This window comes from Nelumbo nucifera, chromosome 2, assembly GCF_055504915.1.
Source record: "Nelumbo nucifera cultivar China Antique chromosome 2, China Antique-T2T, whole genome shotgun sequence".
Taxonomy (NCBI): domain Eukaryota; kingdom Viridiplantae; phylum Streptophyta; class Magnoliopsida; order Proteales; family Nelumbonaceae; genus Nelumbo; species Nelumbo nucifera.
This window is the reverse complement of record NC_142650.1, coordinates 113454701-113516661: the sequence shown is the minus strand read 5'-3', so window position 1 is coordinate 113516661 and position 61961 is coordinate 113454701. Positions and strand designations below refer to the sequence as shown.

The 61961-nt window shown below is 35.5% G+C and overlaps 4 protein-coding genes and 1 long non-coding RNA gene across 8 annotated transcripts in view; all 5 read left to right on the top strand.

The window, feature by feature from the left end:
• LOC104611157 (Protein kinase superfamily protein) overlaps positions 1-3189 on the top strand; it is a 3815-nt gene extending 626 nt beyond the window's left edge. Inside the window, exons 2-6 of the mRNA XM_010278100.3 lie at positions 566-873; positions 979-1114; positions 1555-1691; positions 2235-2358; positions 2467-3189. Coding sequence (XP_010276402.1) covers positions 566-873; positions 979-1114; positions 1555-1691; positions 2235-2358; positions 2467-2855 — 1094 coding nt within the window. The 3' untranslated portion in view covers positions 2856-3189. The remainder of the gene's footprint in view (positions 1-565; positions 874-978; positions 1115-1554; positions 1692-2234; positions 2359-2466) is intronic.
• A 4138-nt stretch (positions 3190-7327) lies between these two features.
• Positions 7328-14883, top strand: LOC104611156 (uncharacterized). Its single transcript, XR_016082246.1, has 3 exons — positions 7328-7502; positions 13527-13655; positions 13766-14883. It is a non-coding gene; the product is annotated as an uncharacterized LOC104611156 (long non-coding RNA).
• An 8961-nt stretch (positions 14884-23844) lies between these two features.
• Positions 23845-28303, top strand: LOC104611155 (GTP-binding nuclear protein Ran-3-like). The gene is made up of 8 exons (XM_010278097.3): positions 23845-23985; positions 24243-24312; positions 24736-24792; positions 24893-25010; positions 26754-26843; positions 26973-27152; positions 27253-27330; positions 27780-28303. Exons 1-8 carry the CDS (start codon positions 23983-23985, stop codon positions 27847-27849), a joined length of 666 nt encoding a protein of 221 aa, XP_010276399.1. The 5' UTR covers positions 23845-23982; the 3' UTR covers positions 27850-28303.
• Positions 28304-45842: 17539 nt separating this feature from the next.
• Positions 45843-55801, top strand: LOC104611153 (uncharacterized). Of its 4 annotated transcripts, none has more exons than XM_010278095.3 (6): positions 45843-46278; positions 47203-49210; positions 49318-49480; positions 53050-53213; positions 54801-55059; positions 55149-55801. In XM_010278095.3, exons 2-6 carry the CDS (start codon positions 47289-47291, stop codon positions 55254-55256), a joined length of 2616 nt encoding a protein of 871 aa, XP_010276397.1. In that variant the 5' UTR covers positions 45843-46278; positions 47203-47288; the 3' UTR covers positions 55257-55801. The 4 variants fall into 4 exon arrangements, with proteins under 4 accessions (XP_010276397.1, XP_010276394.1, XP_010276398.1 ...); XM_010278092.2 differs by having other exon boundaries at positions 45844-46712; XM_010278096.3 differs by having other exon boundaries at positions 46138-46278; positions 47185-49210.
• Positions 55802-57076: 1275 nt separating this feature from the next.
• Positions 57077-61565, top strand: ZKT (protein containing PDZ domain, a K-box domain, and a TPR region). Its single transcript, XM_010278091.3, has 7 exons — positions 57077-57624; positions 58728-58834; positions 59126-59220; positions 59366-59442; positions 60571-60694; positions 60907-60966; positions 61038-61565. Exons 1-7 carry the CDS (start codon positions 57212-57214, stop codon positions 61179-61181), a joined length of 1020 nt encoding a protein of 339 aa, XP_010276393.1. The 5' UTR covers positions 57077-57211; the 3' UTR covers positions 61182-61565.
• The last annotated feature ends 396 nt before the right edge of the window (positions 61566-61961 follow it).

Genomic DNA, 61961 nt, shown 5'->3' with positions numbered 1-61961 from the left:
TCCGGCGTGTTTTTGGTTTGCCTGTTTGTCAGAAAAAGGAAAAAAAATCAATATGGTTTATGTTTCTTTTGCCATCAGGTTGAAGTGAAGTTCTCAACTGTTGGATATTTGGTTTTTGCTTTGTATTTGTTTTTGTTTTTCTTCTCTTGGTCTTCTGCTTAGTCTTCTTCGCAGAGTCAGACCACTTTTCTTGAATCTTTTCTTGCTTTTTCTGTGATCTTCTGGTTCTAAATTAACAAAAAAGGTTCTCTTTTCTTTTTCTCCTTTATACTCACTTTTTAAAAGTTTGGTCTAGTTTCCTATAACTGGGCTCTGCTTAGAATTGGCTTTTGAATCTGTCTTCTAGACTGAATTTTCTCATACTTAAACTAATATCATTTTGATGCTTATTCTAAAAGAGAGATGTTTTATTGTTATTTTTTCTTTCTGGTTTTTCATCTGTTTTGAGACTGTTATCTGTTTCTCTTTATTTTCTTTGTTTTTTTTTTCCAGAAAAGCAGTGAATTATGCTTCTTATCCCATGTTTTCTTCAATTTCTTTATATAGTTATATTTTGTCTTTCCAGAGTCTCCAAAATACCAAGCCCCACCAGTGAGGGAAGGGAAAGATGGCCAGAAGTTGCCTTCCAATCCTGAAGAGGTTGAGGACCTACGCCGTGATTTTGCTGCAAATCCACTGATTGCATTCTCTTACAATGAGCTAAAGATAATAACAGAGAATTTTAGGCCAGATCATGTGTTGGGTGGAGGAGGATTTGGAAGTGTTTATAAAGGACACATTTCTGAGGATTTTAGGGAGGGGCTTCAGCCCCTTCAAGTAGCAGTCAAGGTTCATGATGGAGATAACAGTTTTCAGGGCCACAGAGAATGGCTGGTACTTTTTGTCTTCACTTCTGTTTTTGGGTTGCTCTATTTTTCTCTACTATTCTTTGGAGATTATTTCTCTTTCAGTTCTGCTAAGAACTCGATGGGTTTGTAGGCAGAGGTTATATTTCTGGGACAACTCTCTCATCCAAATTTGGTTAAACTCATTGGATACTGCTGCGAAGATGAACACCGAGTACTGATTTATGAGTATATGGCCCGGGGTAGCGTGGAAAACAATCTTTTTTCAAGTAATTTTCCTCTGATTCCAGAAACAGTTTGATGATAAAAATACCTCTTTTACAGTAGAACCAAACCACATTAAATTGCTGGCAAGATGGTCCAGTTATGGTTACACAAATAGCAGACTTACAGTAGTCACTAGTCAGCAGTGCAAGGAGATCATTACTGATTGAAATGTATGAAAAGGAAATGACAAAGGCTAACTAATTGACTGGTCTCTCTCTGCTATTAATTAAGACTTAAGGGTGTCTTTCTGGCCTTATTACCCTTTTTCTGTGTTTTCCATCCATGCCCATCATTGAAAGGTTTTGTTGGTAGATCAACTACTATAAAGTTTGGTCTACCAACAACTGATTTCAGGCACCCAAATAAATGGCTCTGTGTGTCTCCTTAATATTTCCCTGGGTCTTAATTTCTGATGAATTACTTGTTTTGATTGTTTTGGCAGGAGTATTACTTCCTCTACCTTGGTCCATCAGAATGAAGATTGCATTTGGTGCCGCCAAGGGACTTGCATTTCTGCACGACGCCGAGAAACCAGTTATCTATCGCGATTTCAAGACATCTAATATACTGCTGGATCTGGTCAGTATTTAAACCACAATTCTGAAATGGCTGCATTGCTGCTACCTTGTTTACAAAATGTAGGCTGTTGTAATCTGATAAGTTACATACTTAATTAGACAGTTAGGTCCTGTTTGTTTGTTGGTATTTAGCGCCGTGCACGCACACCGGGGTAACTTGTTGAAACCAATAAGTGCTCTCTCTCCCTCTCACCTCTCTCTTTACCCAGGTAACTTGTAGCATACAAGAAGGCTGGAAACCCGCTTATACGGGCAAAAGTTGTAAGTAAAAACGAACAAGGCCTTAAAAGAAAATAATCAGTTAATTACTGATCAAATATCTAAGACTGGTATGGTGCTTGAAAAATTAAAAAAGAAAAACAGAAAACCTAGAAATCCAATTCCACCAAAAGTTTAATCATTAGTAATGTTGAATCCAGTATATGGTAGATCAAGATTGCTTAATTTAGAGTTGTCTCTTCAATCCTTTTTGTAGAATAATATATCATGGAATTCAGCCAGCTTTTGGGTTGGCTTATAGGGTGTCCATTTATGTTGTCATCAGGACTACAATGCCAAGCTTTCTGACTTTGGGCTCGCAAAAGACGGACCCGTGGGTGATAAATCTCATGTCTCCACCCGCATCATGGGGACATATGGATATGCAGCTCCTGAATACATAATGACAGGTCAATTGTCAATTATCAATTATCAAGCCCATCTGATCTGAAACAGTTCTCTGTATTAATGCAATTCAGTAACCAAGGAAACAACCTGCTGTTCATCATATATCACAGGCCATTTGACTCCCAGGAGCGATGTCTACAGCTTCGGAGTTGTTCTTCTGGAGCTTCTCACAGGCAGAAAATCTCTAGACAAGTCTCGGCCAGCCCGAGAGCAAAACCTGGCTGATTGGGCCCTCCCGCTGCTGAGCGAGAAGAAGAAGCTGCTCAACATCGTGGACCCGAGATTACAAGGAGATTATCCCGTCAAAGGTGTCCACAAGGCAGCCATGCTTGCCTACCATTGCCTCAACCGCAACCCAAAGGCCAGGCCACTGATGAGAGATATTGTGGACTCTCTCGAGCCTCTTCAGGTTGCTGTTGACGACGTACCTTCTCCTGCTTCGTATGTCATCAACAATGGCGTCCCGGCTGCAGAGTTTCAAACAAGAGAAAACGCTTGACAGACTGAGATTGAATGATTGATGATGACTACAGCAGTGCTTGTTTTCTCTTACTGTTTTTCTCAAGCTTGGACGTCCACACCAATCCAGCAGTCTGAAAGGAGAATTGAATCTGAATGGGTTTTCGTAAAAGAACAAATTAAATGGGTTTTGCCATGGGAAGGAGATGGGTTTTGATCATCTCTTGCTGCCAAAACAGAGTCTATATATACTAGTAAATTGCAATTGTATCATATTATCATGGGCTTGGGGAATATGTAAACAGCTTAAACTCTAATTATATGCTTCTCACAATATTTGTACTGATTAATGCATGCACCACAAATTAAGCCTCTGTTTGGTTTTGATAGAAAAATAATTTAAGACCCGTCCGTTTTTACTTTTCCTGGGTATTCAGGGCAAGTATTTCCCAAGTTTCACTTGCCCGGATAATAGGGTTGTTCATAAGAAGGCCCAACCCGACCAAACCGACCAACCTGGACCGAGTCAACCTGAGTCGGCCGGGTTTTTATAAGCACGGGTCGGTTTCAGGTTATGTAAATTCCTAAACCGATGATTCGGGTCGGTTTTGGTTTTCACACAAGAAAACTGAAACCGACCCGAACCGAACCAACTTAGTTCCTGGTTCAAACATAAAGTTCCAAAGCCTATTAGGCCACCTAGTTTTTGAATGGTTACAAGAAACTTTGGATTAGTGAATAGTGATTAATGAACAACTTTTGTGATTAACTTTTCATTTAAATTTTATCATAGGAGATGGCTGAAATGATGTTCAATTTATGACTATTTTTAAAATTAGCAAGATTTTATCACAAGGATGAACTTAGAACCGAAACCGACCCAAACCGACCCAACCTGACTCAAATCGATTAGGTCGATTTTGCTTAACACTGGGTCGGTTTCAGTTTCTATGTCAGGTAACCCAATCAGGTCAGGTTGGTTGGAAAAACCATAGTAAACCAACCCAACCCGACCCGTGAATAGCTCTACCGGATAAGTTTGATTCCCGTATTATTGGCCTCAATAGGTTATACCCATGTCCCCATGTAAAGGGAGAGGCCGAGAAGCGGGAGGGAGAGCCCGTTATTAGAGTCAGTGTTTTGGTCTATGACTCTTCTCACCACCTTCATGCATGGGCTTCTTCCTTTCTACTCTGAAGACCAAATACCCACGGACTCTTGGTACCTGAAGAATATGATTTCATCCATCATTTGGGAAGGTCCCAGCAGCTGGCCATCCCAAATAGGCCCATGAAGAAATAAGAATTCATTTTTGCTATGACAGTGTCGTGGTGTAGGGATATAAAACTTAAAATCATGGCCTTTGATATAAAACACAATACATATTATACGATATATATCGATACATTACAATATTTTGAACCTTAATAAAGATAATACAGGCTGTTTGACATGAATAAACAAAGTTTTCTCTACAAGAATAGCCCACAGTATTAGAATTAATATGTATGAAATGATTAAATTTGTAGCTACAAACCTATGGATTTGAATAATATACAATTCACTCATGTACCAATAATATGATTTCATAGTTTTTTTATTCTTTTATTTTTATGAGGCTTGTTTCTCAATGTTATATTTCTAAAGAACCCCAGCTGGCACTACGAATACCCTATCAAGAACCAAGTGGTTGGTCTCAGACTTGGACCACCGAGCAATGATAAACCAATAGAAGACCAACTAATAAGCACATGGTCATTACTAATAATACATCAACTAAGCAACTGGAATGCACCAATTTGCATAGCTAGCCAGTAGCTTGCTAGCTCTATTCAAAATAGTAAGAGGGATCAAGTGATCAATTATAATTTATATATAAATAATTAAATACGTCTGTACGAGTATTAATAAAAAAAATTGAAAGTAGAGATTAATTGTTTAGAATATAATGATTCCTCATGAACAGCCTGGTTTAGACTGTGGACAATTTTTTTTTGGGTAAATTAGGAATATATTACAATCATTATATTACTTAGATGGTTAGACCATTCGGCTCAGGAATCGTCCAAGTAATCGGTTCCATTTTACCCCAAATCTGGTCCTTGGCTAAAAACCATTGAATCAGTCAATGATTCGTTGATTCGGGCAATCAAATCATCGACCCATTAAATTGTTTTTAACTATTTTTTATATTTTAATTTTTGTTGTCAGAATGAACCATTCATTCGAATCAGATGATCGAATCATCGACCAGAAACCGGTGCCAAATACACATTAAATAAAATAAAACCTGAAGTAAAAACCCATATGGTCAGGGTTCTTGTAGTTTCAAATGATTTTCAATTAAAAAAATACCATGTTTCAGAGAACAAGATTTTCAAGGTTAATACCTTGGATGTTATTAGAATTGGAGTTAGGTTACAGTTTGAATATTAAGGTTTGGTGGGAAGATGAGAAGTCTCGGTTAGGGGATGTGTTCAAATGGCATGCCTATAAATAGGGGCAGTTTTGTCATAAAAAACATTTATGGAATACATCTTGTAAGTTTCTCATATTAGAAATTAAATGGTGCTAGAATCCAAGAAAAAGAAAGAATGTAAAGGCGAGAGGGGATTAAGAATCAAGTAATAAGGACGGTCCAGCAGGAGAAAATTAAGGGAAAGTTTCTGAAACCTTTCTCAAGTTTCGGACCGTTGCTGATGAATTTTCCGACACAGTTGTAAGTAAACCCCCTTTTTTAAAATTCTCTTACAAAATGCATGAAAATGTCCAATATATCCATATAGTTACTATTGAGGTTGGTTTCTATAAAAAATAACACAAACTTTATCAATAATAAAAAAAAAAGAGCTTACCTTTGAGTGATTGATATGAAGGGAAATTTTAGAAAAAATAAATCATTTTGGAAAATATTAGAAAAATTTGGGGTAGCAATTGATATGAAGAGAACAATTGAAAAATAAATATATTTAGACATTTGCATGCCTCTTGTTAGAGGATTCTAAGAAAGAGGGGATTTACTTGCAAATGTGTCAAAAAGTTCAGGAAAGGTGATTGCAATTAACAAACTTTATGCGAGATTTCAATAACAGTCTGAAACTTCAGAGGAGGTTTTGTATGTATTTACACTATACATATTTGCTGAATCAGCACAACACTAAAACCATATCGTAAGAAAGCAAAAGACGTTTGCTCCAAATATGGAAGCAAGGTATAAACCCACATCAATGAAGTGGACCTCACATATACCCTCCCTAAACCCACATCAATGAATAAGAAAAGCTTGTTGTTCCTTACATTAAAGCCTGTTTTGCCTCATTTCCACCATACCCCCAAAAGCCCCAAACCCTAAAAACACACATAGATCATGCCCAAAGGCTGGTGCTGCTATGTGGTCTCAAATAAAAGCAAATAAATAAAAGCACTTTCCTAATTAGGGCTGCAAGCTGGGTTCCCTGATTTGAAGAAATTCAATTATATTGTATTAAGGTTCAATCGCAAGCCTATTGAAAATTTAAAAAATTTCCAATCCAACCACACCCATTTTTCACCTTTATCTTTAACCTTCGTATACCCAAACCTGAATCCTATAAATTGAAAAGCACTTGGGATGGATCACTAATACTTATTGGCTTCATAGAGCTACACAATTATGCACGAATTGATCTCAAATCTCTGCTACAATTAGGGATGATCATTTTTAGGCTTAAAGTAATTATGGTTTTCGAACTGCTGTTGATCCGGATAATTAGATCATTCGGCCTAGAAACCATCTAGGCAATCGGTTCCGTTTTACTTTAACCGGTCTTTGATCAAAAACCATTGAAAAAAGTCAATAATCCATTAACCCAGGCGGTTAAACTGTCGACCATTCAACCATTTTTGGACCAAAAAATCGGTGGCCAAAATGATTCCATTTCCAGATATTATTTTGAATCATGATAATAATAATAATGTTTAGAATCAATGCCATTTTTTCAAAAAATAGTGATGAATAAAGAAATGGCATTTTTCAATGTGGCATCAGTAAATCATTGTTATCGATGGTATAACAATGAGAAAACGCCAAAGGGCATTTTTTAAGACCATGTTTTTCAGATTTCCGAGGTATGGTCTGAAAAATGTTTTTTTGGGAAAAACACCCAACCAAATAGATATTATTTTTTCAATACTGAAACTCCTATGCGTTCATCTCTCATAAGCACCTGAGCACATCTTAGCTCCATCGTACAGTTGGGATAGGAGAGATGTTCGCGATGTACGGCTGAGAATTTCTATGAACACCTAATGGCTATTGTCATAGTGCCTTGGGAACTGAGGATAATGACGTTAATAGCAAAACGTCACCCCACGCATACGTGGCTATCTAACAATAAGCGTTCTTCACGAGGGAGTAGGGACTGCATTAAATGTGCCACCTAGATTCCAATCTGACGTTAGAAAGGTGGGACTACTAACTACATATTCTGTACCGTAGCTAATAGATCAAATCAAAGAATTAAAGAAGGAAAGAAAAAACCAAAGAAACTATACTCTAGCCTCTGCTAGACTCTCGCCCAAGTGCCGACAAGTCTCTCTCTCTCTCTCTCTTCTAGACTGACCAGTTTTACCTTCCCAGGTTAAGGATAGATCGGGACGACAAAGGAGCAGCCATGGCCGATCCTCCTTCAACCACAGCCACACTTCTGTATGCCTTCATTTCTCTTGTCTGTCTGTCTGTCTCTTTAATTTGCTCTCTTTATATTTAATCTTCTCCATTGTTTGCTTTATTCCACTAAAATTACAGAACAAATTTAACCAAAAAAGATGTGTTTAAGAGTCCCAAACAGTCATCCAAGCAACTCTGCTTGTTGGGTTTTCTCTTGTTTCTGTGAATGTAAATCCATCTGTGTACGTTGCTTGGTGAATGAATTTAGTAAGAGAATAGTCTGTTTACAGTTGCATAACTAGCCAGTCAATCGTCTGTTTTTCCACCATCAACCTTGTACGTCCTCCTCCTTCTCTGCAGCAAGACGTATGCTACTATATATGTCTTACTTTCTGCATTTCCAGACCTTAGTAGGTTTTCTTGTCTGAACTCTTCACTCCCAAATCATCATATTACTATGCTGCTAATTTTCTTATTTGTTTCTTTTATTCATTCAAAGAAGTAGTACTGCTGGAAGTTCTGTGGATACATATAGTTTTAGGGTAGATATGTGAGGACCTTCTGATCTGTACTTGTGAATAGGGGTGTCGTTATGGGTTGGACTCCGTCATTTGGATGGATTGGATGGACCAACAAGACATATTGAATTTGGACGGACTGGATGGATTAATATGACATATTGGATTGGACCCGGTCCATCCATAATGAATTTATATTGGATTGAGTCAATATATGGTCCATTGATAGAAGATAAGAACATAGGTGTCAATGAACCAGGTTTGAGTTGAAACCAACAGGAATTTGAATAGATTGGACAATCTCTACCAGTCCAAAATGGTCCAAAATATTCTGGATTAGACCAGGTCCATTTGTAATGGACTCATATTGAACTGGATCGGATTGGACCAAATCCAATCTAATTGACACCCCTACTTGTGAACATGTATAATTTGGGTGAATCCATGTTTGTATCTCAAGGTTGAGTTAATTATAAATGCTTGCTTTATTAACTCATGATATGAAGCCATTCTTCTACTCAAGGTTAAGTGCTCCAAGTCTCTAGAACCCACACCACACCACCTCCTCCTCTAACTCAGCATCATCACCATTAGGGATGGCAACAAGTAGTGTACCTATGAAAATTGCCCTTCTCATTCCTAAACCCACCTAGGTACCATTGATCCTGACGTAGCGCAATCCGGTTGCTCCTTGTAGGAGATGATCTGGCTACCAGCAACGACGGGCTCGATGAACTTGCAAGAGATGAATCAGAGAACCCGAGGGTGTTTACCCGGCGGGGTCGCTCCGATGCTTAAGTTAGCACTTGGTTGCGAGCTGAGAATGATACTAGATTGTGAGAGAGCTAGAGAGCCGAGATTACGCATATCTTCGCCCCTGGGGGGTGAGGCCTTATATACTGGAGTCCTCGCGGGTTTGGTGGAGTGTCCTGGATCCCCGCTGTGATGGGATCTGTTTCCGTGTTAGTTGGGCATAATGCCACCAATCGGTAAGGTTGCCCATTTCCGTCTGAACCGGGGAGTGGGTGAGCTAATATAACCATTACAAGGCACGATCCCGTAAGACACGGTGTACGGTGGTGAGATCCTTGGAATTATCATGCGGTGGTCAGTCTAACTAGGAGGCGAGCTACCTGTGAGGTACCAAGCTACTTGGTGGCGAGCTGCCTACTGGCGAGCTACCTATGAGGTGTCGGGCTGCTTGGTGGCGAGCTGCCTAGTGGCGAGCTACCTGTGAGGTGTTGGGCTATTTGGTGGCGAGCTGCCTAGTTGTCATGAGGTGCCATGTGTCACAATATCATTGGAGGGCCAAATCCACCCTCATCATTTGCCCCCCACTCCCGAGCTGAAAGTAACTCGGCGAAGGGAGTAGATTTCTTCTTTTGGCCCGAAATTCGATGAGCTCATAAACACTGATTCAATTCCTTAGTCTCTGGGAGCGACTCGTGGTCCACTCCTAGATTTTGTCCATGTCGAAGAGGCGACTGGGTCTTATGTGGTGCCGAGGTCTTCGCCAGTTCAGTACTTTAGCCCTTTGGCACTGGGAGCGACTTGTAGTCCAATCAACTTGATCTTGCTCATGCCTAAGAAGCGGCTGGGTCTTATGTGGTATTTTAGCCATTAGGCTCTAGGAGCGACTCGTAGTCTACTCTCCTTGATTTTGCCCATGCCGAAGAGGCGACTGGGTCTTAGGTGGTGCCGAGGTCTCCGCCAATTCAGTACTTTAACCCTTCGGCGCTAGGAGCGACTTGTAGTAATCCACTCTCCTTGATCTTGCTCATGCCTAAGAAGCGGTTGAGTCTTATGTGGTATTTTAGCCCTTAGGCTCTGGGAGCAACTCGTATTCTACTCTCCTTGATCTTGCCCATGCCTAAGAAGCAGTTGGGTCTTATGTGGTATTTTAGCCCTTAGGCTCTAGGAGCGACTTGTAGTCCACTCTCCTTGATTTTGCTCATGCCGAAGAGGCGACTGGGTCTTATGTGGTGCCGAGGTCTCCGCCAGTTCGATACTTTAGCCCTTCGGCGCTAGGAGCAACTTGTAGTCCACTCTCCTTGATCTTGCCCATGCCTAAGAAGTGGTTGTGTCTTATGTGGTAAGGAAGTCTTTTATCAGTTCGTCAGTTCGCACCTGGGCTAGGACGCCAGGTTGACACATGTGCCAGGTTGCCAGGCCGCCAGGCCGCACGCAGGCTGCGCCAAGCCTCGCCAGGGCGCCAGGTGGGCGCCTTAGAGCTATGATTGCGCTGCATCAGCCTTGTGATGCCGGTCACCCACTCCTACAAGAAGCTACTAGGAACTCAACCTTTGGGGGCAGTACCACTAACTTTAGGTCGCCAACTCGCAAGAGAGCCTTGGAAGGCTCGACTAGCAAGGGTGCCCATGTAGTCTATTGGCCGCCAACTCCCGCGGAAGCCACGAAGAGCTCATCTTTGTAGAGGGGACCTCGCGAAGAGGACTGGTGAGGTTTTATCTGAATTGAAAGTAAAGTTGGTAGAGCTGCTTAATTTGTTAGCTTTTTGCATAGTTTTTGAGTTCATAAAAAATGGAAACTATAAAGCGAGAGCTTTAGTTTCTAAAAAGTGAGGACCTAGCTTTCTAGGAGAAGAGGACTTCGTCGTTCAAAAGATGAGAACTAAGCTTTTTGTAGCGTATCCCACAGAATCATAGAGGGTTCAGCGAATGTCGCGCCGACTACAAGAGGGAGTGGCGCGTTCACTTGTGCAGTCACTTGGGGCATCGTCAACGCTAGGACCTCAGCCACACTAAGCGGTATGGTGAACTGACCTATGCAGATAGGCGGGAACTGAGGTTGCCCCCCGGAGACGTGCACTTCGTTGTTTTGTCCGGTGTTGCTAGAGGAAGCCATGGATTTGATTCTGAGCTTGAGATTTTTGAATGGAGACAAGGGCTTTTAGTAGCAGATTCCCACAAATGGCGCCAAATGGCGTAGCGCAATCCGGCTGCTCCCTGTAGGAGATGATCTGGCTACCAGCAACGATGGGCTCGATGAACCTGCAAGAGATGAATCAAAGAACCCGGGGGTGTTTACCCGACAGGGTCACTCCGATGCTTAAGTTAGCACTTGGTTGCGAGCTAAGAATGATACTAGGTTGTGAGAGAGCTAGAGAGCCAAGATTACGCATACCTTCGCCCCTGGGGGTGAGGCCTTTATATACTGGAGTCCTTGCGGGTTTGGTGGAGTAGTTCCTGGATCCCCGCTGTGATGGGATCTGTTTCCGTGTTAGTTGGGCATAATGGCACCAACCGGTAAGGTTGCCCATTTCCATCTGAATCGTGGAGTGGGTGAGCTAATATAGCCGTTACAAGGCACGATCCAGTAAGACGTGAGATACGGTGGTGAGATCCTTGGAATTATCATGCGGTGGTCGGTCTGACTAGGAGGCGAGTTACCTGTGAGGTGCCGGGCTACTTGGTGGCGAGCTGCTTGGTGGCAAGCTGCCTAGTGGCGAGCTACCTGTGAGGTACCGGGCTGCTTGGTGGCGAGCTACCTGTGAGGTGCCGGGCTGCTTGGTGGCGAGCTGCCTAGTGGTGAGCTACCTGGTGGCAAGCTACCTGTGAGGCGTCGGGCTGCTTGGTGGCGAGCTGCCTAGTTGTCATGAGGTGCCATGTGTCACAATATCATTGGAGGGCCAAATCCGCCCTCATCATATCCCAAACCTGTTTAATTTTTCCTCCCAATTTTCCAATCCCATTTCGTCCCAAACCTGTTAAACCTGTCATGACCCGTCTCACCTAATTATCATTTGGCATACTCTATTATTGATATCATTTTTCAAATTTGAAATTCACTTTTTTTTTTGAAATCCCAAAGCTAATTCATTCAACATTCAAAAAATCTAGTTACATAAAAGTCCAAGTGGACTTAAAAAATTACGGGCAGGATTCAAATTCAATTACCTTAGTTGATGCCATTAAACTCATCATAATTGATTCTATTTACCATAATTGACTCCAAAACTAGCCATATTTAAGTACAAATACAAATACATACAAAATACAAGATCCTCAGTTTGAAAGGAGTGCAAATACAAATGTGTAGAGTGCAAAACTCACATATTTATATTATTTTGTATGTATTTGCACTATACATATTTGTATTTGTATTCTTTCCAAACTGAGCCTAGGATACAAAATAAAATAAAAAATCATTTACAAATGACCAAATCTCTAGCCATAATCAAATCAGCTCTGAATTCTTTTGCCTCTATAATCTCAATGTTCCATTTAAGAGTTTTTTTTTGTGATTAATTTCATAACAAAAATGTAATTTTTCTACTATCACATTGCCAATATTTGTTAAACTTGGTTTATTTTAAACTTTGTAACATTTTATGTGATTGTTGATGAGATTTATAATATTAGTTTGTTAACCAATATATAAATTACACTTCACATAAGGTCCTAAGCTATTAAAATATTTGTTTCCTATGTATAGTGTTATTAGGGTTATATATTATATATAATTTATATATTTTTACTATATATTTGAATTATCATGGCGTATCCATATATATTGTATTATTTTCTCCATATCTATCCATATCCAATGTGTATCCAGAATCCAAATACATTTCTTTAAATTGTTTCTTCAATATTCTTTGCATTTTCCGATACTTTGGACCTTATACTCAAATTTACATCATATCATAAGTAAAGTGTAATGCCCTCTTAAGTAAAAATGGTGTGATAGGCTAGTGTTAAAAATACATATAATAGGGCACAAAGGCAAGGATTTGAATCCTCTCTCAACTCTTTTTTATTATGTATATTATTTCTTTATAAACTATATAAGATATATTTATTGATATATACAGATTTATAATTGGGCATCAGGAGTGGGTGCCCATGTTAAATATAATTGGGTTCAGGTACCAGTAGGGGTGTCAATTGGACTGGATTTGGTCCAATCCGGTCCAGTCCAATGTGAGTCTATTACAAATGGACCTGGTCCAATCCAATCCAGTCCAATGTGAGTCTATTTTGGACCGGTCCAAAGACTGTCTAATCTGTTCAAATTCCTGTTAATTTAGATTGGTTTCAACTCAAACCTAGTCCATTGACACCTATGTTCTTATCTTCTATCAATGGATCAGATATTGACTCAATCCAATATAAATTCATTATAGACGGACCAGGTCCAATCCAATATTTTATATTGGTCTGTCCAGTCCGTCCAAATTCAATGTCTTATTGATCCATCCAATAATCTGTCCAAATAGATTTTGATTTAAACGAAGTCCAACCCAAAACCAGTCCATTAACACCCTAAGTACCAGATATCCTAAGGTCAAAACTTGTGAAATTACCATCCCTAATCAACACCATAATGCAAGCTGGAACTAATTAAAGCCAAGATGGAATCTATTTCCCCTCCTTAATTAGTTTGCCTTCTTGGGTTTCTGTATAAATAATTTCATGAGTAAGTGAACCTCAGATATCCATGTTCATGCATGCATTTCATACATTACAGATATTCAAAAGTATGTTAGTGTTCAGCATTAATTTCTTGTTATACATGCTTCTAGGGAAGCTGAGGAAGGGTTCAGAGAAGACCAAGTGGTAGATAGAGAATGCACCAACTTGGTTATGCCAGAAGATGGGCACATCTGGAAAAAATATGGCCAAAAGTTCATTAAAAACATAGGAAAAACCAGGTAGAGTTTCTTTTTTTTTCCCAAGGCATGAAATTCAATTTTAAGGCTAATTTTGTTATATAATTATATGTATATATAACCTTTTATCGGTTAACTTTTGTCTTGCTCAGAAGCTATTTCAAGTGCCAAAGGACCGACTGTAGAGCCAAGAAACGAGCTGAGTGGTTGGCCTCAGACCCAAATAACCTCCGAATTGTCTACCAAGGGGTTCACAACCATCCCTCCTCCACATCTCAACTGAGTTCTTCACAGCAAGGTTCAGCTTCAGTGACCAACCAGTATAATTTGTTTACACAAGTGTTTGGAGATCAAGACAATCCCTCCTAGCAGGCTAACAACTTCTCTTCACCTATCTCATTCAATTCTCTTTCAAGTCTCCACCCCACTTTATTACAACCCCACCATGGTCACCAATAACTTGAACCCTAGGTTGTGTTTTTGGTATCGTTGTTGTTTCAATTTAGAACATTTTTTGGGTCGATCAATACAAATTGGTGAAAGATATGTATTGTTTATATCAAATATGAAAACCAATTGAGCTAGGGTGATTGAATTTCACCCCAAACAAGAAACACCGATTTCAATCATAAACATCAATGATCATGCATTTTTAAGATATTCCAATTTGTATTGATCAACCCAAATTCATGTAGAAATAGCAATGCTACCAAAACACAGCCGGGCAGCCCTATAAGCAGTCACTTGGCTGCAATTAGCAAGAAACAGATAGGTTCCACTGTCCATATTCCAAATGCTTCCATTCCATCCTCATATGTCTTTTCTCCTTTGGAAAATTTGCAGAATTTGGCCAAACAAGAGGCTATTAGATTAATTCATGCAAAGTTTAGATTGAAAATCTAGCCCAGACTCTAGTACATGAGCATTGATGTACTATTTCAGTATATATGAGATGTTGAAAGGTGCATTGGTGCATGGATGCTTGGAGTAACTTCTGTTTGATTGTCTCATCAATGTTGGCATCTGAACAAGCTCAGCCCTTTTTTCACAACCTCAAAATTAATCTGAATGGCAAAGTGTTCCCCCCAAACAAAGTAAACTAGCAATGTCAATTGCATCAGAATGATTTTACCCTCTGGCTGTGTTTGATTGCAGTGCAAAATGTAAATTCTTGTTTAATTTTGTTTTGGATTTTACTTTATTCTGCTTCATATCTGAATTTACTTCATTTGTACTGTAATAAAAAAAATAAGCTAAATTTTGAAACAAAAATAGGTCAGAATTTACACTCAATTCATTTGCACTGTCATGGTTTTGCATCAGTACAAATTTATTGGCATTGCAACCAAACACAGTCTCTAGCACTTTTCTCTTTGTTGGTGGCTTCCAACAAAAGAGAAAAACAAGAAAGATACATTAACCTACTACTATTTAAGGAAAGAACAAGTTAGCCCTAGAGAAATTCTGAGCTCCTGAAGATCAGCCTAGTGGTTGAGAAAGATCCTAGCTAATTCTCTTTTGGAACCAATGATGCTTGATGCTTACCACTTCATGTCATGATCCCGGTTTTGCTTTACTGACTAGAGAAAACAAACTTTATTTTGTCCTCCAGACCATAACGCTAGTCCAGAGTTCAAAATGAAGGGAAAGAGAGAGAGAACCTCTAGCTTTGGGTTCGACTTGTCTAGTAGGGGTGATCCGGCTCTGCCTGAAAATTTATGGGCTTGGGCCTACGTTTTATGTTGAGACCCAACCTGTAATGTAATATGGGTTTATATATTGTGTAAATATTTTAATATGGCACATAAAATATATTACATATAATGCTTTTATTACATAAAACCGATAAAAGTATACACAAATTTAGTATACATTTTATGAAATATAATTAAAAAGCATATACAATATATCTAATATAATGTTATTTAAGTCATAGGCCCAGAAGCCTGTCCCACGCTGTCCAGGCCCATGTAGACCTGGACCTAGGCTTTATATTTCAGTTCAGGTCTGGGGTCCAGGCCTGGCTCATGATCACCCTTGTTGTCTAGGGACTGTGAAAATAACACGTAATTAATAATAGGGTTTGAGTATGATGCTGAAAAGACATAATATTACAAAAACTCGCAACCAATCAACCGACATCATAAAAACAGGAATCAATCAGGTGGATTTTCACCAAAAATTAAGCGAGGTTGTAATTGGTCAAAGCTTTTTTAGTATCATGTCTTTTGGCATTATAGATTTTTCCTTGATAATAGGATAAATCCCTATAAGGGATATTTCGAATCAGACCATGGTTCAAAGGGTAGCTGGGCCTTAAACCAACCCCTCTGAATCAGATTCGAAATAAAAAACACACACACACACACAAAAAAACATCACCTCTTAAATCTTAATTGCATGAAATTTCTTTCCCTTCGGGGGATTAGCTTTTTACCCCCTCTATTGCTCTTGACGAGCTAATGTGTCATGGTAAGCTTATTAGATTGCTACCCAATTCGTTTACATGCTTCCATCCTAATTTTTTTAAAATGGTTGAATCATACACACCAGTAGTCAGTAGACTTATTCATGGGACGGGTTCAGGTCGGGTTTTGCCTCTTTATAAACAGAAAATTACCAAATTTGAGCCCGAATATATAAAGCCTGAAATCCAATTTTGACAAATATTTTATAATATATTAATTATATATTATTAATAATATATTATATAATACTTTTTTATTTTTAATTTTACTATTATATATTATATATTATATATTATATATTATTTATATTATATATTTAATATTATTGACCAGGCCGGGCAAGCCCATCGGGCTACCCGACCCATAAACAAGTCTACACACTGGTCATCAAATTTCAACCATAAAATCCCCTGTCTATCATAAGCTAACAATTAATTACCCTAATTGAAAGTTAATAATCTAATTCGAATGATGGTATTACTGGAATTTGGTTTACAAAAGTCCAACTGATAGTGCAATAAGCATCATTAATTAGTTACTATCTTAAATCATCACGTATCCACTATTACTAGATTAGTTAAAAGAACGAATGTATTAGCTAGGTGGGATATTTAGGATGATTTCAACCTGATTTTCCAGGTATTCATTATGAGAAAACAATCTTATTATCTTAATTAGGGTAAATTTCAATTACCTTCCTTAAGTTTTTCAAAAGAATTATATGGACCTCTGGAGGCTTTGTTTTTCAAAAAATCAGTCCCACTATGATATCGAAAAGGCATGATAGCTAAAAAAATTATAACCAATCAAAGAGTTCACATCTGTGCCCCACAAGGGGGTGCCCCACAATGCCCCACAGCACATCCCAACCTTGTATTGGGAATATCTACCAATGACAAGTACAAGAGATGATGGGACATCATCGGGAGATATTTCTAATACAAGGTCGGGATGTGTCGTGGGGCGTTGTGGGGCGCAGATGTGAACTCCCAATCAAATAGTATCATAAAATTAGTAACCAATCAACTGCTCATCATCTAAGCTTTGTCTCAACTATATGGGATCTAAGGCTGCAACTTGGGTCGGGTTGGCCCGAACCCAACCAAAAAAAAGTTGGGTTGGGTTGGGTCGGGTTAGGGTTAGGGTTGAAATTCATGAACTTGACTTTACTTTCAAGTTGGGTTAGGGCTGACCCCTTAGGCCACTCGACTCTATAGTACATGTCATATATAAAATATATGTTATATGTAATATATAACATACATTGATTTGTTTAGATGCATAATATTTGTATAGCCCCCACTACATAGTATCATGTATTTCTTTTAAGATAATCACTTCACTTAATCGTAATCGGGAAGACCAAAACCTTAATAACATTATTTTATGTTTTTTGAAAATTTTAGTCTTCATCTCCTCTCTGTTGTTTGTTGCCTATAAAAGATCTATCATAAGTCATAATTCATAATAAAGTATAGTCATTTCTAACACTTGTTTTTCTGAATTTTGTACCAAAAGAACAAAATAAAACATCAACAAACTAATACTAATGAAACATAGGATTAATATATGTAGTGAAAGTTGAGTTAAGATCTAAAATCGAGAAATTCTATTAGGTTTTAAGGGATGGGAAGAAGGTTGGGTTGGGCCCAACCCGAAGTCATTCGTGTTGGGTTGGGTTAGGTTGGGTTAGGGTTGAAGGAATTTAGTTAGGATTAGGGTTAGGGTTGGGGTTTAGAACTTAGGGTTGGGCTAGGGTTAGCCTCAACCCAACCTAACCCGGCCCGACTTGCAGCCCTAATGGGATCAGCTACATGAATTAGGTTTCGACATTCTATTCTCTTCAATGTTGTATCCATTTTGTTAAATTGGGTGCTTAAATCATTCATTACTTAACCCATGTCCTTTTTTGGTTTGCCCTTAGTTCTTTTAGATGGTCTTTGATCCACATTAATAATCATCTTAATCTTACTTTTTCTCATTTTATCACTTATTTGAGTCGCTCTGGGGCTCTTTCATATCACTTTATTTCTAACCTGGTCCTTACTAGTTGTTTATCCATCTAAGCATTTGTATTTCTATCACACTATACACAAGGAATCAAATTGGTTAAAATTCTTACCCTTTCGAGCATCATAAAAATCACCTTTTTACCACATATGTTTGTGGATTTTGAGGTACTTAACTCCATTCTGTTTATAAACTAGTGAATGACCCCGTACTAAGTACAGGGAATCACTAATGTTAAATTATTTAAAATATTAAATTTATATTTATTAATACTTTAAATAACTATTAAAATTTCAAGAAATATTTATTTAAAAAAATAGTTTTTCAATAATTATTAGAATATGGATAGTTTTCTTTTGTTATGATACATAGAGGGTTAATGATTAACTGAGATTGATAGAATGTAGGCATAAGTGGTTGTGGATAACCACTTTTGTATTTTCTGCATTTTTTTAGGAATGGATTGAAAATTGTGGTAGTGGGTTGTAGGCTTTAACAACTTCTCAGAAAATGTCATGTGTCTAGCTTTCTAGAAAAATGAGGCCATGTGTCTAAATGGTGGGGAGCTGTAGCCTGCTAGTGGGTTGTGGACTTTAGCAGGAATTTCTCAGAAATTGTCACGTGTCTAGCTTTCTAGAAAATGAGAAAGCCATTTGTTTGAATGGTGGTAGTGGGTTGTGGGCTTTAATGGCAACTTAAAAAAATGCCATGTGTCTAAATTTGAAAAAGCCACGTATTTGAATGGTGGGGGTTGTAGCCTTTGATGGTGTTTGGTATCGATGTAGCTTTTTGAAGAAATGGTGCCAGCTCAACATTGTAGATGTGTTTAATAAAAAAACACCTAAAAAGTTATTTGGTTGAACCGTTTATAAAAAAAAACACAAAATTTTAACATTTTTCATTTTCAAAATCGATTTTTCATTGTTTGGCTTATATCGTGCTAAGGTGTAAAAAAATCATACAAAATGTTTAAAGCAGATTTTGTCTCGTTTTTCAAGACAAAATTGTACAAAACGTTGATCTCATAAACTCTATCAATGCCAAACAACCCCTTTGTCCATGACGTGTACAAGTAGCCTTTGACAACATGTTTGGTTTTGTTTCTGGAAAGAAAAACAATTACCACATCAGCAAAATTATATTGTTTTTGCTGATGTGGTTGTTTTAAAAACAAAATGAAACATGTTGTCAAACACCCCATCAACAATTGCCACATCAGCAAGAGATTTGGGGGGCATTCTTTTTTTCAGATTTTGAGAGGGGGAAAGTTGGTCAATGAGATTTTGGTTCCCATTGACCAAGAATCCCATGTTCTTTTTTTTCAGATTTATGTGGGGACTAGGGAAAGTTTATTTTTTTGTGTATCACTTATGTGGGTAAGTGATACCCATCTCCTAGGTGGGTAAATAACTGTTCCACCTAGGGGGAAGTTGCCAACACTTGAATGGGACAAAAATGTCATTTTTAATAATGGATTTTCATGGCTAAAATGGCCATTGCGTTATTTACATGAGAAATAAAAGAATATGGGTAAATGTACCTACCCAGGTAAGTATTTCCCAAGAAAAACTTACCCAGGTAATTGCATTTACCCGGATAAATAACTTACTGAAAAGCGAATAGGGCCTTGAAGAGATCCATGTTTTTACTAGAGACAATCGAGTATAGACCCATGGCTATGAGGTAATAAAATTAAAAATGAATCTTCAAGCTTGGTAACTAAGATTGTTTCCACATATGATAATAGTGGAATTTGTGCAACAATTTCATGATTTTTTTTTTCATCCAAACGAATTAGGTTTATTAATTTAGTGATGGCTTTTTAAAGTTTTTTTCCCAACTTTCACGAAATTCATAATTGTCCTTCTCTTTCATAAGTGTTCATAATTTAACAATTGATATGGTGTTAACCCAAATCGAACAATGAAACGAGATTCATGTAGCCAACCCCATATAATTGGTGTAAGATGATGATGATGATAAATGGTGTGCATATATATGTTGGTGTAAGACTATAATGAGAGGAAAATCTGGGCCTAAGGAGCCCAAAACATCGTTACCACCTAAAAAATTATTGGGTCATATACATTTAATAGTAATTGTGAACATGCAATGCATCATGTGAGCCATATGCATATGAGACCTACTGACCTATCATCAGCAGCTGACATGACATATCATGACTGATCTAATGCTAGAAAATCACACTAATATGATGACATCTACATGATAGGTTCCATGTGGGTTTGTCAAGCAGTTCCTAGAAAAATATGATGTGCAACTTTTGATAACATTTTTTTCTGATGCTCACTTTGGAAGGAGTACAAATACAAATTTGTAGAGTACAAAACCTTGTATTTTGTATGTATTTATATTGTACATACTTGTATTTATACTCTTTTCAAACCGAACCTGAAGCTAAGCTTGGAAGGAGTGTAAATACAAATATATAGAGTGCAAATACATATAAAATAATACAAAATACAATGGCTTTGTACTCTATTTGCATTTGTACTCCTTCCAAACTGAGCTTGATGTGCAAATCACAAATTCATTCAATCCTCTCTCAGTTCTGGTACATTATTATCCACAATGGATTTTATTCAACCTAATTGTATAATACATATAAACACTTAAATTTTATATTCGGTTTCAATAAAGGTTATGACTTATGAAATCTAATATCAAACTCATTCGATTTCATTTTTATTAATAATATATGATATATACAATGATTGTTTTTATCTTGACATGTTAATGCCATTCAATATTCGATTGCAATCTGAATACAATTTGAATCTAAATATAAATGAATCAAATTTCGATCTACCTTATATTTGATTGATCTGATCCATTTACAACCTTGGTTTCCTTGTCGAATTTTGAATTTAAATCCCATCAAATGCAATTTAGGTACTTAAAAATCCACCCATTTTACATGCATGGACACATAGACACAAATTTAGATATTTTCTAAGGAACCATTAAATCCGACTAATAATATTTAACCGATCCAATTTGGATCTAGGTATAGCTCGTTTGAATCTTATTAGTTTTCAGTCAGTAGTGAGTACTCCTTAATCGCTGAATCCTGTTTTTTTAATAAATTCGAAAGGGGCTACACAAGATGGGGGGTAGCACGTCTCCAAGCATAAACAAATAAATTCAAGTTCTTTGGAAAGCTCACTAGTTGATAAATTAAAATTATTACCCACAAGATGAATAAGCCAATCTGCAGCTTGGTTTACCTCGTGGTAGACATGTCAGTACCTAATGTTAATATCCATCTGCTTGTTGAGACAATGGCACTCTTCGATGATGTGCTTGAGACTCCACAACGAAACTAGCATCCTCCCAAGGCAGCTGATGACAAGCACATTTAGTAATAATCGGAAGACCACGAAAATTGAGGGCAACATTATGAATTTCCAAGCTTAAGCCAAGTTGATGGAAGCATATCCAATAGGCTTTCATAACCCTCCCAACATGGTTTCTTGCAATGAAAGCAATGGAGCAAAAGCTGTTTTGCCCACAATGGGTAGTTGGGTACTATCAATTAGGATGAAATCCCCACAGAATGCACCCCACACACACATGGGGCCTGCTCCCTAGGGAACCCATTCCCACATCCCTCACATGGGACATTACAGTTGTGCATTTGGAATATTTTATGGGGAGATGCAAGGTTCAAAGTATCGGAAATGCTAAATGTATCGGAAAGAGAATTTTAAGAGGTATATTGGAATACGCCTTGGATATGCATGTATATCGGAGGTATTCATATATTAAATTAATATATTTTAATGGTTTTATGAAGAAATGCATCATAGTTAATTATAGTTTCATTAAAAAACATTGTGTAACTATAATTTATAAATTCTAATTCATAAGTTTTTAAGGGATGGGAAAAACTCAACTATCCTATCCAACCATAAAACATGCATTAACACAACTTCTATGTGAAAATATTGTTAATAATGATTTATTATTTAAATAATTGCTATTTATTTTTTTTTATTTTCAAAAATTACAAAAAGTAAATAGACATTGTACAATATATTCAATCTGAAGAAATTTTAATTGCTCTTAGGTTATGGTAAATCATCCATATATCTTTAATATATTCAATCATTGTGATTAGATCATAAAATATAATTAATTAGCATTTATTTTTAAATTCTAAAAATAGAAATAATATTGAAGAGGAAAATTCAATTGCTCTATGGATATGATAGATATCCATGGATCTAAAACACATTAAGTCTTTATAGGCAGATAAAAAAATTATATTTTCAAATTTTTTGTTATTTAATATTTTCCCAGATTAGTTCATAAAATTTCCATAAATATACGCATAATACAAAAAAAAAAGTGATTTTTTGAATATAAGAAATATAGGTCAACATAGATTTAAACATTTTTAAGTATTCAAGAAAAAAAATCATAAGATATTATGAAAATAAAAAAGAAAAAAACTTATTTTTACCATATTTCTTTCAAATTTTGAAAATTCTCCAGAAAACATTAATGATTCACACTTGTTTCTTATGCTTTTTACTTTTTTTATTTTTACACTCTAGGAATGATGTTTGGAGTTATAGAGTCATTTTGGGGGGGGGGGGGGTGAAATAAGGCTTTCTTTCCCCTTTTATTTTTTGCCTGTATATTTTTCGTAGTGTATCCACCAATATGCTATTAATACACCCTCGATATGGCCGTTACAATTCAACACGGGTCCGATACGATGAAAAAAAGGATGATACCATTGATGTGGGAATGGTGTTCTATGGGTATGGGTGTGGGAACGGTTTGTGGCTAGCAAATTTAGAGAGTGATCCAGATTTGTCTATACCATCCTTATTCTCTTAGGCTAAGTTTGTCCGTGCTTATTTGGAAAATAAGTGCTTAAAAATAATTTTTTATTCTAACAAATGGTCATAAAACATTTGTATATTCAACTAGGGGTACTATAGGTATTTTTCAAAATATTTGGCAGGTCAAGACATGTCAAAAAGGAAATAAGTGTTTATTAAATAAGTACTTAAAAATTAGCCCAAAATTTGAACTTCTCAAATGAATACTTATTCTTCAAGTTTATTTCCAAAACGCTAATAAGTGCTTATTAATATTGTTTTGATCCAAGATAAATATTTATTCAAATAAACTTATTTTTAAATAATCACTCTCAATCTTGGCCCTAAGACTGTCTGGTTTGAAAGAAAGACAAATGCCCATGCTTTTCTTTCAAACCAAATAAGGGGGGTTAAGGCGATAAAAGAAAGACAAATGCGAGCTTTTAGGCTATGTTTGGTTTGAAGGAAAAGATAGGAAAGAAAGAGAAAGATAGGGAGACCTGTATCCCTTCCTTTCCCTACCTAACCAAATATGACTTTAAGGCTATGTTTGGTTTGAAGGAAAAAGTAGGAAAATGTAAGAAAACCTATATTCCCTACTTTTTCCTTCAAACCAAACACAGTGTAAGTTTTTAAATCAGTGTCTGGTTCGGTTTGACTTTGATAAATGGTGCATCCGCATCGGCAACAAAAGATCACGGATCACTACCCGGCTCAAGATCCAACACAGAAGAGCCTGAATCCGGCGTAGAATAAAATCAGATGCCAATCAAACGCTTCGTAAAGATGCCGCCAAAGGAACGCTAAATAGTAGATGATACGAATTCAAATTCAAATGGACGGCTCAGAGAATCGCGTCAGCTTAAAGCTACGTCCGAGATTCAAGACTATTTAGGGATCCTCGAACCCCCTCCCCTATAAATACTCCAAAATCCTCTCTCCCTCTGGCACGCTTTCACTCTCTCTCTACGCTTCTCTAATCTCTCTCTCCAATCTCTTTACTGTACAACGGAATTCTAACCAGCGAAACCATTGACGATGGTAGACTTCGTTTCCATTTTATATCTGTGTCTCATTTGTTTCTATCCCTTCACTGGGTTTTAGCCTTTGTCAGCTTGCATTTCGTTCTGCCTATCGATCTTCTCTTGTTTTGTTTTTTTGGTTGATTGGTCACTGTTTTCTACTAGGGTTAGGGTTTTGGGTTTGGCGTGTTGGGTTTCTCTTTTTCTTTTTTTTAGTACTTGATGATCGAGGCAGAGGCTTCATGATTTCTCTTCCTGTTTTATCTTGTCATGCAGGCTTTGCCGAACCAGCAGACGGTCGATTACCCGAGCTTCAAACTCGTCATCGTTGGTGACGGTGGCACAGGTATCGATTTCTTCACTGGATTCACTTTCAAATACCCAAGCTTCAAGCTCGTCAAATAAGGCTTTGCTTGGATAAATCTTATTAAAATTCTTTTTTTTTTCTCCCGGGTTTCCGTAACAGAAAAGCAAAATGCGTTTGCTAATGTGATTTTAGATTAGAAGTTAGATTTCCCAAAAAAAGTGGGTAGAGTTCTTCATTTTTTTTCCAGACGCATTCATTTACTTGTTGAAGAAAATGGTGCTTTTCAAGATAAAACGAATCCCGCCACCGTGCATGTGTGCCAGACTAAGCCACTGGCGTATATCTTTTAAAATCCGACTAGCCGAGTTGGAAAAGATACCCTCTGCTTGGAATAAAACGCTTTTTGAATTTGTTTTTGTTACTAGTGGTTTTGATTCAGTCGAAAGTATTTGAATGATGCAGGGAAAACAACTTTTGTGAAGAGGCATCTTACTGGGGAGTTCGAGAAGAAGTATGAACGTAGGTGACTCTGCCATGATGGCATTCCATCTTCTAGCTTTTTTTGTTTAAATCCATTCGTGTATTTGATTGGTTTTGTATTTTTGGTTGTTGTAAATAGCGACTATTGGGGTGGAAGTTCATCCTTTGGACTTTTTTACAAATTGTGGTAAGATCCGGTTCTATTGCTGGGACACCGCAGGGCAGGAGAAATTTGGCGGACTTAGAGATGGATACTAGTAAGTATTAATTACTGTATATGAGTGTTATGCTTGGGTTGTTTGCCAAAGGGTCTGTCAAAGGGTTTCTGGTAAGCTTACCCAAGAATAATATGTTTGAGAAGCTATGGTAGAATTCCATTATTTTTAACAATTGTTAGAAAAGTGAACATTTCCCTATAAAATTGGTTTATTTTCTGTTGCACTATTTTTCAGAGGAACATGTTTTTGCATTAATCCTTTTTGCCCTATATGATTGCTAAAGAGCTGTGGGATAATTCTAATTCCCAACTCCTGCATAGATTACATAATTATGATATCTCATCCTCTGGTGACATTATGTCATTTTGTTTTATCTTTGGACATTATTTCTTTTTAAAATTCGTGGTTTTAATGTGGATTTATGTTCATAAAATTTCGTGTATGTGATTCTGGTAATCATACAAGTTTAGAGGTGTACTTTATTTGAGTTAGGATCTGCTGACCACAACACATTGCTTGCCACTTTCACCCAGATGTACATTGGGAATATTGGTAATATAAAGTAAGTACAAGAGATGTTCCCAATGTGCGGCTGGATGAATGTGTCCAGCAATGTGTTTTGGTCAGTAGATCCGGACTCACTTCATTCTGTCTCTGTAGGCATATCTTACATTGGAATGGCATTGTTGAGATTGGAAGAGAGTTTTTATGGTATTTATTGATGGTGTTTTTATCCGTGCCTTACAAAATCACGCTTTGTATCATGTTGGATCAAAGAAATGTGGGTTGCTTGGAGCTATATTCCATGCTAGTTCTTTTTGTGTTTCATTCATCGTTCTCGTCATTTGATTCTTTGGGAGGAAGATTGCAATATCTTTCTTCCATTTGTCCATTGATTTTTTATGTTTATTTCTTCAGTAGGAAATGATTCAGTTTGATTGAGTATTCTCATAATAGCTTGTTTGAGGCTTGGTAAATGCTGTCTATATCATCTAATTTACATTCACCTTGGGTTCTGATGTTCAATTTTCTCTTCCATTGCCATTGTTCTCTTTGAATTAACATTCGTTTCTTGATAATGGGTTTGGTATTTTGATATTTTATCTTGAGTCTGAATCGATTTCTGAATATTCCCGTGCATATGTATCCGTCTGCAATATGCCTTCTTGCTATTCACAAAGCAACATGCTTGATATGTAGCATGTGCAGGATTATCATTACTTGAAAATGATATTTCCCATATTGGCTCATCCGCTTGAGTTAGTACAGAAATAGTTTTGCTTCTGCAACTTGGGGGTTGTTGGTACTGGGCATTATTCATAAAATTCAAATCTATTGTAGGGTATAGATGCCTAGGTGCATGGGTTATCCTTTTCCTCTTGTGTATCATGTAAACTTAGTCTGATACATCTCTGGTTTTGATCTTCTTGTGAGATGGCCATGTCATCTCCTTGTACCTCCTCATGGCCATGTCATCTTCTTGATCACTACTATTTTCTTTATCTTATTTTAGCAATGCATTTTCAAGTCTAGGATACTCTTTCTGTAAAATGTTAATTTGATAATCATCTCATGATTCATGTATTCAGATTTCAGACTGAGATTTCTGGTGCATTCTTGTGTTCACTCTTTCATGCATTTAGCAGGACATAAAGCTTTTCTGATATTTTCCAATTTTGTGTTAGTGATTTTGTAGGTTAATATTTTGGACTTACTAGTTGCTGCAGTTTGGTACCTGGTATTAAATTATTCTGTGTACTGAAAATACTATCTGCCATGCAGCATCCATGGACAATGTGCTATCGTTATGTTTGATGTCACTGCCCGACTGACGTACAAGAATGTTCCTACATGGCACCGGGATCTATGTCGGTGAGTGGAATAACTAGTGTTGTTTTTCCCTTTCTCTTTTTACCTCTGTAAATGTTTTTATGATCATCATCCCTTCAATCTATTGGCTACTATGTTTCTGAGTTTGTCTGTTGATGGTTGTAATTGCAGAGTGTGTGAAAATATTCCCATTGTTCTGTGTGGAAATAAGGTTGATGTCAAGAACAGGCAGGTGAAGGCAAAGCAAGTTACATTTCACAGAAAGAAGAATCTCCAGTACTATGAGATTTCGGCAAAGAGCAACTACAATTTTGAGAAGCCCTTCCTTTATCTTGCGAGAAAACTTGCTGGGTAATTCAATAATATTTTAATAATCTTATGTTCTATTTTTGCTTTCAGGATCTTGCGAGCAGTTGTAGTGAATCTGTACTGAGTTGTTTTCGTGGTGTAGGGATCCTAACCTCCATTTTGTTGAGTCTCCTGCTCTTGCACCTCCTGAAGTGCACATTGACTTGGCAGCACAGCAACAGTAAGCATTTGCCTCTGCCTTTTACATAGCAAAAATAAAACTAGTCAAATAACCAAAATCATGTTTTGTGATGTACTTGTGACGTGCATTCCCATTTAGAGCAGAAAATTTGATATGTAATTCACCTGTTCAGAGGTTGGAATGCACATTGATCAACCCTTAGAGAGGAGAGCCCGTTTATCCATTTTTCTCGGAAAATATATTGGTGCATTTTGTTAATATATCAGTGTTTCCAAACCAAGTATGTTACCTGGATGGTTGAAGTTGAACCACTAATGCAGACGACTGTCATGATCTCTCCTAGGTTTTAGATGTTGATTTAAATGATTTTTTTTGGGGGGTTGAACCCACTAAATTGGTTAATACTCTAGTAGTTGCACTAGTTTTGAGAAGTTTTTATAGTCTGTTAAGTCTCCTGACCTTCCTATGTGTAATGATGGTTATCACAGGCACGAGGCAGAGCTTGCTGCGGCAGCTAGTCAGCCTCTTCCCGATGACGATGATGATGCATTCGAGTGAAGGGATTGCGGCACCGATTGTTAGAGCTGGAGTTTAAAAGAGGCTAATGGCCTTCCCAGTGTCTGTTTTCCCTTTGTTATGAATTGGGTTGGTTCCCAAATTTTATCAAAATAGATGAATGCTTTGCTGTGTCAAATGTTGAGGTTAATGGTTACTATTAGTAAGAGGGAACACCGAAGTCGTAGTTGAAATTTGTAGGTGTTTGTGGGAGAATTCATTGTTAGTGGAACGCCCCCAGCTGGTGTTATTAAATGATCGCACAAAAGGTCAAAGAAGAGGATAGCATTTCCCATTATTTGATTTTGAGTGGGTTAACATACAACATCACAAACATTATATCCTGCTTGTTTTCAGGAAAAAAAAAAAAAGAAAAACAAAAGCCACCTTTGCTTCCAAGGTGAGTAGTCTACTTTATTCTTCCTTCAAATAATGAGGAAATTGTTACTATTATCTATTCTCTATGTACTTTTTATCTGGAAAGGTCTGGCTACATTAATATGATCACGATATATATATATATATTGAATTTGATCAAGATGTGTGGACGTCTTTTTTCGTCTTTTAAGCTGTGGAGAATTCTATAGTTGAAAGGGGCATAATTAATGTGTAATCTAATCCTTTGAGATAGAGATGGGATCTTGTGACGGTAGTAACTAAAAATATCGAACTTCACTAATTTAATCATTAACGGGCTGTTAATTAAATTGATGGTGATTTATGGCTCAATGCAATTGTATAATGATTTCATTAATTATTAGCCACACTGTCTCTGTTTGAGTTATATTGTTACCAATATTTCTCGTACATATTAATTTCTATTGAAAATCTATACTGAAAACATGATGCCTGAAGTGCTTTAAACGAGTCCGATCTCCTGTCCACGAGAACTCTACCCACATGGCATTGCAATGTTGAGGGCATACATCAGTGCCACCTTTGCATTTCATTTCAAGTAAAAATACAAAGGGAAAAACTATGACATAAAGGCATGATATGGGAAAAGCTTTGATCTTTCTATTTTTACGATTCAGATCAAGGTTCAAAGTATTGTTTACGTCCGCGGATACTTATTGTTCCAGACAGTGGGTGTATTGGGGGTCTGACCGGTTCAGCGGATGGAGGGCTCTTAGACCGGTTCCCCTGAACCAGTTTTGAAAAAATACAAAAAAAGGAAAAAACAAGTATCAAAATGCCTGATACGCCCCTACCAGCGTATCGGGCATATCGATATTTTGAACCTTGATTTAGATTCATTGGTTGTAAGTATTTTTGGTATAATGTCTTTCTGGCATTATAGTTGAATCTTTATACATTTATATGATGTTTGATAAATCCAAGGTTCAAAGTATTGGAAAGGTAATTTTAAAAGAAGTATCGAGTTGCGCTTTAAAAATGTATAGATACAGATGAAAATTCAAGATACATGTGTATATACTAGAAAATCCAAAAAAATCTTTAAAAATATGAACAATAATAAAAATGAGATTTATGTGAGTATAACTAATTTATTTAAACATAAAAACCATTCTTTAATGATTTATATAAAGTATTGGGATATAATTAGTAACCATTGAAAAATAATAGAAGAACTAAAATGTTTGTATATATACTAATATTTATTAGTTAATATTTTTTTTGAAATCAATTATTAGTTAATATTTATTTTATATAGAATTAGATAATATTTATTATGTATACAAGTTAATATATACCTTAATTTTTAATAAATCAATATAACTTGTATTCATCTTACTATTATATAAATATTAATAATCAAATTTATAGCATTTGTTGGGAAACATCCACCAAGGCAAAGATTACTTTAAGTATAAAAAAACATGTCTTTCTAATAAGTAATTGATGTTGGCATAATAGTTAATTAATTATTGTTATAAGTAAATGATTTGGGTTCGAAACTTGTTACTTTTGGTTTGTGAATTTTAACAAGTTATTTCACTTAAATAACATTTAATGACATTGTTAAATGTTGTAATCAAAGGTAATTTAAATGAGCATTTAATTAAATTATATTAGGATTTAGTGACGTCCCAAACTTTAAGACTTAATTAAAATTGATATTAACGAGAGAGAAGAGATAAATTAAATTTAAATTTAAAAAGAAGGAAATTAAATTCGATTGATAAATAATGCGTATTGGTCCGTTTCGTGTATGTATCGGCGCGCTTCGGATTGTATCGACCGATACATACCCGAAACGGCCCGATACAAAGCCAATACGAACCAGTATCGATCTGATACAGACGAAAAAATATGAAACCATGTAATTAGACATGTTCTGTGTATCAAAACTCTTCCAAAACGATATGTATCGGCCCATATTGGCTGATACGTTGCAAAATTTAAAACCTTGGATAAATCTAAAATCTGAAAAGTTAAAAAAGATTTAAAAAGTATCTGAAATCTGAAAAGAGACTTGTATTTTGATTTTTTAGAGGCTCTGAATAATGAAGGTTGTTTGTGTTGTATCAAATCTTCAACAACCGAAATTCACTAATTTCACTATTTTACCCCTAAATTAGATTATTCGGTTGCAACGACAAGAGGAGAAGAAGAAGAAGAGAGAGAGAGGCGAGAGTTCAAGGGTATTTTGGACTTTTGGCCAGGTCTGAAACTCATCTGAATGCGTTTAGTGCCTGGCCCATGTCTTATTTTTTCAAATCTACAAATAATTTTCAAACCCAAATTCAGATACACTTTTAAACACCTTTGATGTCTGAAAAGCAATATTTTCAAACTTCAAAAATCTGAAAAATATTATCAAACGCCACGTTAATTAGACTATTTGGAGTTATTGGAGCAAATGGTGCGGTGCTTACTTGGTTTAGTAGATGAAAGGTTATATGTATGTGAATCAAGTGGAAATTTTCCACAACACATACTCAGCATTCATCCATACCCAATGTATTTTAAGACGAAATAGCACATTATACGTGGGGTGTGGTGTCTAATTCATCTTCAATCATATCACCACACCTCACTAAGATATCAAGCCACCCACATGGCAAAGTCTGTTTGTTTTTTATTAAAAATTAGTAGGCACACATAAGCTAGCCAACCAGCTACAGTCCAACAATATAATTTCTGATAAGAGAATTGACAACAAGCTATTATGGGGTCCAACATCTAATTGCTATAGAGGAAGCCATATAATAGTAGAGGTGTCAATTGTTCAGATCTATCCAACAATACTGAACTGCCCCCATTGATAATGTTGGTTTTGGTTCTGACTTCTTTGTTTGTGTGTTGATCAGTAATTGGGTTGAGAGTAGTTTTTACTACCAATTAAAATCCGAACTTAACGGTCTCCTGTTTTTTCTCATAAATCTTGCTAATTGCTATGTCTATAAGGGTCAATTTCATATACAATTTACAAGAAGATTTTGGTTAAAATCACTTTTTTCTACCAAATATATAAACTGTTTATTAAAAAAATGAACTAAATTATTATTCTAATAGGTAATTATTGATATCTCCGAATTATCCCACTTAATAATTGGTTCAGTTCTGAGTCTCTCTTATAAAACCGATTAATAAATGGTTTGGGAGTGGTTCACCCTGTCCCAAACCAGACCCGCTCCATAGATAGCTCTATAAAGTATGGTTGAGATCCACTTTCAAAGTTTTTGTTAGACAAAGTGTAAGTACTAAGATCAAATTTTCACATTGGTAATTTCAAACTTTCTATTTTTTCAATTGAAAGGTCGAGCAAAAAACCAATGAATTATGAGAGAATGACCGTTCAGCCCAGAGTCAGAATTTATAGGCTTAAAGGACAGTTAGGGTAGGTGTCAACTCGGAATTGATGCCAATTCACAGACGAATATAGATGCATAAGGTGTGGGTTTTTGACCTTCTGATTGTTTATAGAATTACAACAGAATTCAGAATTCTGCATTAGGCTTGTCCGTACTTCTCCGATGAATTATTAAGGCTAATTGGCAGTTGGAATAGGCAAAATGTGTTGCACTAGTCTCAGAATTGGGTGCCCAAGTAATTGGCACTTTCTTCTTATCTCCTTCGATCCCCCTGTATCCGGAATTGACCTTCGCGAGAGCGCGAATCTCTTGAGAGCAAAAACTCCGAGAACACGAAATCTAACCATGCATAGGGAATGCTTTCCTTACATAGATCTTAAATTCATGGGGAGATGTTCGCAATGTGTGATTGGATGCCCATGGTTGGAGAGAGAAGATCCCAATCACTTTTATTGCATTATTACTCTGGTCCTATGCTTCCATATATGGAGGGACATCAACTGACCATTTCAATTAATGGGTCATCACCATGCACATTCTTATTGGAAATGAATAAAAGAAATAGAGTTTGAGAGCCAGCTGTGGAGAATTTTGAGAAACCAATTTGACTTACTACCAAATCTCAACTCGAACCAGTACTAATATATAGCTAAGTTATAATCAGAAAAGAGAAGAAAGTTCATTAGCAATATCCCTTTCCTTATCCACCGATGGTTCTTGCTTATCATACATCCTCGCTCTCAAGAAAAATTTGGCTCTCCACAGTGCTCTCCCTGTGTGACATGTTTGTCCATATGAATACCATGTGACAGTAACCAAGTGGTCCTACAGGATGCTTGGCTGTGTGGGCTAATCAGGTAAATTCCTTAAGAGCTTTCCCTCAATGTTTTGTCTCTCTTATCTGGAGAAGCCTTGAATTTGGACCCAATCTCATCAATCCCTAAATTTGATTTGATTCTACTTAAACATATTTTCTCATATATACTTATAATTAATATTGTCACAGTCAGTAGAGTTGGCATACATGTGTTTTACCAGGGGGTGTTCAATTCGAGTTTCATACAAGTAATTTCAGCACATCTTGTTGATAAAATATTTTGATCATTTTTAACTTAATTTATTTATAGTATTTAATATCCAATTACAATCCAAATTTGATTCGGATAAGATTTGTATTGAATGGATTATCCCATTTGATTTTATCTGTCTAAAGCTTCTATCAGAAATTGGTAACATCACTACATACAACATTCTTTGACAGAATTTCTTAGGCTGTGTTTGGTTGTAATGTAAACGCAAATATGTACACTACATATTTACTCATTTTTTGGTTCATCAGTATAAACATGATCCACATTTTAAATCGTTTTTGCATTCATCTTGTTTGTTTGAAATCGGTGCAAATTGTGGGCCCATCATTATATGCTCCAACTATCTTATGCTCAAATGTCTTAACTTTTGTCAAAATGTTAATTATCAAAAGAATACAAAATTGTATCCAAAAAATAGGTATAGTAATGCTCTCTTATCAAAGTATAAAAGTGTCAGAAAATATATTTTTGCTTTGATAATCATTACTTTTTTACGTATCAAATAAACGCTCGCAAACGCGAACCGGGGTACATAAATACCCCGGTTTGGCGTTTGTATCGCAAACAAACAGAGCCTTAGGCTCAGTTTGGAATGAGTACAAATAGAAATATATGGAGTGCAAAACCTTGTATTTTGTATGTATTTGCATTGTAAAATATTTAACCTGTGTGATGTACAGGCTTTGTTAAGCAAGAGTGAAACAATAGAACACATAAAAGTATACATTTTTTAATATTTTAACTCTTAAATAATTAATAATTATTTATATTTTATATACTACTTTTAATAATTCTTCATTATATGAAAATAAAAATAATTAATTTTAGCTAAATTAATAGTCTAATCTCTAATAAATAACAACAGTTTAAAATTCAATAATTATTCAAAATGTATATAAAAAATACATAATTATTGAAAATATAATAAATAATTACTAAAAATACAATAAATGCTGAAGATATATTAAATTAATCAATAAATAGCTTAATCTTCAATAATAGTTTAATCTCTAATAAATATTAAATAATAAATTATAACAAAAATCTTTAATTATTGAAAATAAATTTATAACAAAAATACAATAAATCCAATAAGTACAATAAATTAAGTTTCAAAAAAGCTAAATAACAATAGTTTAATCTCCATAATTATTGAAAATTTACTGTTAAATAAAAAATGCAAATAGATTTATACATAATTTTTCAAAATATATTTATCATAAAAATACAATAAATAATTAATGAAAATACTATAAATATGAATTTTAGTATATATATAAATATATAATAGATATAGATAAAGATTTTAACACTATTATTAATAAATATTAATTTTTCTGAATATTATTTTCTAGAATTGTTAATTTATATAAGTAAAATAATGTTTTTATTTTTAGTATAATAATAATTGTAATTATTATTATATTTTTAATATCTATTAAAAATACTTTTTGAAAGTTATGACACATTTTTTATCAATAACAAAAACTCATTTAATTAAAAAACAATATAATTACAACACTCCAGAGAGAGATAAGATGACTTAACTCTCCCCAAGAGAACAAGAAATGAATTACAATATAGCCCAAAACATTTGATCCCTTCCTGCCCGTTGCTTTGCCAAAGTATCTATAAATGCATTTGTAGTTCTCTTCACCTAACGAAATTGGATTTCCAAACCCCTAGTTAGTCACTTAATCTCCTTCCTTTCATTGGCAAATTTCTAAAGCCCACTATCCTTTTGTAACCAGTTTAAAACCAACTTTGAGTCTCCTTCAACAACCAACTCTTGTATATTCAATTCCTTTGTCTTTCTTATGCCTTCCAATACAACATAAACCTCAGCTCCGAGAGAGTCCCCAACCCCAATGGAACCTGAATACATTGCAATCACCTTTTCATTCTCATCTGTAAAAACATCTCATGCACCTGAGGAACTTGGATTTCCTTCATTACTCCTATCAAAATTTAACTTTATAAACCCAAGGGTTGGTGGTGACCACATAGGACAGGCAGATGAATAAGTAGGAGTGGGGTTTGCCACCTCTATCCAACTATTCAACAGCATACCCATAGAGACATCAACAAACAGGCCCAAAGATTTTAACCAATCTACCACCCTAACTATTATTGCTTCAATAATACATTCTTTATTTCTTTCCTATTTCAGAAAATGTCTTGGAATTCCTTTCCTCCCATAAAGTCCAGCATATGACAACGCTCACACACCTCTACATAATCATGCCCCTTTTTTTTGGCCATCTAAGGAAAGAAGTAGTAAACAAGCTTTGAACATCTGTTGGAGGGAATCCACCTATAACCAAATAAAGAAAGAAAATAGTCCCATATATCGGAAGCAAAATGGCAAGAAATTAATAAGTGGTAGGAGCTCTCACCATTAGCCTTGCAAAAAATGCACTAATTTGGAGGCAAGCACCAAAATGCCTTTTTCTATGGAGTAAACCACAAGTATTACATCTTTCCAAGAAGGCTTCCCAACAAAAGCTCCAATCCTTTGAGGAATCGGCTCACCCCATACTTCTTTTATTGGAAAATTTTGTACAAAGTTGTCGATGGAAGCAACAGGAACTTAAAGAAGGAAGCACAGGAGAAAGACTCGGAGGGGCTAGAGTCCAAATTCTATCATCCCTCATTTAGTATTAAACACCACCTCATTCAAGATTTGAATTAGTTCTAGAACATTTCCAAATTCTGAATCCCTTAGGCCTCTTCTAAGACCTAGAGATCCCAATCAAATCCAAAGTTTGACTCAAAGGGAACTAAAAAGAATCAGATAGAGACTTGCCTTTATACTGGGAGAGGGAAAATAAGGAAGGAATTTGGTCTTTTAAAGGTACATCACTACACCCAAATGTGCTTCTAGAATTTTACTTGATTCCTAGAATAGAGGCCATACTTGATGAGTTGTAGGAAGGGAGAATGGCATGTATGGATCTCCAAGGAGAGGCTCTAGTAGTCCTTATCACAACCTTAGTCTTCCAGCTATCATCTGCTTATCCATGAATATTTAATATTACTAGTGGGGACCCGTGCGATGCACAGGATTTATCAAGGAAAATGAAATAACCAATACTTATAACTAAGAAAAGAATGCAATGTTGTTTAAATAATTTAATCTTTATTTTAATAAAATATTACAAAAATATTTTAGTAATTTAGTTAATTTGGATTAATTATATTAATATTTTTAGCAAAAATAATAATTATTGCTAATTACTTAATAAAATAATTATTTTTCCACATTATTTGTTAGTGTTCTATTTTATTTATTTTACTTTATTAATGATTAAATGTTTCAATTTTTTGTAAATATCAATTAAATATTTAAAAAAATTAAATATCAGTAAATATATAAAATTAGGCTATAGTCAATTAAATTAATCTATAGTTAACTTTTTCAGTCATTAACTACATTAATCTAAGCCCAAATTCAGGATTTAAGACTTTGAATTAGGCTTTGATTGATCTTCATCCTTACCCAATTAACCCAAGTTGCATGCATCGTAACATTTGTAATTGGACTGGACCAAATTCACCAAACCAAGTGCAACCCATGCATGCATTATTTTTTGGTTTTTGTTAAATAATTTTAGATAATATTGAAGCCAAAGAAAGTATGAGGGATGGGTCACGCACATTGTGTGATAAACCAAAAAGTTAAATATTTTGGGCTTAATTTTAATAATGTATTAGTAGTTTTTAAGATTGCTTGGTCTAGCCCAGCCCACACCTCAAGTGTAATAATATCTGTATAGTCTTACAGGGTTGCCCATGTTAATTATAAAACTATGATTTTTTTACAAATTAAAACTTTTATTTAATTATAGTCTATTATAAAAAGTGTAACATTTATATATATTAATATAAAATTTCTTATCTAAATATTATATAATAATATTTACCATACATGCATATAACTTCAAAGTTGAGCTTATTAGGGGTTGTTTAGCTCGAGCCCTATCCACTAAAGCCATTATTGGGCTCCAAAAGTTTGATACCAAATTAGACTTTGAATATGGTTATCCCTGATAATGTTTGGGCTTGGTGCATATCTCAGCTAGACCTAACTCAAAGGAAAATAGTTGATTGAGCCTGGAAATTTATAGATCTAATTGGGTTAGGTTAAGTTATAAATGATTTGTTACTTTTTGATTATTAATTTTAATTATCCTATCAATACTAATTTTTAATAGTTGCTAGATAAAACCTAGGGGTGAGCATTTGGTTTATTCGGTTAAAATCGAACCAAATAAACCAAAATTTAAAAAATTGAACTACAAAAATAAAAACTGAAATCAAAACCAAAATGTTTGGTTCGGTTTTTGGTTATATTGGTTAACACCAAATTTTAATAATATATTCTATTATATATATATATATATATATATTACAACATATAATCTATATTATATGTTACATATTATATATCATATATTACATATAACAATAGAAAGTTTGGTTAATTTGGTTAACCGAATTTCTAATTCAAAAAACGAAAACCAAAAATTGATTTAACCAAAAAAAAAAAAAACAAACCGAAAAAGAAAAACAAAAACCAAAATCTTTTGTTTGGGTTTCGGTTTTAACTGGTTGGAGCTCACCTCTAATAAAACCTATTAAAATTTAATTATCCTATCAATAATTTATATTTGGGTTTGGTGTAGATGTGAGCTAGACCTGGCTTAAAAGAAAATATTTGCTTGAGCCCAAGGTTGAGCAAAGTTATAAATGACCATCCCTAAGTAGAAGGAGTCTTATGACATTACGCAAATGGTTTAATTTTTATTTTTCATAATCTTTTGCTTTTTTATATTTATTTTAATTATCCTATTAAATTATATTATATATTTTTTTAATTTATGAACTATTAATTATTTTTTATTAAGTTCATAACTTTTAATAATTGTTAGTTAAAAACTTGTTAAATTTTAATATTTTTATTAACTTTAGTAATTTTATTAATTATAGTTATTAGGGTTCAAGTTATATATAGGCTACACGTTATAGGTTTTTAGATGAACTAGGACTGTTTTAGTATTATATTTATTAATAAATAAATACAATTAATTATTTAAAAATACTATTTTGAATAATAATGTAATTATTAAAATGTTGTAATTCTTGAGTGTATGGATAATTAATTAAATACTATTAATTAATAAATATTGTAATTAACTAAATACTTTTAATTATTAAATACTGTATTTGTTAAAATATTCTTAATTATTAAAAGTACTGTCATTATTAATTTAATACTAATTAATAAATACTCTTGATTAATTAATAAATGGATTCTTTATTAATGTAATTATTAATCCTGTTTTCAATAAAAAATGAATTTATTAAAATATTGTATTTATTAAAATACTCTTAATTAGAAAAAAATGCTATAATTATTAAAATATTGTAGTTATTAAATTAATGTAATTTAAAATTTATTTAAAATACAGTAATTTTCGTGAAATTATCATATTTTTAGAAATATTGGTAATTTATTGGATAAAACTAATTAAATGTAATTTTCTGGTAATTAAGTATTACTTTTTGGTAATTAAATGTAATTTCGTTCTATTTATAGCTTAAGTTATAATTACTTTTAGTTATACTATAAAAATAATTATTGTTAATTTACAACATTTTCAATAGTTTCTGGCTTGGGTGTTTTTGATAACTTTTTGGTAATTTTTAATAATAAAATACTATTAAAAATGCATTAATACAAAGCTATCTAATAATATTATTAAAAGTATCAATTAATATTTTTGTATTTAAATTTCTTATTTTATTAGCATTTATTAAGTTTTATTTTTAAGTGGAATTGAAACACATTTTTAATATTTATTAAGTTTTGTTAGTATTTATTTTAAGTGAAAATTTAGTGGATTTTTAAATTAATAATTTTTTTGATTGTTTAACCTCAACCTATATATTATTACTACTCTCTCTCTCTCTCTCTCTCTCTCTCTCTCTCTCTCTCTCTATTAAATGTAATAATAACATGCATCAAAAGAAGAGGCCATGGAAAACCCAAAGGTCTCCCTCTCTCTATCTCTCTTAAATGTAATAATAACATGCATTAAAATAAGAGGCTTTGGAAAACCCAAATATCTCTCTCTCTCTCTCTCTTATTATAATAATGCATAACTTTATTGATCCAATCAAAATAGACAATGATTACTTTTTTATATTTTAAATAAAAAAATAGAACAAATGCAAAAAAAATGAAAAAAATAGATAAGTAGCTTCTCTCAAAGGAAATACATGGTTACATGGCACGTCCAATTTTAAATATATATATATATATATTTAATTTTTTATTCTTATTTACTAAATATTATTAAATCTATTACAATTATTTTTGTGTTTTTTAAAGGTTTTCATAATTTCATTATTTAATTTGTTTTTTGTTTAAAAAAATTTAAAATATTATTTAGTTATTAAATTTCTAATAATTAAAATATTTAAATTTTAGTTAGCTAAAACATTCTTTAGTTATTTAAAACTTTAAAATATTAATTATTTACTAAATTGAATAATCACTGAAATTATAATTTATGTTGTTATTACATAATCTTGTTATTAAATTTTTAAAAATTATAAATCTATTATATTTATTTTTTATGTTTAAGATTTTTTTTTTAAATTTGTTACATAATTTAAATATTTTAAACACTTAAAAGTTAGTTATGTTAAATAATTTGTTATTTAAAATATTTATCTATTTAAATATTTAAATTATATCTAAACTATTTAAACTTTGTTGTTATTTTTAATATTTTGTTATCTAACTATTTATCTATTTGTAATATTTTTATTTAAATTGTTTAGTTATTGAAATATTTAAATAATATTTTAATTTTCATCTTCTTTGATTATTTAAATAACATTTAGTTAATTTTTTATTTAAATTTTCAAATATTATGTAGCTATTAAATTGAATAGTCCATAAAATTGTGATATATATAGCTATTACATTATTTCGTTATAAATTACATAAAAATATAAAATTATTAATATTTTGAATATTATTAAATATATTGTATACTTTTTGTTTTTAATAAATATTTTAAAAGTATTGCATAATTTCTTTATAATATTTAAATAATTTTTATTTTTTGATTCAAACTTGTATTGTATAGATATAGATGGGAAAGTGGGGGCTGAATAAATAGAAATTAGAGATAATTTAGGATGTTACAATGGATTTGTTTATTTGGAAATAGATTTTCTTAAAACAATGACTTTTTTTTTTTGAAGGTGGAGGAGAGAATAGACGGGAACTAGTGTGGAAATCTAGCAAAAGGGATAGTTGATGATCAAATGTGGGCTAGCTAGTTGATGGATTCCTTCCACCGATGAGGCTAGGACCAATTTTAACGTCTTGGGTCTGGTCAAAGAGGTTTCATGGAAGTAGGGGTGTCAATTGGACTAAATTTGGTCCAATTCGATCTTGTCCAATGTGAGTATATTATAAATGGACCAGGTCCAATTCAATCCAATAAATGTTTTGGATCAATTTGGACCGGTCCAATTCAATGTCTCGACCTGATGTGTGGTTGCAAAAGTTGTGAGGTGGGTGTGAAGACCGATTTTGTGAGTAGGAAATCCAAACTCAGCAAAATGAGATGTGTTGCTACTTTGAATGGGCTGAAGGCAACACTGTAATTTCACTTCTGAGCCGAGGGCTGGTGGATCAGACCTGAGGCAAGAAAGAGAGAGAACGTCAGAGGCCTCGGGTGCTAACCCGAGGCGGGGACTCCGATGGTCAAGTTAGTGCGGGTGCAACACCTAGTGGACGAGGCCACGGGAGAGAGATAAGGGGAGCTCTTAGCAATCAGGAATCTAGATGTCTACCTAGAGAGGGTTGCCCCCTATTTATACTTGAGGCCGCCTGGAGGTAGGTGGGCTCGGATGGTCAGGATGCTGTCCAGCCCTGGGGAGCATGGTCATCCGAGATTGCCGCGTGCGGCCACGTCATTGGCTCCGTGTCGTGCGCCAACCTCTGTTCTACGCGTGCCCTCATTGGGTTAGCCTTGAGTGTCATTGCCATCTGCGTTGGTGCGTGCCATTGGCCCGGGCCATGTGCACCTACATCAAGATGTATCCTAGACGTATAATATTGCTAAAAGTAAAGTTTAAGTATGCAAGTATGTAACTTCTTTCTTTCTTCTACTTCTATGGTTTACTCTCAATATTCATTCTTATGTGGAAACATTTATGCTAATATTTTGGATATAATTTTTTGTTGGTCTTAGTTATTTTATTAATACTTTTAGATGGTATTGGTATTAGGGCCTTTTTTTTCAAGAGTAACCATCATGTCAATGTCATTTAAGCATTTCAAGCAGTTTATTATTTGGTTGACCGGTTTCAGGTAAAAATGATTGTATTAGATGAAATAAGATTTGGTAGTTGTGCTCGCACCATTCTCATAGCCTTTTTCAGCCATGTATTGGGAATATCTCTCCATAGATAAAAAGATACAAGTATGGAGATGTTCCCAATGCATGACAATAACAATGTGAGTACAATTTTGTGAGGATTGAATCCACCCTTGTTTAAATACCAAAAAAAAGGGAATTTTGGACTGCAATCCCCCTCAAAAATTGAATTTGCAGCTCCCTCCTAATCTACTAGTAGCCTCCCCCTCTATAAACCACATCCTGCTTGTGAATTTGGCATCAATCCACGGGCAGGATTCAGTTCACCCCTAGTCTAGTAGTAGCTCCACTTAGGGGTGGATTGAATGGTAAAAACCGAAAAAAAAGGAACCCATAAGGATGAGGCTTTTGTACTTAACCAAGGTTAAAAGGATATAGAGTAGAGGAAGTTGGACTTGTTGAAAATTCCACTATTTTGCAGGTTCAATTTGCAAATGAGAGAGCAAAGGTTAAAGTGGCTGAAGAGTTGCCTCAGTTTCTATAAAAATCACTTTTTTTTTTCAGAAAATGTTTTTTCATGTTTCTTGTCAGGAGAAATGTTTTCTCCTATATGGTACCTATGTGTCTTGAACAAGGTTTAAAATTTCGATACGATACGCTCGATATGGGGCATATCTTATCGTATCTTTGAAAAATAGATATGTGATACACATGGAAATCAGGTGCCTCATCTTTTTTCATGTGTATCGGACCTGTATCAAGGTGTATAGGGGCCTATTGGTAGCGTATCGACGAAAAAGATACAACCAAAAACTGAAAAAAGGGAGGGGGGGAGCAAGTTTCTTTTCCTTGAAATAAGCCTTCTTTAACCCTCAAATGATTTTAAAACTCCAAACCTCATTCCTAGAGTGTTAGATTTGCAAAAAAATTCCAAAAAACAAGTGTAAATCATTATTATTTTAAGATTTTTCAAAATTTGAAAAAATATGGCAAAAATAAGTAATTTTTGAATTTTTTATAATATCTTGTGATTTCTTCTTTTTCTTGAATGTTTATATTTATGTTGATCTACATTTCTTATATTTAAAATTATAATTTTTTTTGTGTTATCAATAGATTTATGGAAATTTCATGAAGATATTTGGGGAAATATAAATTAACAAAAAGTTTGAAAATGTAATTTTTTCTTTGCCTATAAAGACTAAATATGTTTTAGATCTATGGATTTATCTATCATATCCCTAGAGCAATTGAAATTTTTTCTTTAATATTTTATTTTATTATTATTTTTTATTTTTAGAATTAAAAAATAAATAATAATTAATTATATTTTATCATTTGATCACAATAATTGAATATATTATAATTTTATGGATGATCTATCATATCCACAAAGCAATTGAAAATTTTTCTTTAATAACTAATTTTTGAATAAATTATAAAATGTTTATTTTTTTATAATTTTTGTAAATAAATAAATAATAATTAATTATTAATTATATTCACTTAGAAGTTGTGCCAATGCATATTTTATGATTGGATAGGAGAGTTGGGTTTTTCCATCCCATAAAACATTAAAACTTAAGAATTATAATTTATAAATTATAGTTAAGCATAGGATTTTTAATGAAATTATAATTAACTACAATGTACTTCTTCATAAAACCATTAAAATATATTAATTTAATGTATATACACCTCATTGAGGTCTTGCATTTAGTGTTGTTGATGTATTTTTATGATTTATTAAAGTATTTATAGTGTTTCCAAGTGTATCTATGCGTATCTTAGTTTTTCTCTGATACACATGCGTATGTAAGGTGTATCCCGATATGTTTCTTAAAATTGCCTTTCTGATACACTTGACGTTTCCGATACTTCGAACCTTGGTCTTGAAATGGGAATAAGCATAAATAAACAATAGAATTTGGGAGTCTGTATCGGATTCAACTTTTCTTTTGATTTTCTAATAAAAGTTGTTGCTTTTAATGGAATCGATACCAAACACGGCCTTAGTATTTTATAACATGTTTACATTTATATAATTTGACCAGGATTAGACCAACCAATGGAGATCGGAGGGCATAATGACCAGACATGATAGGGCTTTGATAAATACCTACTTTTTTTTTGTATAATTGATAAATAACATATGGTTAATTACCACTTTTATAATACCAATTCATTGGCTACAAAGTTTTTACCGGCATGACATATTTCTGGTGTCATAGTTGAACCCTCAGCCATAAGGTTGTGTTCGATTTGATAGAAAGTAATGGTGCAACTTGGGTTGGATTGGGTAGAAGATAGATCACTAGAGAGAACAGGGTTCAAGTGGGGTCTAGTCTATTTACATTACAACAGAAGTGTTAGGACTAAAATTCCATTTGGAGGGAGGCTGAATGACCATCTCAAAACTTTTGGGCCCATGGATAGTGATGTAGGCGCTTATAGCTCGGGCCAATGGCATGTGCGCGTGTGGCAGAAGGTGACATGCATAGCGGATCCAATGGGAACGTGCCTAGAGTAGAGGCTGGCATGTGATGCAGGGCCAATAGTGTGGTCGCACGCGGTGGCCTTAGATGGCCGCGCCCTCAAGGCCGGACTGCATCCTGGTCGTCCGTGTTCACCTACCTCTAGGTGGTCTCAAGTATAAATAGGGGGTGACCCCCCAAGGTGAATATTTAGACTCTTTATTACTAAGAACTTCCTTGCCTCCCTTGTGGCCTTGCCTGAGCATCCCAACCTCAGGCCTCATCCACCTCCTGTTACACCTGTACTAACTTGACCATCGGAGTCTCCGCCTTGGGCCAACACCCAGGGCCTCTGGCGTTCCCTCTCTCTCCACAGGTCTGACCTACTAGCTTTCGGCCACAACGAATCTCAGACTCATTAGTTAGTCCTCAGCTCGGAAGCGGATTTACCTTGTTGCCCTCAGCCCATCCTAGGTAGCAACAAATAGCTTCCCCATCTGGCCATCTTTCACTATTTGGGAAGATGCTAAACGGCCATCTAAGGGTGTCAATTGGGTTGGATTTGGTCCAATCTGATCCAGTCCAATGTGAGTCCATTATAAATGGACCAGGTCCAATCCAATTCAATGTTTGGACCGTCTAATTTGTTCAAATTCATTTCGATTTAGATTGGTTTCAACCCAAACCGGTCCATTGACACATATATTCTTATCTTATATCAATGGACCAGATACTGGTTTAATCCAAGCCAATCCAATATAAATTTGTTACGAACGGACCAAATTCAATTCAATATGTCTTGTTGGTCTATCCAATCCGTCCAAATTAATTTTAGATTGGATTGGGTCCAATCCAAAACTGGTCCATTGACACCCTTAATCATGAGCACCTTGATATCGTTAATATTCTTCAAATAAGTAGGAGGTCATTAGAGACTCATTAGGCCATTGGCCATTGTTCATTTCTTAGGCCTAGTTGGTTTGCCTGTATTTAGTGGGGGTATGTTGGTCAATGTTACCTAGGTATGTTGTGCATCTGACTCTCTCCCTTTCATCTGTCTCTTTATCCGAATAACTTATAATGTAAAAAATGTGGAAGTGTATTTATCCGGATGAACTTTATTTAAGAAACACTTACCCAGATAAGAACAAAGACCGCAAACAATTAAAGTATTAAACCAAAATCTTCATCGAATCAAATTGAATCCGAACTCCAATGGTTGAAAATCCTCACATCCCTAAGGTAGGAGAGTCGAAAAAAAATGTGAAAAGTGTTAGGGGAAGAAATTTCCAAACTTTTACAAGTTTAGATTTTTGAGACTTTCCCTTATTTTGTACTTTTGATCACATTTAATCGGATTGGATCATTAATAAATGGATCAGATTGAGATCGATTCATATTCCATCCAATAAATGCACAAAGCACAAATCTCGTTTTCGATTTGAATTTCATTAATAAAAGTTTATCGAATATCCGGATAAAAAAAATTCCAAACACAGACTGTTGATGTAAACAATCAAGAACGTTCATCATATAGCCCCATTGGCCAGTCCTGTTTGCCACCTGGCAAAACTGTAATTAACATTAAAATTGCCACGTGTCATGATGCTATAAGTAAAGAAAGGATCATATATATATATATATAAACTTGGTCAAAGCACAATTGACGACCACCCTCACACTGGGAAATGAAGAAAGCAGACCTCCGAAAGGAAACATCTGAGTTCCTAAAAGTCCTCCAACTGAAAATGGTAACCCGCATCAGTTACCTTCATCGCTTCGCTTCCTCCGCTTCCTCCCCAATTTCCACGCACTGCGAGTCCAAATACCTCTTTCTCTCTCTTTCTCTCTCCAATTTTCACTCAAACCAAATTTATAGATTTTAAATGCATTGTTGGTATTTCTCTCTCTCTCTCTTATTAAGTTATTAGACGCGTCGATGGTCAAAACGAGTGAAGTACTGAGTGAGACTATTTCAGTCTTTTGTAGAGGTTCGTTTCATAACGGCTGAAGCCTGAAATGGCTGAACCAAATTGGTTGTTGCTTCGACTTTTGATGGAACCCATCTGTTGAGAATTGAGATGAGACCCACTAGAAATAATGTGCTATTGTAGTTGTAAATGAATGGTTTAAGTTAATTTGTAAGGTTTACAAAGAAAAGGGTTATTTGTGTATACTCAGCTTTGCTCTTACACATGGAAGTTACCGATATAATATTTTATTATATATGAAAAGCAGGTTCAGACCGATAGACAACCGATTCAAAAAGAAAATGGAGAGAGAGAGAAAGGAAAGTAAGGAGAGAGAAACGAAACCATCCATGCATGGGCAATGGGCATGCCATTTTGCTATGCTGTTCTTGTTCTAGACTTCTAGTTGGTGTGTTGTTGGTGCTTGTAATGTAAAATTTGTAGGCAATCTTAACTTAAAGAGAGCCATGCTCTCTCTCTCTCTCTGAAAGCCTCTCTTCGTCTCCTCCTCCTCCTCCACGCCGCCTATCTTCCTAATCTTACCAACAACCCATTCATCACTCCCTTTGCATTTCCTTTAATTTAACAAAACAACATCCGCCCTCTGATTCTTCCCCTGCTTTTATTGCTCTTTCTCTGCAATTTGCAATAGCAGAAATAGGACAAAACGTAACCATGGATTCTTTTTCTTACTAATGCCGCCTCTATCATCCCTGGTACGTCTCCACTGACGTAACCTTCATATGCTTCTAAAATCAATCTGTCTGTCTCTCTGTTGCATTCTCCATTTCTCTCTCCTCTGTGTTAGCTTTTCCTTGGATTGCTTTTATGGGTTTTAGATACTTGTTTTTTTCATATGGCCTTGTGGGTTTTTGTATAAAACATTGAAATTTTCTATTTTTGGGTTGGTTTCAGACGATCAGGGTTTTTGAGGTTCTTGGGCATTCCTTGAATTGGTTGAATTGAGTTGGGTTTTTCTGGATTCTCTTAAAAATTCCGTATCTGGTCATCTTTTACTTTGGTGGTCTTCCGGGCGTTGAATTCGAGGAGAGAATCCGTCTGATGAGGATGATCGTCGTTGTGAGGTTTTGTTTTGGGTCTGGTTCTGAACCAGGTTCTGGGCATCAATGTTTTTTCTCTTGTATAATTGGTTAGTTTTGACTGGATGTTTTGATGAGTCTATCTGTTGCTTTTTTCTGGGTTTTTGTGTATATTGAGGAATTGGATGAAGGACTTAGGTTAGGTTACTGGGTTTACACTGAATAGGTTCAAGGAAAAACAAAAAAAAAAAAAAACTTTTTTTTTTCTTATTATTGTATCAATATTTGTTTTTATCTAATCGGTTTTCATCGTCTACCTGCATTAGATGATCGGTGTGGTTTAAAGGATTTCTGTTTCTTTATAGATTTCTTCTCCAATCTTTCTCTTTCTAGTTAAAAAGATTGGAAAGAAGTAGTAAAGATGGAGTTTTCATCTGTTTCACAATGTGAGTTTTGATTGTCGTAGAAATCATGCTTGTCAACATTTCATGAATCAGATGATGTTTTGTGGTTATTGGATTCAGATTAAATTTTGTTTTTTTTTGTCACATTGCTTTAAGCATTGGTTTCTAACTGATATAGACACTGATTGCCTTGAAGGGATTGTTTGTGGGTCTGCATTGCCAAGTAGAGCTGCTTCTCTTCGGCAGCGTGAAAAAGGTTTCAAACTTCCTGCCACTTGTGAGATGGAAGGAGGGATTGAACAGGACTATGATGAATTTGAGATGCTTCTGGGTGAGATACCGAATGCAACTTCTGAAAATCCACAAGCTGAGTCTGGACGTATAAATTCCCCTTTAGTTGCGGAAAGGATCCCTCCTGAAGAGGGAGAAGGGAAGTCCTCTTCATCAGCCTCTTTTGCTAACTTCTACCATGCACCTGAGGCTGCAAGCTCTGGCAGCAATTCGGCATTCTATGATGGTTTGGCCTTTGAAAGACCCAGCACCACCTGTTTGAATTACTCTCAAGTTTTGACTGATGAGAAACTTCAACCCAATAGGAATTTGAGTGGAGGGAAAATAATCTTGAAGAATGCTCATCAATCACCTGTCAAAAATGTTGATCATGATGATTCCAACTTGCCAGATGACCAATCCTTGACATCAGCATTTGCAGAACTGAGCTTCAAGGATGGTGTGATGATGGAAGCACCAGATTCTCAGTTGGTCAGCCATAAGACATTAGAAAACTGCACCTTTCTACTTGAAGGGCAGTATCCAAACTGCATTAAAAAACCACTTGCAAGTTTGGAGTCAGGGGGTGTTGTTATTCCTGCTTCACCCAATGCACCAAATGGCATGAATGTGGTGTATCCTGTGGTGAATGATCTCAATAAGTTCAATGTGGGGATGAATGGCCAAGTAAACACAAAGTTTCTAAAACTCAATGCTCAGGAGCTAAATAAACAGTATCCTAGGTCTCATCAGCTGCTTGAGAATTTATCATGTGACCTAGGGGAGCAATTACAGAGACTTCAAATGTACTCTCCTTCCACACCATTAGCTGCTGGAATGCAATCGTTTCAGGTGCTCCAAAACATTCCTGTCCCTGGAGTTGATTTCCCAGTGGCACCTTTTCAGCAGCAGTATTTCATGGAGGCACAATCTCCTCTTCCTTACATGCAACCACAGCCTTTAAATCGTTCCCACATCACATGGAGGCAATTAGAGGAAGAAAGGTATTGTAGGATGCACCAACAATACCTTTACTTGCAACAACTCTGTAATCAGGGATCTGAAAATCATGTTCCAAGTCAAGCAAGCGGTAATGTTGCCATTGGCTCAATAGCTGGCAGCCAAAGGCAACCATATTTTGAGATACCCATCTCCCACCAACTTGAACAGGCTGGTCGAGGCCCATTTTGGAACAATGCTGCAGTGCCAAGGAGATTTAATTCGCCAGATCTAACACTGGTGAGTAGTGGCCTCTGCTGTTATTATGCTCAGGGGTTTTGTGGGAGGGGTGAGAGCTGTCCATTTGCTCATGGCCAGAAGCAAACCTCAGCAACAAGTTTAGGGTGTCGTCCTTTTACTGCTAGAAATCTTGAACCAGTTAAAGTTTTGGACAAAGTTGTGAAACAGAATTTTCCTGAAAAGATTCTAACAAGGTCACATGGCTTGAACTCAATTAGAACTATCAAACCTTGCTCTGATGTAGGAAATGAATCACTAAACCATGGTAAACTCATGAATGGTCACTACCAGTACCATCCATCCCTTCTAAATGTGGCATCCTTCCAGCTAGATGATCGGAACTCCCAAGGTTCAACCCCCGACACTGCAGATCTCAGATATAATAATAATCCAAAATCACCATCTCAAAAATATAATTCTGTAGATGAGGTCATTGGTAGAATTTATCTCATAGCAAAGGATCAACATGGTTGCCGCTTCTTGCAAAGAAAATTCACAGAGGGCACTAAACAAGATGTTGATAAAATCTTCCTTGAGATCATTGGTCACATTGTTGAGCTCATGACGGATCCTTTTGGGAATTACCTTGTCCAGAAGCTTCTTGAAGTCTGTGATGAGGACCAGAAAATGCAGATACTTCATGCAATCACCAGAAAACCTGGAGACCTTGTTAGAATTTCTTGTGACATGCATGGGTCAGTTCATCTTTCGTTGCCTTGTTATGTTGCTGGTTTGTTTTTCCAATATCTTTTAGCCTGCACTAAGGTTTTTCTCCTCACATTTGATGTCTTTCCAAAAACAGAACTCGGGCTGTGCAAAAGCTGATTGAAACCCTTAATACTCTAGAACAAGTTTCCATGGTTGTTTCCTCATTGAAGCCTGGTATAGTGATGTTGATAAAAAACATGAATGGTAATCATGTTGCAGCACGGTGCTTGCAATATTTAATGCCCGAATACTGTGAGGTAAGGATTTTATTTTCCTTCAAGATCTTCTCTTCTTAAGTAGTCTATTTGTACCTCTAATTTTATCCATATTATTATCGTTCAATAAAGATTTCTGATCTCTTAAATGAAAACCTATCCATTTATCTATCTAGATTTCCACATAATTTTTTTTGATAATTGGATTTCTACATAATTATCCATATAAATATATATAATTGGTTGTCGTTTTTTTCTTTTAAGTCTTGCTTAAGTTGTTAATTTCTTTTTTATGCCAATGGTTTTAATGTTTATTTCCCTACTCAACTAACATTTGATGAGGGGGAAATGTAGGTGATCTTCATGTTATGAAAATTTGTGTTTCCGATACTTGGAGAATGAAATTGATTTCTCCCATTCCTCATCTGTGGCAATTTCATCATTATTGGTTTTGTTTCTTTTTTCTAATTTGAGTCAATTTTGGATTATTTAGAAAAGTCTGCTAGTTCATAGTTGTCATAGCCACATAGGCAAAGGATAATTAGTGTTGGGTCGTTTTTAGTAATGACTGAAGGCTGTATGTGCAATAGGTTCAATTATGTCAACTAGAGGTTGAACTAGAATTAGATCTATTGAATCTCTTGCTTGAGAACATTGAATACAATGAAGTATTGACAGTTTATCTGGTTGCACCATGAAAACCATTTCTAAGGAAATTGGAATGTTTCTATAAAACCATATCCCTGGTTTCATTTTGCAATATCATAGTGTAGCATGTTTTCAAAAATGTAACATACAGTCTTTGAAAACTCCAATCTCCTTTTGGCTGTTGCCTTATTTCAGTCAAGGGCTAGTTAACATCTTCAATGCCTAACAAACTAAGTGTCATAGTTATGAATGTTTATTTATTGATTTTTGACCCATCAATGAAATTGTTAAAATCATGCATTGAATCATAATGGTTAAAAGCAAGTCCCTTTCCCAATCACTAGGATTTTAATTTAGAATTGAAAATAAAGACATTTATAAGAACCTAGGGATAGCACCACTAATTGGTGACAATATGAAGGGGAGTCAACTAATATCATTTTAGTTGCCAGCATACCAACTAAAAGTCCTTTCATAAGTTGGTGTTCCCTCCCTTCTGTGTGCCCTTTTTATATAGCAGCTCTTTTTATCATTAATGAACTATAAAAATTTACTGCTCTGAACTGAAAAGAATTTACCTGATGTAAGTTGAGGCTCTGAAAAAGCTAGATCTAGGGGTAGTGTAAAAGGATATGGGTTTCAATATTTCATTAATTGGAAAGAACCTGAGGATTCACGATCTGAGAGAAGATATGACCCTTGAAATCTTGATTGTTACAAATAAAAAGACCCTTCAGAAGGTGGAATGGTGAACCCAAGTAGTTGTGATCAGTGGTGGAGCCAGGAATTTCCTTTACTTTTTTTTTTTTGGGGGGGGGGGCAAGTTAAACAAGAAAATGAGTTAGGGAGTAGATGAGGTAGGGTTTGGAGAGAAATGGGGCAGAAAAAGTTTTGGATCTATTACAGATTTTTTTCTAAGAAAAAATAAACATTTTTTTTTTTAATTTTAGGAGTTGGAGGAGTATTACAGAATGATCCTTAACATTTTATTCAAGTTTTTTTTTTTTTTTTTGGGGGGGGGGTGTTGTGGGGGGCAGGGGGCGGAAGCAAGGACACACTTATCTACGTTTCTGACCTTTCCCCCACCTATATAGACAATGGTTTTAATGAGGACCCCCCACCAATATACTTGGCTCCGCCCCTGGTTGCGATTAATCCTATGAATCAAGCAGTTTTGTCATCCCTTTTTCTTTTCCTGAATGCAGAACTGCATTATGGTTTGGCTTGCATAGGAGTTCCCAACCTAAAATCTTGGTACAAAGATTTCCATGGAATGAAAATATGTACAGTGTTACTCTTTACCACTTTTGTTGGTTCTGATTGTCTTGTTTGTACTGTTATCCAGATGATTATAAAACTAGGCCTGGTGGAAGAACAGAGAAGCATAAAAGATGATTTATATCAGCATAAATTGTTGAAATCTTACCACATTTTTTCTCTATATCAGATAAAGACCTGCATTGGTAGAACTTGCATTTCATAAACCATTAGCATTGCTGCAGGTTGCATCTAATTTCTATTTATTAGGTTGCTGGATTTTTTATGTGGTTTTTACCTGAAGCCTCATTTTATGGTTTCCTGTTTGGTTATTATTTTGGTAATTACTTTCAATGTGGTTTATCCCATCATTGTTAAATGGATTTTTTGGGAGGAGGGTGAAGGAAAACAGAAAGTCTGTTCATACAAAAAGGAAAAAAGGCCCCAAGGACATCAAAATTGAGTATTTGTACACCCTCTCGCATCCTCAACAATAGTGCAGTTGGGAACTTATTATGATACATATAGTGCTCACTGTTAAATGACAATTTTGCAATTTATGGTGCCTTTTGTGAATCAGAGATGATGTATGTTGCTATTGAGGTCTGTATTTTATGTTATTCTCCTTCTTTGATGGTTGTCTTAATCAACATTGGTAATCCGCATGTAGTTTCATCGTTCTAAAAACTCATAATCTGGGCATGTTAGTTCAATGTAATAAATTCCATACACCAACTATGGCACTAAATATGGGAAAAGTATTATTTACTTTGATTTAGAGTTCCTTCAAAAACTGCTGAATTGGCTGAACTGAAATACTTGTCAATTTTGTCTTCAGTGAATAAAATAACCATATAAGAAAACATTTAGGGGTAAAGCAGTAACCTCAACCTGCCATTCAGCAATTAAGATCCTAATTCCTTCTCATTTACATATTTGACAAAGACAAATCAGTAATTCCATCAGCCAATTCAGAAATTATCAGAGCTGAATGAAGAACTCTGAAAGAATTTTGAATTCAAAATTGTGTCATTCAGCATTTCAGCAACTTGAGAGATCTATTTAATTGCTGAATAACAGAGCACAGGCATTGGGGTGATTATTTTACCAAAGAGTCAGTGTATATGTGAAGTATCACTAAACTGCCAATGCATATGTGAAGATGCACGAACAGTTTAGGATCTGAGACTGCATCTGAGTATATGGAGAAACCTTGACACCAAGAAAAGCAGTTAGGTATACCTATCTGATGCGCATGCTTGACAATTATTCATACCTTGGAATATTCTTCTGATGATTAAAATGAGGTGATTATGGATGGTTTTCACTGGACTTTGCTTGTTTATCACAACTTGTCAAAGTTGTGCATTTGATTCTTTTGGCCATCAATAGTGGTGCTTTTCTGTGGGAATCATGCTGGTGTATGGCTTGCAAACCTTGTCCACATCATGCCAAACAGGGAAAAGTTTTGCTTTCCTTTTCATGAATCTATTTTAAATGAACCCTAAGTTCACATCATCATTACTATTATTTAGTCGTGATTTACTTATCTTAAAATAATGCAAATTTTGTCTCATGAATTGGGCTTGTTATACATTTTATTGACTCAGATTACCCATTGAGGAGATTTTGTTTATCTATATTGTTATTACCTCTGGCAGAAGTATAATTATCAATGCAAAATACTGAGTATGATCTTTCTGCAGTTCCTTTTTGAAGCTGCAACTTCTCATTGTGTTGAGCTTGCAACGGATCGCCATGGTTGCTGTGTGCTTCAAAAGTGCCTCAGCCATTCTGATGGAGAACAGAGACGCCAATTGATCTGTGAGATCACTTCAAATGCTCTCATGCTTTCTCAAGATCCATTTGGGTATTTACTATCTTCCCCTTCTTTTGCTTATCATTAGTAGATCAACTACTGCATCATCAGCAACCATGCTAAACTACAACTACTGCATTTTATTAATTGGCTCAAGAATTTCAATCATCACCATACTGTTTTCTGTGACCACCTTCATGTTGCCCTTCACTTTCACATTATCATATCAAAAGATAAAGCATAACCTGAGAACCTAAGATGTAAGAGTAGCTTCTCTCTGGTGGAGTTGCCATCTACTATAGAGCCTGAATATATTATCTGAGCCTCACCAGCTTGGTTTGCAACCCATCTAATGATTTCATCAGTTGTGAAGTCTTGAATTCTTCTCTTGTTTTCATCTGACGTATTGCCCTTATAGTTATTAATATTTATTACTTTTCTTCATTTACTTATTAATTAGCCTCTGGACTACTTTAGATACCACCAACAATATTGTAAATACTGAAGATTTTTGTTGATCTGAAGTGTTCAGTTACTTGTTTCCCTGATGAATAACAGCTCTAAATTTCATTAATATGAAATATTGTAGAGTACAATATGCATTTCAACATTCCCTTCAAGGTGGCTAGCCTCGGTTTACCACCTCTTTTGAATTCATTATATTCACCCCTCGGCCCTCCCCCCTGTTTGGGGATTTGTCCCCAGAACATCTGATTTCTTACTGCCCCTTCTCTTGCAAAATTGTCCACCAATCCATTGGAAGAACGTGGTACCCAAGTAGCAACGGCTGTTAACTCCATCATTATCATTTTTTGTCTCATAATTGATGCCTGTACCTCCAAGGACCTCCTTTTCCTTCAGCCACCAACTACAAGTCTACAACACATGAATCTCTTTCAATAATGAGCTTTCTGTAATTCATCGGTTTTTCCCTTCTTAATCCTTCATACTATCATACTTATAGTAGCACAAGGGCCACTGAACATTTTTTCTTCTTTATCAGAGTAAATCCTTGCATTCCTTTCCTCCCAAATGGCCCATAATACCGCCAGAGATTTATATAAGATGATGGCCTGAAATGTAACTTAGATCTTTGCTGGAGCTGTCCACCCTGCACCAAGCAAAGACAAAAAATACTGCCAAATATTAGAAAATGTAGGACATGAAATTAACAGGACTAGTGTCAGTTAAGTTTATGAAAAAAGCATCTAAAGGGCACAAAATAGTCTTATTGTTTGGAATTTGGATGACCTCACATGAATTGATTTTCATATGGTACATCTCCCAAAAGGTCCTCAATTATGGGGGTTAGTGCCAACTCCTGTACTGAAAAAAAGGCCCTTTCCTTTTGGCACTACCCCCCGTCTCTGTTAGTGCTCTTCCTTTCTGTACCAGAAAAAATAAATATGCCCTTTCTTTTCTTTTGTTTTCTTTCTTTTTTTGAGAAAAGGTAACTTTCTTTGAACAAAATTCAATGTTTCCTTTTTCTTAATGAACAAAATTCTTTTGATAATCAGGAATTAGTAGTCCTTTTTCTTTCTTCATGTGTTTGTGTGCTTGTGCAGATGCATATGCATGTGTACACGTTTCCTTGTAATTCATATCCAATGAGTTGAGAAATTTGCTTTAATATTTCAGGAACTATGTTGTGCAATACGTGTTTGAACTTCAGGTTCCATGGGCAATAATGGATGTGCTTGACCAGCTAGAGGGTAACTATGGATACCTCTCCATGCAGAAGTATAGCAGCAATGTTGTCGAGAAATGTCTGAAATATGCAGGTGAAGAACTCCGCCCTCACATTATTCAGGAACTGATAAATTACTCCCAGTTGGATCAAATCCTGCAAGACCCATATGGCAATTATGTCATTCAAGCAGCACTTAATCACTCTAAGGTAGGATGCCCCTAAACACATCCATTAAGTTATTTCACGAGTTCTGTTGGTTATAATCTCAGCGTGTGGTGTATGTTCCTGTTGGACAGGGGGGGCTCCATTCTGCCTTGGTGGAGGCTATCAGGCCTTATGTTCCAGTACTCCGGACTAGTCCATATGGAAAAAAAGTTCTTTCATGCAACAGTCTGAAAAAGTGACTAGTGTGATTCTTAGATAAAATTCTTCAAGTTCATAACTTGTTTTTCCCATGTGAATGGGTCTCGCAAATTACTTGGGGCACTGCACTGCACTAAGAATTTCTATGAAGAATTCAGGACTTCCATTCCAGAGGGCTGTGTAAACTGTGTAATAAATAGGAAAGAAAGAAACTTCTCAGATTAGATTGGTTTTTGATATTCGGGTTTTAAAGATGCCTTGTACAGCCCACCTGAAAAGATCAAGGTGAAATTTGCATTTCATGCCTCATTTTGCCCTTCCGCATGGTCATCAAGAAAGATCATTCTGAAGGCAATTTTGCTTGACCCTAAATCTGCATGTTAATAGACTGAACCCTTGCTTTTGAATAAAAGAAAATTCAAGGAGGGTCTAGAGTTGTTTAACATTATGAGGGGAGTGTACCTTCTTGTGCTTTAGTGAAGCTCTTTCACTAGAAGTAGTATTTTTCGTAGAAGGATATAACTGGACTACCTGGTTTTTGTACCAAATATATATTTGGCAGTATTGTATTCTCTCCTTGTAATGTTCATCTTGTGTTTATGAGTCCTTTATGCTTCTTTCATCTTGTATCCCCATATTATGTGAATGGCTCTCTTCTGCAAGTTTATAGAAGCAAATAGGAAACTGGGGTCTGAATGTTCATAGCTCTAGTCTCAAACTCAGCTGTTGGTTATCATCCATCTTAGATATGAATTTGTTTGGTTCACTGGAATTGGGGTCTGGAATCCGACTGACCTTCCAACCATTTGGTGGGCAGAATCAGTATCCGTACCCGATTCCCATTCCTGGTGGAATGGTCATTTCCCCCTGAGAATGAGAATCCTATTTCAGCTGATTCTGATTCTGATCCCTGTCCAACCAAACAGGCGGAAAGAATAGACCATTTCAATTCCGATTCTAATTACGAACTAAATACAATTGTGGACACTTAAAACAGATTGAAATGAAGCTTGGTATTAAGGTAGCCTTCAATACCTCCAATCTCCATTAGGGATGTTGGGGTCTTCCTTCTCTGAGGTACAGCCGTACAGAAGGCAAGGAGGCTGCAATCACCAGATCAAAACTAACCCTACCCATATCATGGAAATTGTTCAATCAAACTTGTAAGGCCTCAGAATAGGATTGCCTTTCATGGATTAGTCAATAGTCATTAGAGAGACCAGACAAAGCCTATGCGCAGCTAAATCTTGGAATTGAACATCAGAGAAATAAACAAGGTTAGTAAGTTGTCCACTCGTCAGTTACCCAAAGCCTATGCGCATCGAAGAAGGGACCCACTGATTGATTGAACCAGACAAACGAGTCGCAAGAATTTGTGTATGTGAGATCAGAACAGATTAATGATTCAATGAAAGCAAAACTGATCTGGGCACATGCATTTTTTGATAAACGGGCACGACATCTAAGGTCCGTTTTTGGAATTAAATTAGAATGGTCTATTTTCATGTTTTATTTGGTTCAGATAAGAATCAAAATAGGAATTGAAATAAGTTGAAATGAGATTTCATTTAAGGGAGGGAATCGAAGTGGGATTTCAATTTTGTTCAACCTAACCGTTGGAGTTGAAATGGCCGATTGCTAATCCTTATTCCTACGAACCAAACGGGCCCTCAAGAGTTATTGATATTGTTGTAATGTTGTGCCCGGAAGGAAAAGGAAAAGTAATTAACTAAACGTTGTAGAAACTATGTTCTAAATTGAAGCATATGTATATGAGATATTTGTGGTTTTAAAAGCCAAAGAAACTGACACGTGGTTGAATATCGTTAAGTTGAACTGGACGACCGATTAGAGCCACCAGTCGTCTTCTTGCAATTCAAGCCTCTCTTTCTGCAATCTCTTCCTCTCTCAAGTATCACCAATGGGTTCTCTTGGTTTCACTTTCTGATAACTAAAAACAAGACCCAGAGAGAGAGAGAGAGAGTAGAAACTAACCATGTCTATAGCTCCAAGAAGCTACCCATCTCTCTGTTCCTCTCCACCACTGCCAAGAACAGTTCCCTCCAAGCAAAATCCATGCCTCACCTTTCCTTCCAGCTATTATTTCTCGAAGAACTACTCATTCTTGGACTCCCCGGTCTGTATCTGCAATACCCAGTTGAGAAAACCATCAATTTTAGTTGTTAAAGCATCCGCTACTGAATCTGAACCATCGAAAGCAGATGGCGGAGGTGAAGGTGGAGAAGCAGAAGAACAATACGAGGAGTATGAGGTAGAAATCGAGCAGCCATATGGGTTGAAGTTTGTAAAAGGCCGGGACGGTGGAACCTACATTGATGCAATTGCGCCAGGAGGAACGGCTGACAAAACTGGGATGTTCGCTGTCGGGGACAAAGTACTTGCTACCAGGTTTCATTTGCTTGTGAATTTGCATTTCCGATCAAAGTTATGATTTTCCTTTTATATTATTTACTCAAATATCTGAAAATTTGGATGGATTCCGCAATTAGCTTGCCACTTTTAGCGAATTGGGTTGGTCCAAAGGAGTTTATTCAAATATATTAATGGATTTGTTGGCTTTGCGAGTCTATAATAGATAAGCTAGCAGAGCGGTTTATAAGCAGGTTTTCATTAACTTTGTAGTTTGTACCGAATAATGGGTCTAGACAATCTGGAATGCTTAATGTTGGAGATCTGCTACTTGTTATCAGCTTTGCCATTTGTGCATTTTCAGTTCTTGTTTTGAAGTCATTCGCAATTCTGCAGTTCTTTCTTTCTTTTTCCTTGAAATTTCTCTGTTGTTGCATTGAACCTTTTGGACTGATACTGCAATTACCTTGCTATGTACTGGGAATAGAGTATCCAAAAGGAATTATGTGTTATTCAGAGGATCAAGGATGCTGACATGAGTCATGAGTAGGAAGTCTAATTATTACCACTTTAACTGGACTTATGTAAAAGCTAATGGTGAAACCTCAAAGTATAGACTCTAATTCCACTTGTACTCATGTCTATAAGTAGCTTTTTATTTATTACTTGCTAATATGGAGTTTTACAAAACTTGGATTCCGTGATCAAGGAAAAATACCAATGAGAATATCTTATTTGTTTGTTTAATTTGTGTAATTGGCAAATTTGTTGTTTTCTCTTCTATTTTTCTAGTTCTCTATCTTAAAATCTTGGTAGCATTACTGAGAATTCGGGTTGTTTTGGGGGAATTTATGAGTTCTTATAGAGGAATAATTGCTATATTTCTAGGCATTCTTATAAGCAGCTTTTGTTGTTTTCTTCTGAACACTTTCATTTTAACCATTTAGAGGGTCTATAAGCAGCTTTTGACATTTCCTTCTAATATATTGAGGGCTACATGTATCCCTAAATTTTATAAATTGAAAGAATAGATTTTCATGGTTTCTGTTTTATTTTAGAAATTTTAACTAGAAACTAGGACCTTGTTTATTTGCAATTGAATACACGATTGTGTATGTGATTGAATTTTAAAATGTATGCAGTGCTGTATTTGGGACAGAAATATGGCCTGCTGCTGAATATGGCAGGACAATGTACACCATCCGCCAGAGAGTTGGCCCATTACTTATGAGAATGCAGAAAAGATATGGTTAGTTCCTGTAGACCTATCTTCATAGTTCGTAGTCCCACTTCATGGTAATCTTTAGTATATAGCTTATCTCTATTCTTTCCAATATAACATCCCCAGTTGCTTCATTTCTGTCCTCAATTCCCAAATAAAAATGCATAGCTTAACTACGAAAAAAAAATATTGATTTCAAATCTGAGGCATGTTTTATGTTCGGAATGTCATCTTGAAGATTTCAAAGTTAATTCATACCTCATCCCCATTTAGTTTGTATTTGCATTCACAGATTGGTTATCTGTATCATTTTGCCAGGGAAGTTAGAATATACAGGTGAGCTTACAGAGAAAGAGATTATCAGAGCTGAGAGGAACTCTGGTGTGATTAGCAACAGAGTGAGGGAAATTCAAGTGAGTATGACCTGTTTCATCTGAAGTATAAACAACATGCTGGGTGCACCTCTTTTGTTCACCCTCAATGCTTCTTTACATGAGGTTGCTTGTCGATTAACTCAACATCAATTTGGTTTCTTAATCCCCAAGATTTTGTTTTCAGATGCAAAATTACTTGAGAAAAAAAGAACAAAAGGAGCGTAGAGAAAAGGACCTTCGTGAGGGGCTAATTCTTTATAAGTAAGTTCTGGAAAATGATTTGATTCCTCTTCTTTAGTTTTGTATCTGCAATTATTTGTTTGTAATACATACAAGTTCTTTTTTTTTTTTTTCTTTTCCTTATTCTTTCAAAGTACAGTTAGGGGTGCAACTTGGGTGGGCTTGGGTTGAGCATTTGTTAAAATTTTAATGGGCCCATCCCAAGAGCCTGGGCCCGATGCCATTAAATTCTTCACATCAGGTGCCAACTTGCACCCATAAGTAGCATGGAACAATTGGGGCCAAACCCACAACTTCATGTTTCCTCCAAATACAATAGGGAAAACCATCATTAAGATATTGACATCTGATCCATGCTACACAAAATCTCCATGTATTCTTGCTGATTCAAGCTTCATGGTAATAAGACACTAGAAAAGTAAATTGTGCACCTCTTATGCTGGGAAGCTCTGGATTATTTATCAAAGTTTCATAGAGATTCAACTTGAGAGTTGAGATGGTTCCTTCTAGTGCCTGGGTAGTTTCAAAAACGAACACTGCCAGTCTGCCAGATGACAGTTGTCACAGTTCAAACTATCAAATCTCGAATGCAGTGCAGACTAGTCAAACTTGACAATAGAACACATTATTGGATTTTTCTTCTCTGTGATGAATTGAATGATGATGAAATATATAGGCCATAGGGGATTAGATGGTGCTACAATTCCTCTTCTTTTCTATGTATAGCTGTATGGCTTTTGGAAGCTCTATGCAGAAATTATATGATTAATTGTGGAAGTAATTTCAATCTTAGACTATGATTGATTTTACTATTTCTTTGTTTATATTTTTATCATTTTAATATTTTATATTTAGATATTATTTCCCTGATAGAATTAAGAATGCAAAATTGAAACTTACCAACTGAACTGTTTAACTGTTAATGCCATTATGAAATATTTTCTCAACAAAGTTAATTGTGCTTTTCCTTCCCTCCTCCCCTCCTCCACCCCAAAAATGGATTATTTCTAAGTCCCAAAATCCCTTGCCTTGTATCTTTTGATTGATATATTTTATCTGTAGCCTTTGTTATGTAGTTGGTCATAGGAATTTATAGTATTTTTTTTGAGTGTTTGGATTCTAATCTTGATATCCATTTCCTATCAACAGAAGGAATGGAAAATATGAAGAAGCACTTGAGAAGTTTGAATCTGTTTTGGGTTCAAAACCAGATCCAGATGAAGTTGCAGTAGCAAGCTACAATGTAGCATGCTGTTATGCCAAGCTAAATCAGGTATTGTTCCGGTCTTGATGAGTCGAACTGTATTTACCATATCATTAATGTTGATAAGAGTCTAACAGTGTTACTTATTCATTCCTCTTCTACCTGATCTAACCTTGTGTATAATGTAATTAAATAAAGACAGGGATAGTCCTATTATGGCTAAAGTTATTTTAATTTTTCAATAATTTATCTGCTTACATAATAAATTTTCTTTTTGGCAGATACAAGCTGGACTTTCTGCACTTGAAGATGCCTTGACAAATGGGTATGAAGATTTCAAGGTAATATATAGTTTGCTCTATTCACAATAGTGATGACCCCAGTTAAACTGAAATTTCTGGCACTATTACAGAAAATCCGGACGGATCCTGATCTAGCAAATTTGAGGACATCTGAAGAATTTGATCCCCTGTTGAAAAGGTTCGATGAATCCTTTATCAATGAAAATGCTATAAATGCAATCAAATCTCTATTTGGGATATTCAACAAGAAGTAGCCATGAGTTCACATGCTAGTTGATGTTGTGCACATTTCTGAGCTTGAATAAGGTCAAGCAAGCTCTTGGTGCCTCGGAGAATTAAATTTTCTAGTAAGATTTTTGTCTATACCATACTTTAATGTGAAGGTTGTAGGAAGAATCCTGGATTTTTTTTTTTTTTTTCAATAGGTGATGTTTCACTTATTTCTCTAGTTGGAGTCCTGTATTTTAGAAGGGTAGGAGCGTAGTAGTTTCAAGAGGTATAACTTCAATGCCTTGTATATTGTACAATAAGCATTCTCCAACTTCATATTCTTTTGAAATTGAGATATTGAAGGAAATCATGATGATCATCATCATCATGTAATCCTTGTCCCAATTATATGGGGCTGGCTACACAAATCCTGTTTCATCATTCCACTCAGATTTTTGTGAAGGATCAGTGCTATATTCATCTTTAAACTAAGGCCGCTTAAATCATTTCTTATAAACCAGTGTGTGTAAGATAACTGTGAGGCCATGTCCTAGAGCTAGAGAGGAGAAGCATGTACACAAGAGAAGAAAAGAAATTGAAAGTGGGTTGTTTAACTGCTGTGACAGCTTCAGAAAGTAATAGCTTCATTGATCCCCCAAGATCAACTGTCAGTCAATATCATTAAAGGAGAATCATCATTCTATAACATCTTCATGATCATGTGCATTACACATTACTTCCAGCTCTAAAATCTCTTGGCTGGTTGTCCCAAAGCCATATTTTAGGTAACAAGCAAGAAAAGCTACAAGAAGGAATTGGTGGGT

Bases quoted from the DNA above. Each gene is read 5' to 3' on its own strand.
- LOC104611153 (XM_010278092.2), top strand. From the start codon at position 46,625: ATGAGGATGATCGTCGTTGTGAGGTTTTGTTTTGGGTCTGGTTCTGAA. The intron at 49,481-53,049 runs GTAAGGATTTTA...ATCTTTCTGCAG, and splicing joins TAATGCCCGAATACTGTGAG to TTCCTTTTTGAAGCTGCAAC. The intron at 55,060-55,148 runs GTAGGATGCCCC...CCTGTTGGACAG, and splicing joins CAGCACTTAATCACTCTAAG to GGGGGGCTCCATTCTGCCTT.
- ZKT (XM_010278091.3), top strand. From the start codon at position 57,212: ATGTCTATAGCTCCAAGAAGCTACCCATCTCTCTGTTCCTCTCCACCA. The intron at 57,625-58,727 runs GTTTCATTTGCT...AAATGTATGCAG, and splicing joins GACAAAGTACTTGCTACCAG to TGCTGTATTTGGGACAGAAA. The intron at 59,443-60,570 runs GTAAGTTCTGGA...TCCTATCAACAG, and splicing joins GAGGGGCTAATTCTTTATAA to AAGGAATGGAAAATATGAAG.
- LOC104611155 (XM_010278097.3), top strand. The intron at 25,011-26,753 runs GTAAGTATTAAT...TCTGCCATGCAG, and splicing joins GGACTTAGAGATGGATACTA to CATCCATGGACAATGTGCTA. The intron at 26,844-26,972 runs GTGAGTGGAATA...TTGTAATTGCAG, and splicing joins TGGCACCGGGATCTATGTCG to AGTGTGTGAAAATATTCCCA.